General features: G+C 43.6%; 1 protein-coding gene across 1 annotated transcript; it reads right to left on the reverse strand.

Annotated features, from left to right (window-relative positions):
* Positions 1 to 14,029: 14,029 nt before the first annotated feature.
* Positions 14,030 to 57,493, reverse strand: KDR (kinase insert domain receptor). The gene is made up of 30 exons (XM_080922310.1): positions 57,157 to 57,493; positions 53,260 to 53,353; positions 51,169 to 51,359; positions 47,632 to 47,762; positions 47,237 to 47,405; positions 46,598 to 46,737; positions 45,380 to 45,551; positions 44,001 to 44,115; positions 43,748 to 43,911; positions 41,916 to 42,072; positions 40,943 to 41,054; positions 39,923 to 40,031; positions 38,799 to 39,140; positions 37,248 to 37,394; positions 36,465 to 36,596; positions 33,774 to 33,880; positions 33,208 to 33,343; positions 32,751 to 32,855; positions 31,230 to 31,343; positions 30,627 to 30,715; positions 29,890 to 30,043; positions 27,967 to 28,064; positions 25,678 to 25,800; positions 25,430 to 25,541; positions 25,075 to 25,174; positions 24,576 to 24,681; positions 23,078 to 23,229; positions 18,057 to 18,156; positions 17,513 to 17,598; positions 14,030 to 15,846 (listed from the first exon to the last, which is right to left on the reverse strand). The coding sequence occupies exons 1-30, from the start codon at positions 57,221 to 57,223 to the stop codon at positions 15,648 to 15,650; spliced, it is 4,023 nt and encodes a 1,340-aa protein (XP_080778436.1). The 5' UTR covers positions 57,224 to 57,493; the 3' UTR covers positions 14,030 to 15,647.
* Positions 57,494 to 72,089: the final 14,596 nt, after the last annotated feature.

The raw sequence follows: 72,089 nt of genomic DNA on the forward strand, positions 1-72,089 counted from the left end.
TATGATTCAGTTCTAATTGTCACGGGCTGACAACCTCTGAAGGTTTCAGAGGCCAGCAGGTGCCTAGCATGAACTTTTAATTAAGTATCTCTTGGGACACTCTTTGGTCATTTAAGGGAAATCATCAAAGCTGCTTCTTAGAAGGATTCAAGTTCTTGACGTTTTTCTCTCTCCTGCCAGTGACTAGAAGTTTCAAGTGGCCTTCAAGACAGCTATGACGTTCCAGTTTTCAACCACAGTACACGCATGCTGAATTTGAAGGGTGATCATTTCTAGTGTTTACAGACTTCTGACTGAAGGATGCCAGAAGGGAAAGAAAATGTCAACTGAGAAAAAGACGGTATGCTCGGTATGCTGCCCGTTCACACGAAAAAGAGTTGCACTGTGCAAAATTGATGGCTTGGCTTTTCCATTGCAGGACATGCCGACTCAGGGAAAAGGAAGAACCTTTAGAAGTTCTGACTCAAACACCCCCAGATTTCGCTTGTAACCATCTTTCTATTAGCCCATCATAACTGTAGTTAGGAAGTGGGTCAGAGTGAAGGGGAAAGTGAATATCCCTGAAGTTTGCTATATACATGGATGAAAATGTCAGGGATGGCCATCACTCTATTAACACACGCAAATACACACAGACTCTGAGGAGAGAGTCGGGGGGGGGGCGCAATTTCATAAAGCAAATCCAAAAAATAGAATTATGAGTGCTTCTTCCCACCAGTTCTGATTTTTGTCTTCTTGGGAAGTTTGCCATGGGGATGGAGAGGTGGCTCAGCAGCTTAGAACACTGGTTGCTCTGGCAGATGACCTGAGTTTGGTTCCCAGTATCTACATGATGGCTCACAGCCATTTGTGATTGCAGTTCCAGATGATCAGATGTCTTCTGGTCTCCTTGGTCATCAGGCATCTACATAGTAGACACACATACACACACTCACTCGCTTAGCAACTCTAACTTTGGATAGATAATTAACCTGTCTAAATCTCAGTTTCCCTATCTTTACATCAACAATAACCAAGCTTATGGAACGATGTCATAGATCAGATGTAAGACACTGTAGTACTCAGTACCAAGCACTTTCCTGGATACTTAGCGCTCTTCCCAGAACAGAGTGATCTCTTAACAATACTGATTGTTTCCATAGTCGTCATTTATATCAAATCAGTGGAAGTCATTTTTAAGCACCATGAAAGATGAGGGACAGCAATCAAACTTTCGTCCTTCTGGTGACTTTAATTGGCTTGGGAAGCTACACCTTTAGCAGGTTTGCTTATCACCCACTTGGCAGTTGGTGGAGGGGAAGCATCCTTTACCGGGATCATCTGGCCCTCCCAGGAAACCCACCTCATAATACCAAATCCCCAGAAAAGACGCTGAGCTCCTCGCCATATTTAGTCATAATGCAACTTCCCAAAGCCTTTCTCGCTGTGCAAACAAAAGACCCAAGCACTCTTGATCCTACACAGCCATGGCTTCCCCAGTCCCTGCTTCCTTGAGAGTCATGTTTGCTGGGCCACTGCAAGCTCAGCTGCCTAATCCATCAACAGGTGCCATTCTAACAATCTACAGGAAAAGATACCTGCCCTCCACTTGGTGCCCCTGGGCAGACTCACAGTAATTTATGAGGCAGTGGAGCACCCCTTCCTTACGACTTAATATGCTTAACAGCTAATTACATCTGTGTAGGGATTACACTTTACATTGTCCAGCTTTATGGAAACAAACCCGGGCTTCCTCAGAGTCCCTGAAATGGCTTCTTATCTCAGGGAGTGAGATTCTTATCGGCACCATATGTTCCGAAGCCTGGCCAGGTTCCCAATGACCCCAGGAAAGCCTTCTGGGGCCTAATCAGTCTCCAGGCCAGAGGGCTTAAAACAAGGTCCCAACCTGAAATGAGGGAAAGAGGTCACAGCCAAGAGGGGGAGATACTTCCCTGCCTTCTGTCCCCCATAAACCTGTCAAAGGTAGAGGGGTCTGGACCAAGAAGACCACACATCAGCTCCTCCCCAAAGTGGTCAGCTCCTCCTGGACCAGCCTTCATGCAAACTGGAGCTTCAACACGAAAATCCAGGGGGCATATGAGATACCTTTAGCTAAATTAAAGTGAAGTCTTTGACTTTCCAGGGGTTCAGAAGAAGGATTCTAGTGACTCTTTGGCTGGAAGATAGTGGCTATGGCCTTTGGCTCACACCTTTCTACCCAGAAGGAAATGAGTTGCTGTCACTAGCCTCTCTCTCTCTCTCTCTCTCTCTCTCTCTCTCTCTCTCTCTCTCTCTCTCTCTTTCTCCCTTCCTCCCTCACTTCTTTCTTTCTCTATTTTTTTTTTGCCACATTGTCTGGTGACACCTCACACACATATTTTCTCAAGGTTTGGGAGTTTCCCAGGCTTGGCAGCCACTGAAAGCATACCTTCCCTTGGATTATAACAATTCAGTCACACAACTTGCTTTAAGAAACTCTTAGGGTGGAGGAGGCAGGGTGCACAGAGCAGGAAATGTCCCCCTGGGTAAGGAGTCTGAAACTGAGGGACATCGACATCACTGGGGCCTTCCAGGCTGTGACTCACAGGTCCACTTCCCTGCTCTCCCCAGCCTGGATTGCAGCTCTTGGCCAGGATGTCTCAGCTCCCCTTCCTGTCTCCAGTCCACCCTGACCCCTAAACAAAGCCAAAGTCTGGAGTCTACTGTGAAGACTGAAGTGTTGTGTGTCTACTTGGGCGTCATGTGGAGAAGCAGCTATTGTGAAAACAAACCCCCGACTTCCCTGCCCTCAGAAGAACTCCAAGCCCTCTTCCAAGCATGCGCTCTTACCGTTTCAGACAGAGGTCTTGGTTATTGAGTCCTGAGGAATGACAGGTAGACTTGGCACATTCCTTCCCATTGATGTTTTCATTGAGTTCTTCTTACGCAGCACTGTAGTAAACACTTTAAAATGTATTCCTCCTTTGATCTTTAACAGCAGCCTTAGGAGGTGGACTCTACTATTACCTCCACTTTATGAATGAGGAAACCAAAGCTTAGAGAATTTGCACATGATTACACAGCTAGTAAACCACGGAGCCAGGATGCAAACACAGTCTGTCTCCCTCGAGGCAGATTCTTGGTCTCTGAGATGCTGTGCTGTGCTGAAAGGAAGCTTGGAGGACTCCTAATCTAACTCTTATTCTTACTGCCTCTCCAGTGGCTTTACTCCAGAGAGTGGAGGATCTGAAAGGCACAGAGAAAGAGGGACGTGATGGTGAGGCAGATGGCCCAGGCACTGCCTCTATCATGGTTTCTGTTGATCTAGTTTTGCCCTTTGAGAAGACAAAGGGAAGCTGGAAGGGTCCCATAGAAGGTCTTTGTGTGCCATTTCTCTAATCTTCTCTAGTCTACTGCAAGTTTCTTAGTTGTTCATCATGCTGCAAGGCCCTGCTATCCTGCTCCACCTCCTAATGATTCTTCACCGTAGTTACAGTTATTAATTGGCACAATCCAAGTGGGCGGGTCTAATCGGCTTGGAGAGAGTAGGACAACTCCTGCCTTGCTCCATCCACATGGCCATCTGTTTGCATAGTGCTGTGGTTTGAAAATGACTCCCCGGGCTCTCATGTTTAAACATGTGGTCCCAGCTGGTGACTGGAAGATTGGGGATCCTTGAGGTGATGGAGCTTAGTTGGGGGAAATGAGACCCTGGCGATCGACTGATCCACTTATATCCTGGTTTTGCTTCAATTCTTCCCTCCCCTTCCTGCTCTCTCAAGATGAGAACAAACAACTCCATCCCCCTTCTACAACACCCGTGAATTGGCCCTATCATCACACGTTGCCCATGAATGGAGAGTAAGTCCTTCCTCCCTTAAGTTATCTGATATTTTGTGGCTGTGATGGAAAACACAAACTAATATACAAAGCTTAAAGTTTCTCTCACTCCCTTGAAAAAGCCCTAACTACAGCCATGCCCTAAAGACAATGAACAAAAGCCTTTCTAAAGATTTCCTGTACTTGCTAGTGTCAAGGAGAACAGATTGAAATGACAGAAATCAACTTGATGAGAGCTGATTCTATTCACCAAAGTCTGACTCAATCACTGAGTCCTGTAGATGTTTCTTGAGTGGCTATGTGTGTGCTAGAGAAGAAACCCCCAAACAGATGAGGCAAAAGCATCCTGAGTCTGCTTTGAGTATTTTGTAGTCCTTCTTGCTGCTAGTTTAAATGCTTCAATATTTGGACACTGAAGCACTCTTTCCAGATGTGTTGTCAGGTGCCACACAGCTGAATTTAGCATTTCTAGCAACTAGGGAAGGAAATCAACTTTTTATATTGATGTGATCAATTCACAGAATTTTTTAATGAATGAAAAATACATACACTATTATGTGAAAATTATGTTTCAGTGGTTCATTAAAATGATTAAAGATATTTGTGCGATATTTAAGTCCCTTCGTCTTTTAAGAAATAGTCATAAATTTTTTCTATGAAAAAGGATGAAAAATTCAGTCCTCTTTTATACTCCACAAAACCTCCCTCAGGACTAGATTTTATTATACCAGAAGGCACCATGTAATCTTCTAAGGGAAAGAAGCAACCAATGGTCATACCCAATTATGATACCCGAGAAGTAAAAACAATGACCACTGTGGCAGAATATCCCAAAGGATGCAGCAGTGGCATATGTACCTCAGTGGTAACCAACAGCTCTCTCATTGAATTTAAGGCGCACACAACAAGGAAAAAATCATGCCTGGTATTGAAAACCTAGCCAACTAGCTGGGGTTAGAGAAATCATGGTATCTTGAAGGAGAACATATAAACATTTTCTGACCCATCACTATTCCTAACTACATTGCAAATATTTATCCTCATAGCTGCAGGTAAATATAGGTCTCAAACAAACAAAAACAAAAAATAAAACAAAACAAAAAAGCTCTTATGAAAAAAAAAAGAGTCTCAATTTTAATAAATAAAGATCAACTAATTCATTAAAATACAACCCCCACACCTAAGGCTTGGGGACCATAACAGAAGAGAAAGCAGCAAGACTGAAAGAGCCCAAAGTTTGTTGAGATTGTGTCTCCAAGGAATGTCAGAGAAGTCCACCATGAAGTCTCACCACCATGCTGACTGAACAAAGGAGACACCAATAGGCATGTTCGTATGGAAGGGGGAAATCTCATGGTACATCAACCCTAGACAAAGAACTACAGGCATCTAAGGACATGCTGAGATGTGGAGAAACAGCCTTCCCCAGGGAAGAGCTAATTGATTTTCCAATACCATGTGGTCAGCCCTGAGATCATATTCATACAAACAATATTATACAGACTGAGGTTGTATGTATAAATTTAGGAGGGAGAGGGCAAGAGATAGAGGGAGAGAGGGGGAAGAGGGAGAGAGAGAAAGAGAGGGGGAGAAGGAGAAGGAGGGGAAACAGGGGTAGAGGAGAAGGGAAGACTGAAGGGAGGAGAAAAAAGGAGGAAACAATGCAAGTGTATTTTATTTTCAAAATAAACAGTGAAAAAAAAAAGGTCACAAAAATCTTCAATTGAATTTATCACAACCCTTACAAATAACTCTTAAAAATTTGGGCTTATTGATACATTTAATTTGGTGAGCTACTCATGAGGTGCACTTGCTGTTAGACAAAGGTATTGTTTTAAATTGATATCAAACTAATTTCTGGAAAAATTATTAACCATTTTAAAGCTGTTAGTAAGCCATTTTCACCCAAACTTTATGAAGAAAAACTAGGTTGAACAGCCTTCAAATTCTGAACAGTGAGCTCCTCAGAATCCTGAATCTATCGGATAGCCTCCAGGGATATCCTCAGAATTCTGAATCTTCCAGGGATATCCTCTTAGTTTGTTCTTTGTGCTATGGAAATTTTGTGCAAGTCTTCAAAACAAGTTGCCCAGAAAGGTGAGAAGGAACGAGAGGGGAGGGGGGAGAAGGAGGAGGAGGAGGAGAAGGAGAAGGAGGAGGAGGAGGAGGAGGAGGAGGAGGAAGGATTCTGTTGAGGTGCTCCACCCAGGTAGTCAATGGAAAGTGAACCAGCGATTATTGAGAACTATTATTCAATAATATGCAGTTGTACCTAACTGCATGATCAGCAACATCATCAAAAGAACAAAAGAACAGGGGCTGAAGAGATGGCTCAGTGGTTGAGAGCACTTGTCATTCTTGCAGAAGACCTGGGCTCAATTCTCAGCACACACATGGTAGCTCATGACCCCTCTACAATTCCAGTTTCAAGGAATCTGATGCCCTCTTCTAGCCCCTGACAGGACCAGGGACACACATGATACACAGACATACATATGAAGCACTCATGCATCTAAAGTCAAAACATGAAATAAAACATAGAAAAAGCAATATGAGATTATCTAACCTCTTCCTAACTGGCATACAAAATACTGAGTTTGTTATCACAGGTTCCCAGTGGTACTGTGTACTTTGTTCATATTCCATCTTCTGTCTTTTCTCCTCTCAAATGGTGCCTTTTCTACTCTCAAACCTTAGGTTGTGTTTTTAAACCTAGATCCTGCAGAGGAGAGTAAAGCATGCTACTTATCTCTCTGAGTCTAGATTAGGCTTCTTACCTTGATAATCTCCAGTTCCACCCATTTTTCCTGCAAATGACATCATCATTCTTATCATATACCTTCCACCCATCCGTGGTGCACTGCTGGCTTTGCAGGAATTTCATCTAACCCCACCCAGAAGAAGTAAATTATTCAAGACCACACATCTAGTCTTCCTTGAATGTTAGATGTTTGTTACAACACTGAGCTGAGAATCCAAACTTAGTCACACGCCATCATCTTACAAGTAAAACTGACTTAAGGACAGTCATGTTGAAGCCAACACACACTAATGAGATGCTTCATGGTAACAGATCATCGTAACATCTTTACACATACAAACATACCTTTCATGTGGTTACCAGATTCATCCTTACAGGATAAGTCAGCTCACTGTTTTCCATCAAGAGCAAAGATCCCACCTTAGTTCTTCATGTGTCCCCAAGGTCATCTATTGACTGGATTCCTGACATGGCTCTGCCTACTGAGGTTTGAACCTTAACAGCCAACCTTCACTTGTAACCTGATGATACACATACCTAACGAAAGGGTTCATTGTCAGAATTTAATGAGTTCAGACATAAGGCTCAATGCCTGGCCTCTGGCCAGTGGTCGGCAAGATTCTGCCTTTGGATCTGTCTGCTCGCATCTGAGTGACAACCTACTGGTCACATATCTAGGAAATAAACACAATGAAGGGTAAATTTGTAATCTACAGTTACCCCCAAATTCTGTTACATCATGACTAAATTTTCTCTAATATATTTATCACTACTTAAAGTTAATCCTTGTGAGTCATTGATTTTGTGTGCCTGTATGTAGGCATATGTGTACCACAGCCTATGGGTGGAGGCCAGTTTGTGGGAGTCAGTTCTCTCCTTCCAACATGCGACCCCAGGGACGGAATTCAAGGCCAGCAAGCCTGACAGCCGGTGTCTTCACCTGTTGGACAATCTAATTGGATTATTTGTTTTAACTTTTCGTGAGAGCACTATTAACAAATTATCTAAAATCTTACTTAAGAATGGATTCTAGTGCCTTCATTTTTTATCCTCCCAGCTCTTTGCTGATACAAAGGCTAAGGCACAGACACCAGGCAGAGTGTTAATGAATAGCTAATGAATTTGCTAATGAGTTGGATGGTAAAAGGGAAAGAGCATCCTTTATTTTTTTTTCCCTTTCTCTCTTCAGAACAGATCCTCAAGGATTTTGCACAGCCACATCAGACAGGACAGATGTGGTCTGATCTATAATATTTGAACTGAAGGAAAATTCAAGTTCACTACGGACTTCATGTGCCTACTACTCAAAGGGCTCCCAAGGTGATTTATCCAAGAGTGTATTTCACTTTGTGGACAGATGTATGTAGGGAATGTCGCAGATTCCCTGACGACACCTTGAAACAACCAAGGAGAAATTCTTCCATGAAACCATTTCTGCTGACTTTTCCAGCAAGACGGATGACAGACATAGAACCTGTTTTCTCCATGTTTTGAATTTCCATCTGCTGGAAGGGTTTTCGTTATAAAGCAGTGTAGTAAAGACAGTTTTCTTATTGTAACATCAGTTCCTACTGTGTTGTTACTCTGCCAAGTGGGAGCCTTCTCTGGACAGTACAGGGTCATCTTACTTTACAGGTGTACTGCAAATTTGCAACAGGAGGTGAACCAGGCAAAAGCAGGTTTCCTCGGCCTCCAGTGAGAAGGGTCTTTCCTCATGTTTCCTGACTCTCAAAGCAGCTGGGGTGCCTACAGCAAACTGCAACATCGTAGAAACCCCCGAACTCGGTCTGAAGTGAGCGAATGGAGAGTGAGCCATGTGTGAGTGTGCTTAGGCCATTAGGGTAAGACATAAAGACATACGTGGAGCTCAGGAATACAGCTGTAGATCTCCAAGGATCTGTTCCTAACCCTTAACTCATGTACCGAAGGAAACTCCGTTTGCAAAGACGGTCCTTGGTAAGCACTGTGGAAACCCTTCATGAGGGTCCTTCTGTGTCTCCTGCCCAGACCTCTCCTCCTGAGCTATACTGTGATGTTTATGAGTCTATTTAGGATTCGGTGATGATTGATCTCAGCCTGATGGGCTTTAGAATCACCTAGGAAACCAACCTTTAGGAATGTGAGCAGCACCATTCATGAGGTCCCAGACTGAATAAGAAGGAGAAAGTAGACTGAGTATCTCCCTCCCTCCCCCCCCCCCCCCCGCCTCTCTCTCTCTTGCTCCATGTTTTCTCCTTCGTGCTGGTGTATCATTACACCTTGAAACAAAACACACTTCCTACCTCAATGTACTTCTTCCCACTTCCTGCCTCAATGTACTTCTTCCCAGGTATTTTGCCACATCAATCAATAAAAATACCTGTCCCCCTGGTCTGAGGAGCTGTCACTTTGAGTTAGTAAGCTTCTGCAGTGGCCAATGACTGGTACACTGGGAGCGTCTTTATAGCCAGAGTTAGCAAACCAACAAAGATTTACTTGTTTAAAGTTTAACATTAAGGGATGAGTTTGGAGCCCTTCTGTGATTTCCAATAAGAACATCAATATATACTACAGGGCTATTGCTGCTGTTCCTGCGTTCATACATGTTATAGTGTGCTGCTGTTCCTGTATGCATACATGCTGTAGTGTGCTGCTGTTCCTGTATGCGTACATGCTATACTGTGCTGCTGTTCCTGTATGCATACATGCTATACTGTGCTGCTTTTCCTGTATGCATACATGCTATAGTATGCTGCTATTCCTGTATGCATACATGCTGTAGTATGCTGCTGTTCCTGTATGCATACATGCTATAGTGTGCTGCTGTTCCTGTATGCATACATGCTGTAGTATGCTGCTGTTCCTGTATGCATGCATGCTATAGTGTGCTGCTGTTCCTGTATGCATACATGCTATAGTGTGCTGCTGTTCCTGTATGCATACATGCTATAGTATGCTGCTGTTCCTGTATGCATACATGCTATACTGTGCTGCTGTTCCTGTATGCATACATGCTATACTGTACTGCTGTTCCTGTATGCATACATGCTATAGTGTGCTGCTGTTCCTGTATGCATACATGCTATAGTGTGCTGCTGTTCCTGTATGCGTACATGCTGTAGTGTGTTGCTGTTCCTGTATGCATACATGCTGTAGTATGCTGCTGTTCCTGTATGCATACATGCTGTAGTATGCTGCTGTTCCTGTATGCATGCATGCTATAGTGTGCTGCTGTTCCTGTATGCATACATGCTATAGTATGCTGCTGTTCCTGTATGCATACATGCTATAGTGTGCTGCTGTTCCTGTATGCATACATGCTGTAGTATGCTGCTGTTCCTGTATGCATACATGCTATAGTGTGCTGCTGTTCCTGTATGCATACATGCTGTAGTATGCTGCTGTTCCTGTATGCATGCATGCTATAGTGTGCTGCTGTTCCTGTATGCATACATGCTATAGTGTGCTGCTGTTCCTGTATGCATGCATGCTATAGTGTGCTGCTGTTCCTGTATGCATACATGCTATACTGTGCTGCTGTTCCTGTATGCATACATGCTATACTATGCTGCTGTTCCTGTATGCATACATGCTATACTATGCTGCTGTTCCTGTATGCATACATGCTATAGTGTGCTGCTGTTCCTGTATGCATACATGCTATAGTGTGCTGCTGTTCCTGTATGCATACATGCTATAGTGTGCTGCTGTTCCTGTATGCATACATGCTGTAGTGTGCTGCTGTTCCTGTATGCATACATGCTGTAGTATGCTGCTGTTCCTGTATGCATACATGCTGTAGTGTGCTTCTGTTCCTGTATGCATACATGCTATAGTATGCTGCTGTTCCTGTATGCATACATGCTATAGTGTGCTGCTGTTCCTGTATGCATACATGCTATAGTGTGCTGCTGTTCCTGTATGCATACATGCTATAGTATGCTGCTGTTCCTGTATGCATACATGCTATAGTGTACTGCTGTTGACCAGTGTTCCTGTTTTTCTTGGAAATGGCAGTGAGTTCTCACTACTTCTCTTCCATCTAGCCTTGCTTGGGGTTTCCTTCTCAGTTATATTTTTTCTGTGGAATGTGAAATGTCTCCCTCTAATCCCCTTTATCGGGATAAGATATTTTAGCTTAGAGACATCCCCACCCCCAACTCGCAGCACCAGGATCCTGTTACACTTTTGCTGGCTCCTGAGCTGTGAGTCTCTGGTTCATGTTCTGTTGCAAGCAACTTCAGACCCAACATTGTACATGAATCTCCAACCAAAAAAAAAAACCCAGCCCACCTTCCTGGATTCGATTCTCTACTGTGGTTAGTATGCGATCTTAAAGTTCATGTGTTAAGTAACACATGTGAACAAGTAACACTCCACTCCCCAAATTAGAGGTGAGACTTTGGGGGGCAATTGGATTAGACGGAATCATGAGATTTGGGCTTCCAGATGGCATCGACGTGTTAAGAGGAGATAGAAGAAGGGGGTGTGGACTAGCAAACTTGCTCTGCTCTGCCTGTAATGAACCTCTGTGACTACTTCATGCACCAAAAAGGCCTTCAGCAGAAGCCATCTTCTCGATATTGGACTTCCAAGTCCCTTCATCATAAATTAAGTTAATGTCTCTTCTTTGTAAACTAGGACTTCTGTGGTATTCCGTTGTATTAACAGAAAATAGATAAGAGGTCCCCAAAAATATCATCTACTGTAAGAAAGGGGGAAAGACAGAATGAGCTTGGAGCAAGAGAAAAAGACAAGAGGCCAGTTCTCTTACTCTCTTGCTCTGTTTTTGGCAAGGTGTCTAGAATTTGAAAAAAACCACACAAATCGTGTGCAAGAAGGTACAGTCATCATCCGACCAATCCGCCCTATGTTGTAAAGTTTTTCTCCTAAAAATAAGTTGGCATAAAACATTAATACACACAGTCTCCTTATTCCTTTGTATTTAAACTTAAAAACAAACAAACAGTGAAACTACTGAGGTTGATGTGTTTGAGGCACCAAGACGCTAAACATTCCTATTACAGGGAAGAATCTTGGGCATAGCTCTGTGTCTTCTAAGGACGTTTACTTGATGCTGGTGACAGTTTATTGCAACCTTTGTGTTATCAGTAGTTTTGGCTCAAACACTTTCTCCTAATTCCCCATCCTTATCTCTGAGTCAGACTTCTGGGCTGGAAATGGTGTGTCTAACACTTCAGCTGAAGGACTGCAGGCCAACCTGGCTAGGACCGAGCTCTTGCCTCCCCTCCCAGATTCCAGCACATTTCTCCATCCCAGTCAAAAACACAGTAAACAATTTTATTTCACCTTGTTAATTTATTTAACATGTAGAAAGATTCTGCAATGTTCCCCAGGACTGGGCTTCAAGTTGCTCTCAAAAAAAAAATTTTTTTTTACTGATTTTTTTTCTTATGTCTATCTGTTTGGTGTAGAAAAGCTTCATTTAAAAGTGCAATATTAATATTAATATTATTGGGGTGTGTGTTTGGTGTCTGTATCTGGTGTCTGTGTATATGTCTTTGTGTAGGTATTGGTGTATGACATGTTTCCTTGGCCGTCAGAAGCCTTCTGGTTTCTTGAAGCTGATGTTATCAGACATGGGTGCTGGGTCATCAGACACAGGTCCTTTGAAAGGACTCTTGGCCACCAAGCTAGCTTATCTTTCTAGCATGATCTTATAAACATGGAGTCTAAGCCCTTTTGAGCTGCGCTTACTACCTAGTGAAGAATGCAGACGTGCCCACTACTTTTAAATGTGGACACTTGTGTCAGAAAAGTGTCTTGTTTTCCCAAAGATTTTCTAAGTTGGCCAACATTTTAGCACCCAAGGATGCATCTCTGACTCAGGGAGGCAGGCAGGAGAGCTGGGTTCAGCTACCTACTCTGAAGCAGTAAGCTACGGCTTTCATTCTCTTCTCTCTTTTCACTGCAGGGGACAAAAGAGTGTTCATTGATGAGGAGACCTGACTAGGGACCAGAAGCTCAAACCTCCCCAGCAGCTCTCTCCTCTCCTGTGATGTGGTGGCATAGAACCAGAGCTGCCTGTGGGGTTCAGGCAGTGAGGAGGCAGGGGAGCAGAGGACACAGGGAGGAGGATGGAGTGAGGGGCGTGAAGGAGGCAAACAGAAGCCCCTGGGGTACAGGCAAAGCCATGCTTTGATGTAGCAAATGCCTCCAATTAAAAACTTGAACCTAAAACCAAGCAAGAAGCACTCTCAAAAGCTTCTGTCATGTCTTCAGTGTAAGGGCAGGAGAGGAGAGGAAAAGCAGCTAAGAAACATGTGGAAGACAGACAGGTCTCAGGGGCTAAACCCTACCTGTGATCATTCTGCTCAGGGTGAGGAAAGCATTCTTCAGAAAGTGTGGAGTTTTACTCGAATACAGATTCCTGACATCAGAAACAGTGCCAGAGGCCACTTGCAAGAAACCACCCCCACCCCCCTTTTTTTTTAACCTTCTAAAGTGAAGAAAACTCTGTTTTTCTCTGTGGTCTTTCCACCCTGCCTAAACTAGGCTCTCTTTCCATTTGTTTACTGGAAGAGGCTGGATAAAAGGCAGGGTGAGGAGCTCCCTGCAGAGCCTGGTCATGGACCCCAGCAATGTCCCTGGCTGTTAGGAACCTGTTAGGAACTAATACATAGCTACTCCCTTCGTTATAAAGTCAGGGAGAATGTCTCAGCAAGATGGCAAGAGCTGAAAAGTAAAGAAACCTGGACTTTTCTCCAGCTACAGGGAGAAGAGCCACTTGTCAGAACTACCATGTTTGACAATATGCTTGGGAAAAAAAAAAAAAAAAACACCAAAATTTAGACCTTGCTTTACTCTGTGTATGAAAAGAAACCTCTAGTAGGTGAAAAAAAATCTAATAAAAAATTAAATTTTGATGTTACGTTAGGTTTAAGGAGAAACACTTAAGATTAAAAAAAAAAAAAAAAAAAAAAAACTCCAAGAGCCAATTTAAAAAAGATAGTTGTATTTGATTATGTAAGCATTTTGAACTCCTATATTTAAGAAAGCATGTCAGTGAAATCCAGACATGGTGGAGCATGCCTGAAATTATGACTGTGGAGATGGAGGAAATACAGTCAGCACTCCGAGCTATCCTTGGCTACATCGGTAGATGGAGGCCAGCCTAGGCTAAAGACTCTGTCTCCCCAAACACAAGCAAACAATGTTCAGCATAGCTAGAGGTAGGGATCCATTCCAGCACCAGGAATTTGCTTTGTTCTTTGAAGTCAGGCAGAATTGGTCCCTCAAAATGTCAATAATGGATCTTCCTTCCACTCTGACCTTAGCTAGACAGTGGCATGCTACTGCATCTGCTCCTGGCCTCCAGCTTTGGCCACTTCACTGGGAGGCCACAGAACTATGCAGATCTCCATCCCTGTGCTAGGATGTAACAAAGACGTGTGTCTGTGTGAATTATGACTGTGATGAAGACACGGAGGGACAAGGCTGTGAAACAGCTGTGAGGACATGACAGCACTCTGTCTTTTCGGAATATGTTTATTGGTTTATAAAGCACATAAACAGTAGATGAAACTATTCCCCCTAACAAAAGAGAACAAGGACAGAGAACACACTCACATTACATCTGCTTCTTCCGTGTGAGACGAGAGAGTCGGTGGGCACAGCTGCACAGTCTCATGAAAGGATTCCTTCGAGTTTCCCAAAGTTTCTAATAAAACAACCTCAGCCGCTGAAAGCATTATAATCTCTGTCATGCTACATAACACTGATACAAAATGCGGATAGTACAGAGTTCATCATACACAATATAAAGTTTTAATATATTACATTTGTTCTACATAACAGACTATAAATATATGTGCCATAGCATGTTTTACAGACATTGTTCCCAGCTTTTCACACTATGGTACCAAATTGAAAAAAAAAAAAAAAAGTACAGCTTCTCTTCTGAAAAACATAAGCCCAAGGGCAAAAACCAGTAGACATAGCTTTATATGTTAAAACCCCTAAATGATACAGTAGATGTTATCATAATCTTGGCTATAAAGCAGTTTTGAAATCTGGCTAGTGAGATTTTATCTGGAGAGCAAACCAACCAATTAAGATTTCCTGCCATCACGAGGCCACAAAGCTCCAATACTGAAGACCTGTGGGAGAGACTTGAGTGGAGTTAGAGGAAGAACAAATGGACACATCCTGTCTGGGACGTTACCATCACGACTTGACAGGGAACCCTCAGACACTGCCGCCAGAGCAGACAAGTGGGTATCCACCCAGCAGAAACCCTGAGTTTCTGTTGCGTTCTCACAGTTCTTCAGCATGACAGGGAGCCTCTGCCGGAGTTTCTCTCCTTTGGTGTTCTGAATTAAGGCACAGCCTGGGAGATGAGGAGCAAGCTGCATCATTTCCTTCCTGGGGCTAGGCCAGGAGACACGTAAGAGTCCGGAAGGAACTCTCATTAGGAGTAGGAAACAGCACAGGGAACTCGCCTGTAGCCCAACTGTGAAGAGCACGCAACTTTCCAAAAGCAAACCCCGAAGGTCCGCCTTTGCGTTTCCTGACAGGCCACAAGCCCACCTCCCCCCAGAGCCAGCACAATGCATCTGCAGGCTCCAACCGCTCTCCGAGCAAGCTTGCACCTTCCTTCCGACCAGTCCACATCCCACACTTAACACTTGGCTCATAGCCCATGCCCTCCACAAAGGCTTGTAGGTCGACTCAGCCCTGGGACATCTCACCCATTCTCAACACACAAAGCACTAAGGTTGCCCATTTCATCCAGTTTCACAGAGGTGTCCATTGCCTTGGTACGGCCACTTCTTGCAGGATAGTGCCACTGTTTGAATGCCTTTTGTCTTAAGTGGTAGTGAGACCCACAGTAGGGCACATCATATAGGATTTCTTTTCTTTTAATGAATGGAAAAGAGAATACAGTCAACACATTCTTGGGTCATAGGCATGTTCTCTGGAAATGCCCTGAGAACAAGCTCCTTGCAGTCTGAGGTCCCTCTTCTGAAATGAAAATCAAATGTGGCTACTTCCAGGCGGTGGAACGAACAACACTTGAAAATCTAAGCAGCACCTCTCTTGTGATTTCCAGGAGTTGGGGGTGGGGACGGGACAGGGCCATTTCCTTTTAAACCGGAGGTGAGCGCAATGTGGTCCCAGAATCAGCATGTCCTGCAGCGGGGTCCACCGGCTTTAAAAGTCCTGCCTCCTCGCTGGAGTATGCGGTGGTATCTGTGTCGTCTGAGTGATACCCAGACTGGTAGCCACTGGTCTGGTTGGAGCCTTCCGAGGCCACAGACTCCCTGCTTTTACTGGGCATCATTCCACTGTGGAAAGAATGGCAGGCAAATGAGCGGAAAAGGGAAGCCGGTGCATCGGCTTTTCTTGAGCACCCATGAGCACCCCAGCTCCAGGAGGTGGGATTCCCCCCAGAGACACTAACCCCTATCTCTCATTCCCTAGTCAGCCTATCAGGTTTCCCCAGACAAGCTCTACTCTCAGGTACTAGCATGGGCTAGTAGTCGAAGATAAGTCCTTTTATTCGGGTCCAAGTCTTTCAAGCCCGAGATGAGATAAAAGGCCGTTCTGCTGAGGTATGCAGGTCCCGCAACCAACGGAACAGTTTTACGGCCTTGACGATTGACAAGTTTGTATACAGTGATAGGAACCACAGGGTCTCTTTCATGATATTAACGGATATCAGGATGGTCCAAAAGTTCATTTGTGTTTTTCCTGTTCAGTCATTTAGGGGGCTACGTGGCCTATGAAAAATGTGAAGAAATTCGCAGAGAGAAAAATAAAAGCTAGTACAGAGTGCAGTCTGGCCATACATGTCAAAAACTGCCTTTTAATCGTCAAAACCACATTCTTTGGACAAACTGGGGATTCAGTCACTCAGCAGCAACTGGAGGATGTTTCCAATGACACAGTAATCATGTCAAAACTAACAAACGTGGGCTGTGTGGACCAAAAAGTTCAGGCTTTGCCCTCGACAGGGTCTTATTTTTATTAGTCATAATAAAAGCCACAGAGAGAGTTTGTTTGCTCTGTGTTCAGATATGGTTTAAAGTGAGTTCCCAACATTTCCCCTTCCCAACCCCAGTCTTTATTTCCCACACCAAAACCAGTTTGCGTCTCAAACAACGGCAGGATGCTGACCACTTTGTAGCTCTGAGTAAGTATTGTTTGAGTCAGTGAAAGGAACCTTCAAGAAAATGGCAAAATCTACAGATGCTGCTGTGACCCTTATATGGGCATCACTCAGAAACTCACAGGGACCCCTGTCTCATACAGCAGCTCTGTTATGCATGGATCAAATCTTTTGTTTTCCTTCCTAGAGTGAACCTTCTGGCAAATCACTAATTATTATCCCATTATTCATAAATGTAGATTTTCATAACAATTTTTGTTTAAATCATGTACTTATTCAAAGCCACCGCACATATTCCTTTGAGACATAAGGAAAAATGACTTGAGCAAATTTAATAGATTTTTTTCACAACTGGAGAGGGAGTGACTCAAAGAATCATATTTAAATGTGTTAAATACAGAAATGTGTATCTATTTACATATCTTTCAGAATGACAGATAAAACCATTTAAGTACAGGTTTGACAATCCTTCAGAGTCTGTGAAGTCTTCACCCTTCGGGATCATGGTACCTGTTAAGATATTTGCCGCTTGGCCAGGCCCACAGAAACTCCCAGTCACTCTGCCACCCACATTGACCTGCTCAGAAATCCCATAGCCTTCACAAATTCAGTCATTAGAAATTGGCCAAACACCCTAGCTTGCTTCAGACTCTTTTTTTTCAGACTCACCAGTTTCACTGTTTGGTTTATTTCACTTCCTTATCAAATTGCTAATTTGAGATATTGACGTCATCAGCCTTCAAAGGCACCAAAAGGGAAAACTGCATCTACACTGAATGTCTTTATTGGGTCCTTCCAAAAGTACCTATTAACATAGTCTTCCTTCATTGGCCGAATCTTACCCGAAAGACGGAGATAATTTGTTCCTGTCTTCCAGAGTTTTCAGCTCTTCTGATGCTAGGACCATCCCACTGTCTGTCTGGCTGTCCTTTTTGGGAGACAGTGAAATGACACAGTGAGTGTACATGCGACCAGCCACATCAAACTCATTTCTCCATCCATCTAGCTGACAGTAGGACTCAGTGTTACCCCAAGGAGGGAAAGGGTATGGCAGCCAGGGACTGTGCAAGCCACAAAGGAAGCAAATGCTTCCAGGAAGTAGACTTGGGCTAAGCAGAGAGGAAAGGTTGGGATGCGGGGGTCCCCTTCTCTCTGCACAGAGTTAACATTTGTTGAGTGATGTTGGGCATACAGTTAGACAACCTTGAACCTTGGTTCAGGTGCCTTTCATATGGCAAAACTAAAGATCCATCTCCCCCCATGGTTCGTGTGCTCAAAGACAACCTCAAAGAGGTTCCAAGACTCAAATGCTTAGGCTAATATTTATCTAGCTAGTATTTCACCCCAAGTATTATTTCTATGACTATTTATAAAAGATGTACTTACATCTGGGATCACTTTTACTTCTGGTTCCTCCAGTGGGATATCTTCAAATGTTTTTACACTCACCGGCCGGCTCTTTCGCTTACTGTTCTGCAGATAATGGCTGTAAGAGAACAAATATTTATTTGTATTTGGGTGGTGGTACATTTGGCTGCGGACGCCTCAAGCGATATCTAAGTTCATTATCTTTTGACCACAAGTTGAATAGCAACCTTTAAAACATCCTTTGGTAAGAGAAAAACAAAATTCAAAAGGAACATTTTCTTTTTGCTAGCACGCACATAAGGCTTAATTTCCTGCGAAAGCCCATTTAAAAGTATAATATAACCGAAAAGGGTAAAGGAGACCCTGTGCCTTGGAACTGTGCTTCTGAGGCTCAGTGCTAAACTAAGGACAAGGACAGCTAACTGAACAGCAAGCAGCTGCCTTCTGATGGGTCCTGACTGGATGGGGTTCCTGTTGTGATGAACTGCGTCATGTTTTCCTTTTTTCTAGCCATCTCCAAAGAAAGGTGATCTACATAATATTCACAGGGAACACCTTTGGTATCCCCAAGGGATACTGTGCTGGGCAGTCATCTCTAGTCCTTCATCCTTCTCCATGAGACAGATCTAGGGCACAGAGAGAGGTGGGCTGGGTCTTACCCAGCCATGATTTTAGCCCACGCAGCTGCTTAGGTCAGGAAAGAACAGTAGCTTCAGAGTCTCAAGACACTTTGCATAGCTTTGAGCCTAACACCGACTACGCAAGTCGACCCATGCCCCTGCTGCTCCATCTCAACCGCATGTAAGCGACAGCTATTCTGTAGCATGCAAGGACATTGATTGGCAAGGCAAACGGCATGGGAAAATGTCAGGACTGCTGTTTTGAGAAAGTGCAAAGCTCCATTAGCCACCATTTGCTTCCCCTCTTCTGAATTCCAGAAGACTTTCAGGAATGAGATTTGTCAGATAGCACATCACCGCTCCCTGGAGGTGGCTCTTCCCTGCCACTTGACATTGGGAGAGACCAGAGATCTTATCACAGCCCAAAGGGAGATAAGAGAAGCCCCCTTTACAGAAACAGCCGTGAAGACAATGAACATATTCTTCACTCTTGTCTCATGACAATCAGTCTACTGGCACGTGCATAAATGCTGGGTCAGAGTTGAAGAATGGAAACTGAGCATCTCTTCCCTTCCCTAAGAGGTTGTTTCCTCCATACACAGAGGAGAGAATGAGGTTCTCAGTGATACCCCAACTCTGGAGACCCCATAGGAAAGAAGACAGGCCAGGCGATACAGGGACAAGCAAAGCCTGTTTCCTGTTAAGTCTGGTCCTGAAAAGAAATGGCTACCGAAGCTGGTTGGTAGAGTGCCTACTCCCTTGCTCAGGAAGACCTTTAGGAATCTATCACGGTGCAGACACTGAGCTGAACGCTGTTCAAACATTGCCTCACAGCGTCCCACAGCGACCTCTCCAAAATGTCCTTGCCTAAAAATCATACCACTAGAATCTTAGGCTAGAGTTGTGAGGGCCACTGAAAAGTTTGAGGCATGGGATTGGCAGGATCAGACACACTTTCTAGAAAGTTGGCTGTGAGGAGAAGGATAAGACCAGAGGCAGTGAAGCCCATTAGGAGACTTCACACTCATCTAGCAGAAAAGCAAAGAATCTGATTAAAGATTAGGAATGCGCATAAGGTTTGGAGCATCGTCTGGAGTCTATGGATAGCTGAGGGGACAACCAGGCAGAGCCAGGAGGCAAGGGTATCTCACAGCTACCTTAGAAGATCCAGATCACTAAACTCTGTGCCCAATGATTGAAAAATGGAATTGCTCCTTCACCAATGACCAAGTATTTTCTTGCATCTCTCCTTGCATCTGCTCCCCACAGTCTCCCAAAGAGATCTCTTATTTTCCACTGAGAGATGAAGAAGCCCGTGCTCCATGAGAGAAGGGCAGAACCAAGATTCACACTTAGGTTTGCAGGCTCTAAAGCCCCCATGGGCTTGTTTTCTTTTCCTTTTATGTTTTTTGTTTTGTTTTGTTTTGTTTTGTTTTGTTTTTTTCCTCATCCCATTCCACACTGACTCTCTTGGAGAATGAAGATGGGAAACAAAGACACGTTGCTGGAATCTTTGGTAAACATCTACTGAACTCATAGCATTGTTCTGGTTCCCACTCATGCTCTGACCCTGGGTGAGTGGGTGAGGTCAGTACAAAGTGTGAAGTAGATGAAAAGTGAAGAAAGAATACTCCCATTTCAAGTAGTCTAGCAGGATGGCCAAATCAAGAGAGAGCCAGATAGCCAGGAGGCTCTCCCAGGCTTTAGTCCACCGAAGCTATTCAATTACCACTAGCAATTAATCTAAGGGAGGAAAATACTATGTCCCAAAGCCTGGCTCTGGGAGAGAACTGCAAAGAAATCTCTGGTAAACTGCTTGGAATGGGAGATGGATCTCCCAGAGGAAATGACAGAGCCACCACAGATGGTCCACACTCTGCCCTCTAAGAGAGATGAGCCCAGTAAATTCAGGTTATTTTGAGGGAAGCACACTTGGGGCCAGGGATGATCCACGGAGAAAGATGGAGACAAAGCTAAGTCTAGACATAAGTGGCCCTCCCTGCCCCCAACTCCCCAGGCTCTTGTCTACATAACTGTTGAACAAATGTTTTAAAATAGTCTAAAGGGGCAACAAATCACGGGGCTGTCTCCCAAGGTGATGTCCCTGTCCAATGCTATTTATAATGCAGCAGAGTTGAAAAAGTATAAGGGGAGAATCAAGTGAGAAAGACTCAGATTTTCTACTTGGCTGAAAGTGTGAAAACAGATAGAACATGCCCTGAGAGGTGACTTAGCCTCTTTCCCCAGAGATGCTGAGCCACATGAGAGGCCCGCAATGCTGTGTGCGGTGTGTTCACACCTTCCCTCAAGCCCACCTTTAATTCAGGGCACTGTAAGGTGACAGAGGACTTTGTTTCTATAAGAAGATGAACAGGGGACTTGAGAGGAGATGCCAACAAAAGCTTCCAACGTCTGTTTTGTTTTTCGGTTTATGGATAGCAAAAAAGAGAACCTAGTCTGGGAAGGCTTCTTCAAAACTCACAGGCAAAAAAATCTGAGCTGAGCTTGGCTAGGCTTAAAGAACAGTGTCACGTCTGTCCACACTTCTGGGAATGAATGTTAGCAGTCTTTTTTGTTTTTTTTTTTTAGACCCAGCCTCCCATTGGCATTTCTATTACCCAAACCTGACTTCATCACCTGCTTAGTGCCATATTCAAAGAAGCCAGCAAGCCAAATGCTCTGACCTCTGCTTGGTCACAGGACATGAGGGCAGTGTGCGCCACACAGCTCTCTGGTTAAGAAGGCAATGCAGCATCAGCAGCAATCCAGCCCCAAGGCAGATGGGCCTGAACTAGGGAACTGCAGACATGGGAGTTGCACTTCATGACTTCAGATTCTTCCTCCCTGAGAACCTCTCCTTGGAAGGAGGGAAGATGCAGCTAAGTCAGAGATCAGATAACATGGATCCATCTCAGGACAAGATGGGAAGCAGCTCTCTTGAGAGCTGTCCTTCGTGAAGTGTCTTCGAGAGCCAGACACTTAGAAATGTGTTATAGCATGCAAGCAGCCTTTCTCAAACCTTACATCCCCCTCTCTGTGTTTGTGTGTGTGTATGTGTATGTATGTATGTGTGTATGTGTGTGTATGTGTGTGTGTGTGTGTGTGTGTGTGTGAGTGTGTGTGTGTAACAGGGGTGGAGTGTGGGGGTGATGGATGATCTGGGACTTGTTACACTACTAAAAGCCAGACCCAGGCAGCATATCTGATTTTACCAAAATTTCAGGTCTACACCTTTAGTCACACTATTTTGCTTGAGCTAAGACTCAAGTTCAGTGTCCAACCTAGAATAGCTTCTTTCTTGCCTAAGTTCTCACAGAGACAAAACTACAACAAAAACAAACAAAAAACCCTGATAATACACAAAAAAAATCTTCAAAAAACATTGACTGCTCTTGTCATAGTCATAAAGGTAGCTTGTTGACATCTAAGTTTCTCTCTCTCCCCCTTTCCCTTTCCCTCTCTTTCTGCAGCACAGGATTCCTGCCATTCAGGATTTCTCAGAGCAAATTATCCCTAACCTCTCTAACCTCCTGACAGTGCAGCACCTGGGCCAATGCCTCTCACAGGAGACAGCCGCCCATCCTTCCTACAGCTTGGGGACACTCAGGAAGACAAGTTGCTCCCACGATGTCAGGGGGTCTAGCTGCAGAAGGACAATGCCCAAAGCTAAGCAAAGTTGTTTTGGGCTTAGAAAGGGCAATGCTAAGATTGCATTGTGGGAACATCTAACCCTATGGGCATGTTCCTCATGGGCAGGTATTAACTGAGCACAGAGAGAGCTGCCTGGCCGGTAGACTAGTACAGGACTGCACAGCATTTGTTTTAAATAAACTGAAGCATCCCATTAGGTAACTACAATGCCAAAACTCAGACTGGGGGGGAGATTACTGAGCTATTGTGGCCAGCCTTATTGAGGACACAGCCCATGGCATGCTGTATCTACACCAGAGAGCCCTCAGCATGTTTCATATTTGCACAGGATTCTTTCTTCCTGAGTCTTTCCTAAGCCATTTAATTCCCCCTAATAAAAGTGTACACAGGGGTTATTTTAATACAGATGTCTCAATAACAGCGCTCTCTCTCTCTCTCTCCCTCTCTCTCTCTCTCTCTCTCTCTCTCTCTCTCTCTCTCTCTCTCTCTGACTTTTTTTTTCCTAGAGATTAACCAACTGTGGCATTTTAGTTATTTGCTCCCACAAGGCTTAGAATTCTTCAGAGCTGTGCCAGCCACATGGGCCACAGATGGGAGGTGGCTCGACTCTCCAGACCTTTGGGAAGCACTGCTCCCTGAAAGTCAAAACCCCAGTTAGCTAGACATAGTATGGAGTAGCCTTCCAAATGGCTTCCTCCTGCACCTCCTGAGCTGGCCTTGAAGCCTCCCACCCCATGCCCCGGAGGGGATGCTGGCCACATCCAGTACCTGATTCCTGCTGTGTTGTCATAATGGAATTTGGGGTCACACACTTCCTCTTCCTCCATACAGGAAACAGGTGAGGTAGGCAGGGAGAGCCCAGAATCTTCTTCCATGCTCAGGGTCTCTGACATTGGAAGAACAATATAGTCTTTGCCATCCTGAAACAATAAACACAGCATGCTACTGTTATGGCTGCTGTCCTTCAAGGGCCTTTTCAGTAAAAACAAAGGGCAGGGGGTGTCTTTGGCTATGTGTGCTGCTTTCATATCTGAACACAAGACTTCAAGACCGTCTTGGACAAGGGTGGACAGAAACAAAAGAGCACTTGAAAGGGATGTGTGAAAGAGGGTTAATAAAGGGACTAAGGATTAGTAAAGGGACAAGAGGCCATGGTTGCTATGAACACAAAGCAGGCAATGGCAGTGGATGCAATGTGAGAACACAAAGCCCAGAAATCAGCTCCCCATAAAGACCTCCACAGGAGCCAGGCCTTCAAAGCACAGTGACTCCAGTGGAGCCTCTACATTCCAAGGCAAAGTCAGAAAGCAGTGAAGAGGAAAGCAATGAGCAGCAGGATTAAAGGAATTCTGGGAAAGGGTAGCATAGGCCAATGTTATTTCTCAAGAGAGAGGAGAAAAACAAGCTCATCTGATACAGGTAAATGTTTGGAAGGTTTGTTAATGAAAATGGATGTGATTCTCAAGTGTTCAGAAGGACAAAGAAATCTATCTACACCAAGGGACACCTAGCTGAGACAACTCACACAAAAGGGGCAGAGCTCTGTTGTGGAGCTGTCATGAGAGTGTGAGATTTTACCAAGAGGGGCCAAGGTCACGGTTTAGCATAATTTTCATGTTCCGTTTGTTTTGGCTTTTCCTGCAGAATTTAGTAAAAATTACTGGAAATTCTTTGCATTTCTGAAAAATGCAAAGTTGACCAGATTTGGTGTTTTGTTTTGTTGTTTTGTTTATTTGTTTGAGGTATTCTTGCTATGTTACTCAAGTTGGCCTCAAACTCATGGTTGTTTCGCATTATGTATGTATATTGTTACATAATCCAAGAATGCTGAGATTACAGACAATGCACCATTATACTCAGAAGATTGTTTTAACTTTAGAAAAACATTTGAAGCAATAACTTGAAAAAAAAGGAGGTGGGGAAAGCAAGATGATGACTCAGTGGGTAAAAGCATCTCCAGCCAAACGATGACTTGAGTTCTTTCCCCTGGACCTGAATGGTAAAAGGAGAGAACAGATTCCTGCAATTTATGAATAGAATAGACTTGTCTATTTTTAAGCTATGAATTAAGATCTTATCAGTCTAAAGACCAATCAAGGCTTTTAGGAAGCATTATCTCTCAGAGCTGCAAGAGAGAGAAACTGTTTTTAGTGGCCAAGAGAACAATATGGTACCATGTGAGCATCTAGGTGGTAGACTGTTCAATCACAGACCCTGGACCTAGAGGGCCACTTTGTAGAAGCTTCTTGAGTAGAGGATTACAAACCTGCTGAGCATTTGCTTGCAGGAGATTTCCCAAATGTTCCACCAACTCTGAAAATGAGGGTCTCTGGTTAGGGTCCTCATGCCAACAATCCAGCATGGTCTGGTACCTGGAAAAGCAAGACACTGGTTTCATTAACTTTGCCATCCTTCTAAGAGCTAATGGTTAAGATAAGCACTTGAGTGAGAAGCATTTGCAAAGAGCTGACATGCTAAAGAGAGATTTAAAACTGTGGGAGACACAGATGCATGCACTCAGAGGTCAAATCATCTATGGGAAGGTCTTCTTTACTGTAGCTCTGTCAACCTTTAGTAAAAACTCTCTGGGGTAGGTACCAAGTAATGCCACAGTGGTGTTTAGTTACCTAAGGAAGGTTTCAAAGACAAAGCTGAACACAAACTAAGCTGTGGCATAGATGTACACAACGGAAGTCCCCCTTGCCTCCTTGCTTCCTTAGTAGGAAAAGTTTGTGATAAAATAAAGATGTATTCCAGAGTCTTACATTTCTGGGGTGGTATAGTCAGGAGCCCGCATTCTAGTTCCTTCTTTCAATCTCCTACAAAACTCTTCATCAATCTTGACCCCAGGATATGGGGAAGCACCTAGCATAGGACAGGAAGAAAGTATTGTGTGATTTGAAACCCTCACACAAAAAAAAAAAAAACCTAAAGCCCAAGTCTTGTATATCTGTATCACCAACACAGCTTTCTTAATTTTGTCACCTAAATCTTCTAAGAAATTCTACTTAGCAGGAGGTAAAAGACAGAGAGGATGTGATACACGGGGTTCATCAGCTACTTCCTTCGTACTTGCTCCCAAACCCCCACCCAGGAGAGGGTCAAAGAGAAGTAACTTACCCAAGGAAAATATTTCCCAGAGCAAAACACCAAAAGACCACACGTCGCTTTGAATTGTGTACACTCTGTCAAAAATTGTTTCTGGAGCCATCCACTTCAAAGGGAGCCGGGCCTGGGTGGGAGACAGCAAGGCCTCAGAACACGAACTGGCAAATTTTTAAAGAAAACACTCCCCACTTCTAAACACAAATCTGCAAAGTTGGAATTCCACACCTGAATAGACACCAAGTTTGCCTTTAGATACCTACATCTCCTTTTCTGACATAATCTGGGTCTTTATAAATGTCCCGGGCCAAGCCGAAGTCACAGATCTTAACCACATTCTTCTCCGATAGGAGAATGTTCCGAGCTGCCAGGTCCCTGTGGATGCACTGTGAAAAGAACAGTACGTGTGGTAAGTCACTACACAGCTAATCTCTTTTACATCTGTTGTGACCTCACGCTTAAAAAAAACAAAAATCCCACATTGTAGAACCAAGTGATTAGCAAGGACTAGGGTTGTGTTTTATACCAACACGTCAGGAAAGGGACTGTGTGTTTCATTGAGACACACATCTGCTTATTCCATAAACAGTCCCAGCCATTGGAGTATAGTCTGATGATGGCCAAAATATGTTTTTTTTTAATGTGTCTCTGATCACATCCACACATTTTTTGGCTTGTGCCCCATGTGGCTAAAACTGGATTATACTTAGGAGATCCTAGAATAGACCGGTCTTGAATGGATGTGTAGAAATCAGAAGCAAGGGTTGTCATTGCTGTGGTGTGTTGTGGTACCCTTTTTCTTCCATTTAGTATGGAAGTTGGACTGGATCTAGAGGCAGTACCCAGTGGTACTCATCCTGCTTCCCAAGTATTTGATATTACAGGGAAGATGGACCCAGGCAAGGCTGGCCAACATGAGTGGGCTAGATCCTATAGTGCCAGAGCTCAGGTCAGAACCTCTAGATTCTCAGTTACACTGGTCTCTCCTTTCTGCCCTCTAACTTGACCTGACTTTCAACTGCTAAGCAGCTATATCTCTGTGGTCATAGCCCTCAGTCAAGTGCCTACTCGCCATCTGAGAGGGAATATAAGCCTCAGGGTGCTTTAGACACAAATGTAAGGCTACATGGGGGTCCCTGGTCAGCACAAGAGTGATGATAGAAACTAGAAATCATTGCCTTTGCCCTCCCCAGCACCACAGGTCTGTACAATAGCCTCCCTCACATCACAATATTTCGGATGGCATTATCTAGTATGAGTCGGTAAAACTGGAAAGGTCACAATGAGATAGCATTTCTACTTGCTTTCAACCAAGGAGATTCTTTTTCTAGATGGACAACCATCTAGTAGTATTCAAAAGATCACCCAATGGGTATGAGAGAAAAGAAAGAACTCTAGTTCCATCTTCTCCAATCACACTACCAGTTCCCTCATCCTGTTGCCAAAAGGAACTACTTGGCTCAGAAATGAGCTTTGGCATTTACAAAAATAACAATCTCTGAAAGAGACTCAAGACCTTTCTCTTTGGGAAGATCCTGGTTCTCTCCTCTTTCCTTGGGAAATAAAGTACACAAAATATTGAACTGAGCTATCTAAGATTCCAAGGTTCTGGAAGTTGAAAGAAACTAAACTTAAGAAAGAAGGGTAAGGAACCTTAAGTGATAAAGAAAACAAAAGGAATATTAAAGCCTTCTGTTTCCTCAGGAACCAGCAGCAAATACATTTTATCAACAGAGAGCTTCTCCTAAATATAATTCGAACCTTTCTTATTTTGTATCCCCCCCACCTTCCCAAGGTCACCAGGGACTTCCAACAACCTACACCCACTACAGTAGTGTTTACAACAATATTTGTCACTTGTCACGTCCCACCTCAGCCTTTGTTTGGCCTACTTTCTAATTTTAGCTGTTTTAATCGTCCTCATCTGAAGCAGGGCCTTCCTGTCTTCTAATTACACAAATAACAAGTAACTTTTTGATGGATGGAGATGAATGTAAAACAAATTAAAAATAGATCTACTACACCAAGATATCTACAAGACTCCTCCTGTCCCCTCGCCTAGGTCTTTGCTCAAATGTCACATCCTTAGTAAAGTCTTCTCATCTACCTTGTTTAACACTGAAGTGCACACATGTTAGCGTATGCACACGCAAACATACCATGTTCATATATTCTGCAAGCCCTTCCTGCTTTACTTTATCCTACAATATCTACTCCCATTTAACCTTCCATATCTGTTACTTGGGTACTGGATGCTTCATCAACCACTAGTGTTATAAACAGCACAAAGAAGCAGAGCTTTCTTGGTTGGTTCACCATGAGGGTCTTAGAAATCTTCCCAGCGCTTAGTGGCTTGTTAATAAGTATTAATTATATGAATTAATGTCATGAAACCTCTAGCTACCTTTTATGGGCAGAACTTGTGCTTCCCCCAGTGGAATACTTTGATGACTTCTAAAAGTGGTGCATGACTCTCCAAACCAAACAAAATGATGTCTGATTTCTAAGCCTGTGATCTGAAGAGAAGGCTCCCTCCCCCTGACCTGGCATACCTTTCTTGATGCCAAGAACTCCATTCCCTTTGCCACTTGGAAGCTGTAACAGATGAGATGCTCCAAGGTCAGGAAGTCTTTATAGAGTTCTTCAGAAGCTGTGAGAAGAGGCAGGAGAACAGAGATGAGTGCTCCCACCAAAATGAGTGCTCCCACCCATCAGTAGCTCTGCTTCTAAGTCAACTACAGTGATCTATTTAAGACCTGAGGTTCAATTTCAGGAAACAGAAGCAGAGCACCTGCCTATTCACTAAACTGCAAATGATTAGCATCCATAAGACTCCTTGGGGAAAAATTAATGCCTTCTCCGTTTAGTCACATGGAACCACTAAACCCAAAAGGCAGAGTGGAGGTAAAGTTGGTGCAGACAGCAGGGAAAGGAATAGAATGTTTTTAAGGTCTGCCATCTCAAGCTGCTGCTGTTGCTTTCCCATGAACCCAGAGGGGAAACAATAGCTCATATTAAGAACTCTAAAAATAAAACAATATTCAGGGTCATCAAATCTTTTCTTTCCCGACTTTGTCCTGGAACAAAGACCAAAGTTCAAACCACAGTCTACAACGAAAAACTAAAAATACCAGAAAGAGATTTCTTTCTCTCACTTTCAGACTTAAGGCTTGTGGTAAGCACATGAAATCTTGCCTGTCAGAAACACTTCCCTCCAAGAAGAGGAGCAAGTGACAGCAGACATGAAAGATGAATTTACACGAGTAGTATTTACTACAGTCAACTCATACAAATAAATACGAACGCACTCCTGGGTATTTTGAAATGATCTAACTTAGGCCAGATGAGATAAGGGTTGCTGTCTCCTTCCTGGACACAAGACCAGTGTAAACACAAACTTAATTGTCATAATAGCCTTATTAGCATTAATAAGGCTGAAACCTCTTCCTTGTGTGATGGCTAAAGGGCTCTTGAGGAATGGTGAAGGCCTTTTCATTTTCCAGATAAAGTAATGGAGGCCAAGTCCAGGCCTGCAATTCTAAACCATTTATACCTTCACCCATTTCAGTTCCTTGGGTTTCCAGCTCACTGGTTGCCCTTTGTGAGTAAGAGGGTATACGGCCCACTTGACTGTAGACTTCATGACATAAGGCCTAGACAACTTTCCCATGTCCCTCTAGCCCAAGCCCTAGCCATAGCTTCCAAAAGAAATGTTAGGTTAATTTCTATCGGGAGGTTTATAGCAGGGGGAACAGAAATGGAGATGGTTTGTCTAAGCTCACACTCTGAGGGGCATCAGGCACCAGGCATCCCTGTCTCTCTGTCTGAACAGTTGGGCCTGTTCCTTCTGAGTGAAGCAGACATACAGTGAGTGTGTCCTAGGGCTGTCTGGAGAATGGTGAAGTCAGCTCCACCCAGCAGTTGCACTAAAACACCACTGGGATCACAACAGCCAGGGGAGACAATTCTGAAGCATGGTTGGAAGGGAGATTGGGAGAATCTAGCTGGAGGGTATAGAAAACAACGGATGTGTCTTAACCCGTCTTGGAGATCAGGTAGGAAAAATTAAAGATGTCTCTGTGTGAGGCTAAGGCACACTACATGCTAGGTATGAACCTTATGGCAACCAAGACTAGCTAAGCACTAGGACTCTCTCTTCCCCTTCCAGAGTATAGCACTGAACCTCTACTGCCAATACATTCTGACCCAGTATTGGACCAAACTATTGATTTGTTTCCCAGTCACAGGTTAGCCCACCAAGTTACCCAGGCTCCTCATGATAACCCCACTTTGCCTCCCAGTGGAGTTTAGTATCTTTTTAGGGATTTCATGCTTTAGTTAAGCTGTCCTGGACACTACTTAGAAATTGAGATTTCTTTCAAAAACAAAGCTGCTCCCCGCCCCCGTTTCTGAATGTTTTATCATCATCAATTCCTACAAGAATGTGTTTTAGTCATGGGCAGCGAAGCAGATACCTTCCTCTTCCTCTACATCACTGAGAGATTTCTCCTCGACAAAGCCTGAGCTGGCAGAGCTCTGGCTGCTGGTGATGCTGTCCAAACGCCGTTTCAGATCCACAGAGAGCTCCCCAACATAGTCTTTCCCAGAGCGGAAGCGTGCCCCTTTGCTCTGGAAAAGAAGAAAATAGGCAAATGCCTCGAATCCAAAATAGGTCCCCAGTGCAAGGTTACAAAGAATTAAAATGATTCAAAACAAACAAGGCAACTCTAGGATTCTATAGTCTGGGAGTTGAATTGGGTTGGGGGGTAGGGGAGGCAAGTTCTAACAGCATCCCTTCTGTACCACTGAGCTCTTTCTTCAGCATCCAGTGGTAGATGCTTTGTGTCCAGGAATATTCAGACACGCTGCCATTAGCATCTTCTTTACAGAGGGATGTACCCTCCATAGACCAAATACAGCTGCAGGGCTGAGGAAACTTACTATCATCCAAAGCCAGGGTTCCCTCTGACCCATACTTTCCTTAATTAAGTCTAGCCCTATCATAACGAGTCAAGATAGTAAAGTCTTAAAAATAAAATATTAAAAATCGTAATAAATAAAATATTAGAAGCACACAGCCCCTAGAAGATAGAAGAGAAATTTAAGACAACCAGTGACATATGGGGAGAATTTTAACTGAAGACACACGCATGCTGCTCTAGGTTTTCTCTGCTTTACAACACGGCTGACATTCAGGTAGAAGACAGCCTACCTTGTACGGAACAAACTCATTCCTCTTGCCTCGTAAGTAAGTTGATAGGTTTCCGAACTTGCAGAATTCCACAATCACCATGAGAGGCCCTGCAAATGACATGTTGAGAAAAGGAAATGTATTTCACGAGTGTTTCTTACTATGAACCCATCATACTGTTAAACCCAAGCTGCACTAGAAGAAGGCTACCTACCTATAACCTTTCATTAGAATGGGACTGTAGAAATCATGCAACACCAACCCCATCCTATTGAAACTATTTCTTTTCAAAAGGACAATTCTGTGCGTGTAATCAAAACAGTAGACAATCAGCTGAGATGATTTCCAGGTGGGAGAAAATGGAGATGACTTAAGACTCTTTCCTTTCAAGGTTTGGGGATATTCATTTCTCTAATCATAACACTTACTATACAAGTAGCAACCATATCCCCATGATGAGACCATTCTTTAATTCAAAGGACGCTGTAGAATCATTTGATTGCAGTGCCCAGCACATGTCCCTGAGATATAGTGATTCAGGAGTCTGCAAAGCATTGCTTCCTTCAGACGCTACCGGACTCTGTACGTCTCACTCAGGCTAGCAGAGCCAGGGCAGTTACTCACCGCCAGGCTTGGTGCAGGCTCCTAGGAGGTTAACCACATTGAGATGGTGGCCGATGTGGATGAGGATCTTGAGTTCAGACATGAGGGCTCGGTGCTCACTGTGTGTTGCTCCTTCTACAAATTCAGATGAACACTATGAAGTGCCACGGGATGACGGCTGCATTTCACTGCAACCCACTCTCCCCGTATAGCATGCCTACAGCTAGGAGAGGAACCATGTGTCTTCAAAAGTCCAATAGAAAGTTGGTTCCTAATTGGATATCAGACCTAACTTGAAGCAAACCCTGAATGGCTGGTGTTTAAAAGACTCTGAGGAGAAGCTTCCTGTAAAGTTATGAACACGTCTGTAATGGATTCACATCCAGAGTCTCTTTCTGTACAAAACTCAATTTTTTTTTTTCTGTTTTGGGTTTTGTAGGCTGTATGGGGCCTGGTTATTTCAATGCCTCCTCCTAGAAAAGCAACCCATACATTAAATATTCTCAGATCTAGGGACCACTGAGTTGGCTGGGTGGTTAAAGGTGCTTGCCACCAAGACTAACAACCGAGTTCAAACCCTGGGACCCATGATGGAAGGAGAGAACCAACCCCTGAAAGTTATCCTTGAATACTGCATATACACGGTGGCATGAATATTCTGTCTCTGTCTGTCTGTCTGTCTCTTCCTCTCCCCCTCCCTCTCTTTCACACGTGTTCGAGCACACACACACACACAGAGAGAGAGAGAGAGAGAGAGTGGCATATTCTCTCACATACATATTCACTCAGACACACACTCACATACACACTCATTCTGTCTCTCACACACTATGGCTTGTATCTCTCTTGTACCCACACACATACATCCTCCCTCTCCTTCCCTCCCTCCTTCCCTTCCTCCCTCCCCCTACACACATCCTTAGCCTCTAGATAGACCATACAAATGGAGGCAAAGAGCTTTCAAGGCCATAAGACCTAGCAGAGGGTGAGAGAGCAGCAGCGTCTCCGTCCACAGAATCAGTCACAAGTGGAGCAGATTTACCTACACGGTCACCCCTTGTCGGAATGTCAAGACTGTGGCTCCAGTACTATGAAAAGATGCTGATTTCTAAGAGAACACCCGCATCCATCTCTATCTGCATAGCCAGGATTACCTTGCAAAGTATCTTCATAGATGTCTAATTCTAGAGAACACGATGACTTTGCGTTCTGCTGCTTACTAATAGCAAACTCCTCTCCTCATTTCTGAAGTGTTTACTATCAGCTCCCATAATAATACACCGAGGAACAATTTATTAGAACCAGATAGTGCTCCCCTCCCCCCCACACCATGTAACCAGAATCACGAAGTAGAATTGTGCAAGTGAGCCCTTGTTTTGAGGTCATGAGGCTCCAAAGGAGAAAACTGTTTTCAATTTGTGCAAAGGCAATATAAGCCGGGGGCTTAAAGCCTACCTATGCAGACAGCCGCTGATGTAAGCCTTATGTTTCACGAGGGACTAAACAGAGGGAGGAACATAACGATGTCATTTTTCTTTTTACCTTTCAACATCTTGACGGCCACTGTTTTGCAAGTTGCTGTCTTGTCAATTCCAAAGGCGTCTGCCTCAATCACTTGGCCAAAGGCACCACGGCCAAGAGGTTTTCCTAGAACCAATGACAGCGGCATTACAAAATACACTCTGATGGTCACACTGTCAGAAGGCATATGAAGATTCCGATTGGTCAAGATGATGGTGCGTCCCATTTAGACCCACAGGCCACTTTATGCCTTTGTTCTGGCTTTTCCATTTGCTTTCCAGAGTGTCCTGCTTTGGATGGTTGCACAGGTTCCTTACTACTAGAAAGCTAAATGGATGATTACCCAAAGTCAAGAGATAAAATTAATATTTATAAATCAGAATACATCATCTAAATAGACTAGACCCATCATTGTCTCTACGGAGCGTTAGATGGGCTGGTAAAACCAATCTCAAGTTAATACCAGTTGACAACTCACCTAGTTTCAGCCGGTCCCTGGGGAATTCCCACTTGCTGGCATCATAAGGCAAGCGTTCACAGCGCTCATCCAAGGGCAGTTCATCTGGATCCATGACAATGGACAAGTAGCCCGTCTTCAGTTCCCCTTCATTGGCCTGGAAAGCATAAAGCCTTCCAGTCACACACACACAGCCTCTTGTTTGGTTGTGTTTTGTATACATATTGTTGCTTAATAAGGGCCTCATTCATGATAATCTCATTTTCCAATGAAACTAGGGGAGTTCGAGAGTGTTCCTATTATAATTTTCCTTTTAGTACCACTTCAGCTTCCAAAATGAGTTCAGAATAGGGTTTCTAAATCTTAATTACAGTGGACAGTCCGAACCTTTCACCCCTCTGGTGGCTCTCAGCAATTAATGCCCACAGTCCGCCCAAAGAAAATGGACAAGAATGTTATTGTATTGAGGTAAAAATGTGCCTATTGAGCCAATAACAATGGGAAGAAGCCACTGAAAGAAGCCCAGTCAGGTTCCATTAATCACAAAAACCAACACACAAGGGACAGGAGGGAAATTATGTTGTTACCCGCTTAACGGTCCGGAGGACAATGACAAGAAGTAGCCAGAAGAACATGGCAATCACTGCAGTGCCCACAAGAATAATGACTTCCAAGTTGGTCTTTTCCTGGGCACCTGGAAGACACATTTAAGTGATCAACATCTGGAAACCCATAGCCTATGGTAGAAGGTGACAAAAAATGACATGAACGGGGGAAAGGCAGGACCTCACATCACCCAATTTCAAGACTTCCAGGGACCAATACCACAAGCTCCTTAAGCTGGGTAGAGTTCACAGCACTCTTAAACAACAGTAGAAACACACCGCTCATGAAAACATCCAGCAATAAAATTCTCAATGGACCACAAGTCTGTAAGTCTTAAGATGTGTGTGTGTGTGTGTGTGTGATGTGTTTGGTGATAGAACTTTTTGAGGAAAAAAATACTTCTATGTATGAGTACTATAGTCTGATTTTGTGCTGAAAGTCAATCTATTCGATTGTGTGGCATGGGAAAATTGATTGTTTAGGAAACTACATGAGGAGCTTTTTGCCTAGACAGCTACTTGTGATCACACACTTACTCTCCACTAATCACTTTAAATGCATCGCCTTTCTTTCTTTCTTTTTTTTTTTTTCAGTAACCTTCAGTTTTCAAATGAAGAACTAAGATTTGAAAGATTAAGCTAATTGTCTGTGAGACAGGAAGTTGGTGGGCTGTTCGAGGGTTATACTGGATCGGTCCAAATTGAGCTGACTATTACTCCATCCTGTCCCTTTGCAGCAGAAGCCTGATAGAGAAGAGAGAGGAAAAAGAAAAACTGGGAAGGGAAGAATAGGAAGGAAAGAGAGAGCAACAAAGACACAGAGTGAGACACAGAGTAGGAGAAACAGAAAGACACAGGAAGAGAGAAAAAGAAGGGGAGAGGCAAAGAAGGAAAGATGGAGGAAGGGAGAGAGGGAGACAGAGAGAGGGAGAGAGAGAGAAGGGGGCACTATGCATGGAAGGAGCAAGAGAAAGTATAAGCAAGTAAGGTTACAGGCTCCTCACCAGAACATGTTCCAAGTGGAAAGATACAGGCAGAAGGCTCTCAGCACCAAATGACCAGCACCAGGTGATTAAGATACAGTTATCACTTGGGGATCTCAGTCTCTCCACTCACACTATGCAGTGTGAATCAAAATGACCCTCAAGCTGAGGAGGTTGTGGGGGGAATGGCTCAGAAGCCAGAAGACAAGCAATTAATAAGTTGGCAAAGTACGAGTTACCAGTTGGGAGACGAGCTCTGAGTACATCTGTAAGTGGACTTGGTTGCTCTGATGTTCCCAGAGAAGAAACGGTCCTATCTGTATGTAAAGGTTTACAAGCTTACTCATGTAAGAGACAGAAGAAAGGTTGAAGGTTCCACTGTGCAAATCAGTTAGTGTGTGAATATTCTCATCTTAACATCTGAGAGCTGAACTGCAGAAGCATTCCATGTCTGTCTTCATAACACCTGTGTCACTGTGCCCTCTTAGACATGGTAACCCAATGAACATGGCTGATGGGCGGAGGCAGAGTACCAGAGAGGATGGCCGGTGCATCCTCCCCGGGCGTGGCACTAAGCCCTTTGAACCCCTTTGGTGGTGACAGAACTGCCATGTCCTTTGGCAGCTTCATTTGCAGCTGCAGTTTATGGAATCCTGACAGTCCTACAGATTTGAGAGCACGCTAGTGGCCCTAGCTGCAGTGTTCAACAATGTGCATTTGACAGGTTAAAGGGACCAACATCGAGACTTTGAGATGTTAAGAATTCTGCCAAACCTACCACCCCAACCACCCTCATCATCCCCTTGCACACCACTCCTTCACCCACACAATAAAGTCACATTGTTCCCTGAGTGGGCTACAAAAACAAGACCCAGCAATGCACTTCTTCAGATGAGGTGCTCTGTCACAGAATACTGACTGAAAAATAAGTGTTGGATTTCACATCAATCCTACACACACACACACACACACACACACACATACACACACACACACACACACACACTCACACATGCACACACACACAGACACACACATGGTAGAGGGACAGAAGTTTCCTTTCACATTTCAATTATAACCCCTAATTTCCCACATCATAAAAGCAATCACTTATTAATCATCTATTGTTTATGTGTGAATCTTCTCTCTGCTCTGGGGAAAATCCAGAGCCTTTGACCCTTGTCACTAATTGAATAGCAATGTCCAACACTAAATCTATTTTTCCCCCAAGTAGATATTAGAGTGTCATTTCTATAAGTTAACCACTTAAACAAAGTGAGAATTGGGAACCAGAGGGTATTCATCACCGATGGCTAACAGTTTTCTCGCAGTGAAAACTAAGTGGACAGAAAATATGGTACAGATTGATGATTGACACACGTGCTAATTTTACTTTCTGGTTAAAAGGATGTATGCTCATTAAAGACGGATTATAAAGAACCCACCCCTTATTTTATGCGACAGATGCCAGTCAAAAAAGGTAGATGCACTGAAAATACTATGTAAAATTACCTTCAGGCTACGTATAGTTGTGTGACACTTAAATTAACAGTTTAGATATGAAACACATAACCACCATGAGTCTCACTGTGAGTCACCCACATGGCATCCTACTCAAAGTATTTGAGGCAATGTACAGTACAATCTACTTGCTAAAAACCACCTGATGAGCCGATGACATCACACCGACCTTCTATTATGAAGAGTGTCTCCGCTCTCGCACAGCCAAGGACATTGCAGGCCTGGCAGGTGTACAGGCCCCCATCTTCCTTCCTCACCCTTCGGATAGTTAGGTTCCGGTTCCCATCTTTCAGTACAATGCCTAAAGGAAGAAGGAAATTATTGCTTTACTTCTGATGGGGTGATCTGTGCTTTGTCCAGGGCATTTTTTCAAAGAATAGTTGCTGCCCTTCATCTCAGGCCATTATCTAACTCTAAAGAGGTGCATGGGATTGACTACTGACTGCTCTTCCATGGGATCTCTATGCAAACTCAACAGGACTTAAATAATCTGCTTCTAGCTCTGAAATGAGTCAGACCCTGTACCCAAATGCCTTTTTATGTGTCCGGTTGTGGAGGGCATGCATGTGTATAGAGGCCAGAGGTCAAGGTGGAGTGTCTTCTATATTGCTTTACTCCTTATTCTTTTGAGACAGGGTCTCTCTCTGAATCTGGAACTTGATGCTCCAGCTAGACTGGCAAGTGATCTCCAAGGATGCATTTGTCTTCCCATTCCCCCACCCTGGCCTTAATACTGAGATTACAGAAGGATGCTGAGTCTAGCTTTCTACACAGATTCTAGAGATGAAAATTTAGTCCTTGGGCGTGGGTAGCAAGCATTTCACTGAGCCACTTTTCCCCTAAATATAGCTTATTTTAATCTAATTTGAAACAAACCAAGAAGTGATAGCATTCTTACATAGCATCCTTTAAAAAAATTCTACAACCAGAAAAATAAACAAGTTTCACTCACCTGAATCTTCTACAAGGGTCTCATTGTCTTTGAACCATGTAATGTGTGGGGTAGGGTTTCCAGATGCTGGGCAAACAACTTCAATGGTCTCACCAATGCTTGTTGTCTGATTCTCTAGATTTCCGGTGATCATGGGTGCCATGCGCTCTGTGCACATAAAAAGAAAACCGTAGAACCCATGATTCCAACTATTAGGATAGCTTTCAGGTCCTCTGACTATAAGACTGTCTAAACCTCATAAGCCGTAGCCCATTAATAAAGCAAGCTGAAACCACACAGAACTTGACAACAGCAATCCTGTTGGATGAGTGAAGTCAAACAAAAAAGAGAGGACATTTCAGACAGACACAGAAGCCTTTAAACATTCACACTCTCCACCCCACTTGCAAATCACATAATACTTGGGAATCTTTGGGGATTGTTTTTTCAGGCTAGAAGGTTTTATTTCTTTCCAATCCCACAAGGCTTTCCCTAAGAGTAACTTCTCTGCAAAGTTGTAGCCACTAAGAGCAAAATTCATGCTTTCCCCTTGGAAGGCAAAACTTCAGCACAGTTATGTAAGGAGTGACTTACATAACTTTGGATAACTTTATATCATTTCTAATATTTACTGTCAGTCACATATAATGAGAGTATATGTGATGTGATTGCAGTCCAGGGGTCTAAGCATCTTACCCAAGCCCCTATAACCAAGTAAATGGTTGGGATAATAATAGAATGTGGTGGGTCTAGAAGTTCAGTGTGGTTTCTACTAAAACACAAACAAACCAACCAAAAAATCCTACAAAAAGCCAAGGGCACTTGTTAACAGGTACAGCCTAACATGCGCTTCACCATCCTTCTGAAAAATCATCCAACTACAGTGGAAATATTGATGACGATCAAAGAAGAATCATGTTGAAAGAGTCTCTTTAACACTTAGCAGAACATGATCATTTCCACTGTGAACTATGTCAGAGTTTAAACAAATGTACTTGTCTCTGGTCATTTTCCAAGGACCACATAAGGTACCACAGAAGTACAGGCAATGAGTGTGGCACCCCTTCCATGGAATCTTCTAGAGCTTAAACTCAGAACCTCATCATACTAGCCATAAAGCAGGTATCCCATTATGTGCCAGTGTGTTCTGTGATTAAAATTACAGTGGTAATCAAGCAGAGACCAGTGTGTTTTTGGAGATTTCACAATAGTATGACCACCCAGTGTTTGCCTATGGTCTCATCCTCTCTTTTTAGGTCATCACCTTGCGTTCCTGGCCCTCTCTTTGCTAATAGTATTACACAAATGTGCTAACTTTAATGACTGAATGCCCAAAGATGCCACAGGAAGTTCCTTGGTTGAAGCTAATCCTTTGCAGAAACTGGTAATGAAGTCATCATAAAGATCACAGCTGTCTTCTCATCTTAACCTTACCGGGGCTAGCTTTGTTCTGTCTCCCAGGAGCGTACCAACCTGCTACAAAAGCTCCCAGAGGCCTGCACTATTCACACTGCCCTCAAAAAACACTGCACTGAAGGCACTGAAACTCCATCCCCAGGGATGTCTCCATACCTAGGATGATGAGCTGCCTGACTAGGCAATGTCTTTTCTTGGTCTTCTTGTCTTGGGCAGAGCAGACATAGTTGCCTTGGTCCTGCAGGGAGGCATTCTGGAATGCCACCATCAAGATGTCATTTGTGCTGTTAGAAAACATGGTGCCATTCAGTTTCCAAAGAGCATCCAAGTTCTTGCAAACTGGTGTGAGTACTTCGCCCATGTGGACCGATGTTGCCTGTGAGCCAAGCTTGTACCATGTGAGGTTCTCAAACGTATTTCTGTCTGCAGTGCACAACAGAGACACACTTTCCTGTTCGGTTGGCTGGGTAGCAGGCTGCACAGTAATTTCAGGGCCTCCTGAAACGTAAAGCCATTAGAGGGTGGTGATTTAAATTGGTACATGGCACCATTGTCTTCTTCCTGCTATGACAAACTAAGAGACAGCTCTTGCAGCCCCCAGCCATTACTGCAGAGACAGAGCCAGCCTAGACAAGTCATTTAATAAACAGTATTATTTAAAATGTAAAATTAATTTTACCCAAGTATTTACTGCATTCTACTTCGAGTTCTGGATAGAGTTTCCAAGTTGAAACAAAACAAAACAAAACTATCAAAAAGTCCAAAGCAGGGCCTCCAGTCATCATATGGAATCTTTAACAATGTCTTCTTATTAATACGTGGTATAAAAACTACATTGATTACAAGTAATTAGCTCAGACTGAAACATCTGAGCCAGTACAATCTGCTCAAGTCTATCTGTAAAACCAGGCTGCAGAGAGCAACTCTGGAGTGTTGGACGGCAGAAGACCAGTGAGTCCCCGTCATTTTCATACTCCCAGAAGCTCCAGCCTCGGTGCTGTTCTATAACAAACCCACAGACAACTCCATAAACCCTAGTAAGCCATGGATCACACTAACTCCAGTGAGCAAGACATGCCACACACAACATGGACACCTTCTCTGGCCAGTGACGGCGCATGAACCCTCTCACAAACCCAGGGGTTATGTGAGCAGCTTTAATTTGTTACCTTCAAGTCCTAACTACATGTCTCTCCCAAATACAGCAGAGAACCTCACAGCTTATTAGCACCCACTGCCTGAGGGTTCCCCCACCCCACCCTTCAAAGAGGTCTACTCACGGATCACATGGAAGGAGATGACCCTCTCTCCTTGTCCTACTTTGTTGATGGCTTCACATTTGTACAATGCTGACACGTTGGCAGCTTGGATGACCAGGGTACTTACAGTCTGTGAACATACGAGACCCAAGTCATAAATAATACAGGCTGAACATGTGCACACACGTACACACTGAGACTGACCATCCATCAGCCCCCACATCCGCTAAGAACTACTTTTGCCATTCATGGTACTCATGGCCCACCCTCAAAGGTGAATAGCCCTAACCAGGCAGCTATACACGGAATGCAAACATGCTTAGGAAATCCTCAAGGATTCACTTTAAAGGACATAGTTCATACTTCCCATTTCTCATATACATAGAATCAGAATTACTTTTCAACTGGTGTATACACTGAATGGCATTATGTGCTTCGTTTCTCTTCAATAAACAAAAGTAAGCTATGGGTACTGTGGGGGTTTTTTAAATTAGTAGATATTAATTGTACAATATAGCAGGCTTTACTATGACATTTTATACATGTATGTATTATACTTAGATTATACACACTCCCAATAATTCTGTCTTTTCCCATTCCACAGTCCAAAAAAAAAAAAAAAAAAAAAAAAAAAAAAAAAAAAAAATCCCTCTCCTCTCCCCAAATAGTCTTCTTTATCTTCATGTCTTTTTTATGTTGGATCATATGAAAGAAAGTCATTTTTGCATTTCTAAGTCTAACTTATCTTGCTGAACATAATGATCTCATCTTTCTGCAAATGCCATAAATTTGTTCTTCCTTAAGGCTGAAGGAGTGTGAGTGTGTGTGAGTGTGTGTGTGTGTGTGTGTGTGTGTGTGTGTGTGTGTGTGTGTAAAACTCAAACTTTATCTACCTAATTTGACTCTGTAACTTGGCTGGTATGGATGTCATCACACAGACTGATTATGAACCTCCAATATTCCTTTTCATGTTTATTGGACCACCTTCTATTCAGAAATAAAAATTAGCAAGAGAGAGATTCGAAGAAAAAAAAAACTCACTTTGTTTTTCCCTTCAATTAGGGCATATTGGTTTTTGGTGACTTCGATCTTATTTCCGCCCTGGGAATCCTCCACGTGCCTCCATTCTCTACAAGTGTAGGGGTTTGCTTGTCTGTAACAGGAAGAAAGCACAGCATGTGATGATTTGACTTCTCACTCATTCAGTAGTACCGGAAAGGGTCAACCTATGGTTATCACGTTCTTAGTGATAAACTCTAGACACAGGCTAACACTTCGCAGAACTTGGCGCCAATTAAAAATAGATGCCGACAACAGTGCAAAAGTCCAAGGTAGCTGCCTTGTCCGAGGGTACGGGAGGGAAGCAGCTATTCTGGGAACAAGTCTCCATTCATAAATTGGATCGACAAGACAATTCAAGCTCACTTAGTTCAAAGGAAGGTAAGGAAACTTGGAAGCCATTGGGGCTTCTTAAAGTCATCTCTCTGGAACTGACTGTGGCTTTTGTTTAGGAAATGGCCAGCAGTAGAGGAAGAAACTAGGGTTTGCTATTTCAAAAACAACAACAGGAAGTGGAAGGCTTGGGTGGTAGGTTGAAGGTGGTGGCTGTTGTTTTCCCTAAGGATGTCTGCACTTGTGGTAGACCTTGATAAGCTGGGCCCGAGACTCTCGAGGCCTGGGCTAGGTTTATCATTGTCTCCCATCCACCAGCATTTCCTCTGAGAGATAGACGTTCCCACAGATAAGGAGGAGCAGGGTGGTCCTCTCCAGTCCACAGACAGAAGATGAGCCAAAGATTGGCAACTAGCAAACGCAGCAAATAGTATCCATTTGGAGAGGTATCCATCAGGGCTAACAAGGAGAAAGAGCTGACTCACATAGTGGGATGCGGGAGGTGAGTCCAGGGACCACTGAAAGGGTAACTTCCTTGGAGATAGTTTTGCTGGTTTAGATGGAACCATGGCAAGAAGGAACACATGATAGCAAGAAAAACAGAGCACACTGCCCCACTCACCTGGGCCTGTAGGAGCACGCTTCTTCTAGCTGCCAGTACCATTGGATGTGGTGCAGAGGAGGGTTGGCATAGACTGTGCATGTCAACGTCTGCATGGTGCCATACTGGTAGGAGTCCGTAGGAGAGATCAAGGCTTTCTCACCGATCTGGGGTGGGACTGGAGATGGAAAAGACAACCTGTGAGCTCCCTGATTACTTTGAGGAACAAAGAGGAGATTTCAGCAACAAGATCTGCCTTATGTACCCTAATGATTTGGCTTCTTCTTGCTTTTACAAAGGACATCTAGACTTGGAGACAGAAGACCTGGACTCTTATGCTCTCATAACACTAAAACCTGATAAGCTGAGAGACTTCAGCTATGCACTCCCATGCCACTCTCTCACTCTTACATGAAAGACATTGTTCTCCACGTCTTGCAGCCTAGCAAGAATGGGGTGGGGCTGCGGAGAGAAAGCGGTTGGATGGAATGGTGCAGCAAAGACACCTATTGTGTACCAAGCCTTGTTGAAGTGCTTCACATTGACTTTCAGTTCAGTCCTTGGAATCGTGGATATGACTCTCACTTTACACACGAAAAGAAATGGGGCAAATATTAAAAGCTTTGCCCAAAGGTATCAGTAGCAAGATCCTGGACAAAGATACACACTGGGTTTGGAACAGAAGTTTCCCTTGATTTTTGTATGTATTATGCACGGGATGTGCTAGGGTATACTTAATGTGGTGACTTGATGAAGTGGAGCAATGGGGTTGCTCTCTGTCTGCCCCTCGGTCTTTGCTGCCTGGTTATTTTCTTTTTCTCATTGTACTTAATCATCTTCTGCCTTCCCACCCCCTCCCTCGAACCCCCTTTATCCTTGCTGTTTCTAAGCAATCTTCTCAGAACCTGTTATCTTAAACAAAATACTCCCTAAAGAAAAAGAAACGAAGCCATGCTCAGAAGACGCACAGAGGAGGAGGATGGAGACGCGTGGGCAGTGCGTTCCTGCACTTAGACAATCTCTTGACGTTTTAATGTTTGGTGCCAGTAAGAAGCACAAAGAATTACACCAGCAGAATCCATCCAACTATGCTCAGAGAAAAATATTAATCTATTTACTGGGGGAGGAAAAGTGCTCTAGTCAGATAAATCCCTGATATTCTTGCCTCTCCCATCAGAGAAGCCAACAGTCATTAGCCTATAAAGAAAGCCTGTAAGAAAGACACTTTAAGTCAACCTGGTACCTACTACACTCACCTGACCAAACTATCCCAAACTCAAATACTTAATGCATTCAGTTTTGGAAAGTACAAAGTTTAAATCAAAAGCTTACACTCTTTTCTGGATACATTCGAAGTATGTCCTCTGACTAGAGACAGCAAGTTATACAATGATGCTGGCCTCTACAGGTTTCCTGCGTGAAGTTCTGCCTCAAACTTGCAGCAAAGAGGCTAAATCTTCAGACTAAAGCATTCTCCCCCCTAAAAAAACACATGGAAGGCTCCCCAAATCTTTCTATGTGTAGCTCTGTGGACAAGAGCAACGGGAGCTCACAAAGCTTTGAGTGACCTCAGAGGCATGTAGCTAAGAGGTACCATATCCTCTCACCTTGCAGGTGACCCCCAACAGAACCTTCACATGAGTTATAAAGGAAGCATGGCTCGAGGGTGCCAGACCACATGCCATTGCAAATCCACCTCCCTGGGTTATTTCTCATATTTTTAATGCATTGACCCAGTTAATGATGAGATGACATAACAGGAGAGAATGGAATGATGGGAGATGTATGAAGACACACTATCTCTCTCTCTTCCCTAGTAAACTTTGGGCAGAAGAAACACTGCATGGACTCACCATTCACAACCAGAGAGACCATGTGGCTCTGTTTCTCCATTGAAATGGGATTGGTGAGGATGACCGTGTAGTTCCCCGCATCCCTTTCACTCACTTCCATGATGGTGAGTTCGTCTCCAACTATCACTGTGTAATTGGACTCAATGGGCCTTCCATTTCTGTACCTACGGGAGACAATCCAAGGAGGTAGTGCAATGGAAGACTTTTTTTGCCTCCCACAAATCATTGCTTTGCTTTTATCTTCAGTAGTTACCATTTGATATCAGGAGCTGGGTAACTGAGATACTTCACAGGGATTCGGACTTGGCTGCCCACTGTGGCTTCCACCAAAGATTTCATCCCGCTACCAAAAGCGATAAATGGTTTTGCTAGAAGAAAATGAAAGCAGTGGTTCTCATAAATGCCAAGTTACGGTAAATGGCCTTTCGGTTTGGACTTTTGATCAAGTGAAAATGTAGAGGTTAGGATACGTGCATGCACTGCTGCTTACGGCAGCTACTTTCTAGCTCACTTTAGCACTTCTCAGCATTATCTCTTTATTAGTGCTCTCTTGTGAGATTTGAGCATTCTATCTTCCACACAGCCTTCTTTACCACCCTCCCCGCTTCCCAGGGACCAGTAGCTATACCTTATCCCTTGCGCCCATGACACCCTCTACCCAACTGTATGTTGATTGTCCTGACACTCACTTCTCAGACCTCTTTCTCCAAGTCTCCTCTTCCATCTAGTCTCAGAATATAAAACATCAGTTCCAATCACAAACTTTCAACCCCTGCCTGTCTTCTCTGAGTTCCAGGTTTACATATGTTAAACATTTCCACTTGGATGTTAATGGGTATCACCAAAGAAACACACCCAACAAATACTGTTCTTTGCACCCCATCCACTCCCCTTCATGGCGTGATACCACTGTTCAATTGCTGGCAATACAGCTAAAATCATCTCTATTTTTTCACTGTCGATGAATCAACCAGTAAGTCTTGCTGATTACACCTCAGAATATACCCAAGATCTTATGTCTTCTAATTTCCTCCCCACCCGTCCTAGTCCAAGTCTTCTACCATCACTCTCCTGGATTTGAACTATCAATCTCCTAACTGTTCTCCCCTCTTCTCCCTTCACTTCCTTACAGTAGTTTGAAGATAGATCACTTGCCTAGATCACACCCCAAACACATGAGCTACAAGGGAATCCTTAAAAGCCTAAGCTGGAGCTCTGGTATGCATAAATTATGGAAACTGAGACATTTACATGAATGGTAGGCTAGAACTGAAAATTTGGGGGACCCACCTAAAGCTACAGAAAAAGCACTGGGTTGGGGTTTCCCTATGGTAAACTGAAATCTTTAAAAACATGCACTCATATTTCCTAGCCCTCCACTTACAATAACAACTATCACCTCAGAAACAGCTATAACAAATAGTGCCTGGTGATCACTTTCATTGTGTGATTTTTAAAGTTGGGATTTTTGAACCCAAGTCTCTGATTCTAAACGAACGCTGTTGATCTCTAGGTCTTCTGTCCTCATTAACAAGAACCCAAAAGCACCTTGTAAAAGAACAATGTAGCCCAGATTGATGTAAGGCATCTTACTCTCCCAGGCAGTGCGTTACCAAGAAGACAGTCACTTACTATGAACTCGGACAAATGTTTTATTTCTCTTGGTCATCTTTCCGCTGGACGCTACACAGACGTATTCCCCTTGGTCACTCTTGGTCACACTGTCTATTTTCAAGGTGCTAAAAAATGTCTTCTCCATTTTCCCGGTAAGGGGTTTCACATCCGGGTTTAAAGCCTTCTTATGCTGATGATGAAAAGTAAGAACAGAGTTTAGTAAGTGTCCCCAGCCCAGAAGGACATGCTCAAAAGCTCCTAGGGACCCAAAGAATTGAACCTTTGCCTGCTGAGCATGGCTACTAATAACAGAGACTACAAACACCACATTGACAACATGTATATTGGGATTTGGGGAATACGAATAGAAGTCGAAAAGGGTGGAGCTAAAGGAGGATGCTGAAGCCTTCTTTACCTAATGAGAATGAGGTGTGTGTGGAGCATGGACCCAAATACAGCTGGTTAAAGAGAAGTGCAACCCAGGTCACAAAGGAAAAATAGATCAAGGACTTTAGAGAACAGAGAAGTAGAGTATTGTCAGAAGATTAAGACCCTTGTGGGCACCAATTTGTGCAGGCCATCTGCAGCAGACTGGGCTGGGTCTCCTAGCAGAACACCTTTCCATGGTTGCTGTGCAGTATGTCATAGTCCTATATAAATGTGTGGGGGCATTAGTGTGTGTCTGTATGTTTGTATGTGGAAGTGTCTGTGTGTTTGTAGTGTGAATGTGTGTGTTTGTATATGTGAGTCTGTGTGTGAGTATGTGCTTGTATGTGTGACTGTGTATTTACATATGTGAGTGTGTGTGAATGTGTATGAGTGTGCATGTATGAGTGTGTGTTTATATGTATGCGTGTGTGTATATGTGTGTGTTTGTATATATGAGTGTGTCTGTGTATGTGTATGTGTTTGTATATATGAGTGTGTCTGTGTTTGTATATATGAGTGTACATGTTTATATGTGAGTGTGTGGTTTTGCATGTATGAGTGTGTATGTGTTTATGTGTGTGAGTGTGTCTGTGTTTGTATGTATGAGTGTGTGTGTGAATGTGTGTGTTTGTATGTATGAGTGTGTTTGTGTTTGTATGTGTGAGTGTGTGTGAGTTGTGTGTGTATGTGTGTGTTTAAAGTCTTTATAATTTATCTGACCAGAAAGGACCCTATATCTCTTAAGAAAACTTCATTAGGGCTTTTTATCAAAGTTTTCAGGGCACGGCTTTTTGTTGTCAGTGTTACCTTCGAAGATGGGAATTGCCAGTAGAAGTCAAGCGCCACATTGAGCTCAGTTGTTACTGTACAATTTAAGACAAGCTTTTCTCCGGCAGATAGCTCAATTTCATGAGGGGGGCTCAAAGCCACGTCATAAATCTTATATCCTGGAGCAAGTAAATGATAAAAACAGAAAGTAAGATGGAGAAGGAATCTGAGACTTGGCACACATCTTTTAAGTGGTGCAGAGCATGTGACTTCATTTTCCTCAGGGATCTCACTGTTTCTTGATTGCCCAGGAAAGCTGTTATAGTGATCTACAAATCACCGTCTTCTGCATTTCAAGGATGTTGTAAATACCCAATGAATAATAAAGTCTAGATACAACTAAGAGAACTGGGGTCGAGCAGTGTTCTGAATATTGCAGTTTTTATAAACTAAGCTCCTGTAGTGGTACTTTTTTTCATTCTTGACAAGAAAGGAGAAACCCCAGTTACAATAGTTTGCCTGGTAAGGAAGAATATTTGGAAAGAGTTAACCATACTCTGAGCTGATATCTTTTTCCATAATCCTTGACTTCCACTCTACACCTTGCTTTCCAGGATATTCATGTAGAAAGCATTCATTGTATGGTACTAATAATATGGAAAGGAAATATCCACTCACCTACAACCACAACTATGTAGATGATAGACTGATATGTTTCATCATTAATCTTTGCCTCACAGAAGACCATGGCGGCATAGCTGATCATGTAACTGGGGATAGTAAAGCCTTTCTCGCTGTCCCACGAAATTCTGTTTCCATCCGGAACAAATCTCGTTTCTGGATACCTCTGATTAGCCAAAAGAAAGACAACAACTATTTAACCCAGTACTGATGACCAAATGAAGGACCCTCACTTTCAAGAACATACGTTGTTTTTCCTTATCGTGCTATTGGCCCTCCCTAGGGGATCTCCGCAACTCGCTGTTGATCCGATGTTGGAAGTGGAAAACTCATTTCTAAAAACAGCTCACAGCTATGGAAATAACGCAGTAACTGAGAAAGAGGGAACTCACAGCGCAGAGTGACACGTTGAGGTTTGAGATTGACCCTCGGCACGGGATCACCACGGTTTTGTTCTTGTTGTCGGTGATGTACACAATGCTATGCTGGTCACTGACAGAGGCGATGAACGGTGACCTGTAATCTAGAAGGAAATGGAATTCTCCCAGTGAATTACAGTGGTCTTGGGTCCATGAGTTCTAACTGAATGACAGAGTGACTGTTGTTGACAACTTGCATGGGCAAAGACATCCACAAGTCGACACATTGGTATCTGGCTCTAAAAATGTGGTCGAGGGAGGGAAAAGAAACACACACACACACACACACACACACACATGAGAGAGAGAAAGAGAGAGAGAGAGAGAGAGAGAGAGAGAGAGAAAGAGAGACAGAGAGACAGAGAAAGAGACAGAGACAGAGACAGACAGACAGACAGAGAGACAGACAGACAGACAGAGAGACAGAGAGAGAGAGACGGAGAGAAAAAAAGAGACAGAGAGGCAGGGGGCAGAAAAAATCGTTTTTAACTTATTCTACATGGAATATTAACAAGTAGAATTTATTCTTTAATAGTTCATGATTTAATAGATTAATTTTTAAGATTTATTTATTCGTTTCATGTATAAGAGTACACTGTAGCTAGCTGTCTTCAGACACACCAGAAGATGGCATTGGATCCCATTACAGATGGTTGTGAGTCACTGTGTGGTTGCTGGGAATTGAACTCAGGACCTCTGGAATTGCAGTCAGTGCTCTTAACCACTGAGCCATCTCTCCAGCCCAATAGATTATTTTTATATAAAATAAAAAAATTCATTTAAGTACATACACTTCAACTTTGAGTTTTATGATGCTAAAGGTTTGTGGTTTTCATTAGAAAAATAATATAATTGAGTAAAAAGAAATTAGTATCTTTAAACTAAGAGAAAATAACAATAAGCTGATTCAGCAATTCAAAAGAATTTTTTATATGATATCTTAAGTATGTGAGAACTGTAGAAAAAAGTCTTTATAAAGTAATGTTTCATAGCCACGACATTTAGTTCAAGATTTAACACTTATGAATATTTGTGACAATGAGTATTAGGAAAAACACAATCCCAAAGGTTGAGATGAAAGCCAGAATGATTTTGATGTCTTTCAGACGCCATTCACACAGTATTAATACACGGCTGGGGGCTTACTTCATCCCCCAGAGACAGAGCACATGGTCTGCAGCCACTGCTTGAAAGGGCAGAGATAACATCTCACCTCCTACCCCCCACACATCTGGTCAAGCCTTTTCAGAGGCAAAGAAAGAGTTAATGAAACCAAAGGGAAGAAGAGTAACTAATTCCTTTCAACAGCAAAACCCTGATTTCCTCCCCAGCTGGAAAGCTCAGCAATACAGCAAACTTCACTCCCCACATGCCATCACAATTATCCCGCATGGCCAAGGCCAGCTTCCTGGCTCCATCCATGGCTAGCTGGGTCAGAGGACTGAGGAAGTAAGAGGGGACATTAAAGATCCATCCATAGGGAATACTACATTCAATGCTCTCTTTCCTGTTGTTAAATTTCATGACCAAACTCTTGGATAGCTCAACTCAGAATGCTAAGCGGAGGCAAGAGCGGAGTTCTATGGTATACCTAAGAGCACCAAGTACACATCAAACAGTGCTAGTGACCAGTGCTTGCTGCTCCTTCTCCCCTCCATATGCATGTTAATGGAATATTACATGACTCCCTTCGTTCAAAGCAAGCCTTGGGAAGCTAAACTGACCTCTTGACTTAAGACGAAAGCTATGCTGTAAGCTATTTCAGAAGCCCTAAATGGGAAGTAAACAAAAGAATACCAAACACAACCACGCATCCTCCCAAAATAAAACATTTATTGTAACCCACGAAATGACTTTTCTCATGTCTCCAGGTTTCCTGACTCGGGGAGAAGGAAGTAGCAAGATATTGTAGGAGAAGCTCATCTTGAAGCATTTCCAGACAGGCTGAGAGCAGGAAATCCTTGCAATCTTCTGAGAGAGCCACATCTCTCAAAAGGAGCCAGACATTCTCCAAGGTCTGAGCCTTGTCTCCCTCCGCTCCGCAGGGTGAGGAGGGGAGGCACAGAACTCGTCTTATACTTTGCTAGCCCCGAGCAAAAAGAATACCCAATCATTGAGCAGTTCAAGAGCATCATGGGAAATTTGGGTATAGCATCTGTCCTTCCATGCATTGACCCTACTGAAATGGAAGTGTAGATATGCAGTTGTGGTGCCCTGGTGAAGAACCTTCCTATCTGCTAAGAGTGGCTTTCAGGAAAAAACTCAAAGTCATTTTCACCTGTCTCAGATCCCCTGAGATGTACGGCTACATAATACAAACAAAAAAATAAAATGCATTTATAGATCCACCCTTCTATGAAAGAAATACAACATTATGTGCCCGTATCAAATATAACGCAACTCAGGGACAGAGAGATGGCCCAGCAGACAGAAGCAATGGCTGCTCCTGCAGAGGACCCAGGATCAGTGCCCAGCGTCACACGATGGCTGGCTTACAGTCATCTGTAACTCCAGGACCAGGGGATCCAGTGCCCACTTCTTACCTTCACAAATAACATGCATGTACACACTATATATATATGCATGCATGAAAAACTCTTCATTTACAAAGAGAATAAGAAATCTTTATGTATACTGCAGCCTTTATATTCCTGAGAAGCAGAGGCTATTACACGCATCTGAGCAGTAAAGAGAGGTATTTCATGAGAAAAGGTGGTGTGCAATTTTTAGAATGTAAAAGAGATATTCATCCAGTAAATACGGAATATATGTTGCATTTTTACAAACCTTGATTATGTCACAAAACTAACCTCTTGATGTAAGACAAATGCTAAGTTTCTTTGACATGAAACCAAAGCTGTCCTGTAAATCCATTCTAGACTTTAGTCCCTAAAGGGAAAATATACGAAGGAAGCCCAAAGCCCTCTCATCTCACAGCAAAGACAAGACATGCAGTCCAAAGGGGTTCTTTTGAGTGTGTGCTGTGCTTTGCACAAGTGTATGTGAACTTTTAAAAATAAAGTGCTAATTTGGAAAGGAGAGATCTTATGGGGGAGGGAGAGGAAAAAAAAACAGCCTCTAAACTCCTTCTTTGCTATTTCCCTATGCATTCCTGCAAAAACCTCCTCCCTGCTACAGATAACTTATCTCACCACAGAAACCTCTGTATTATTCACCTCCAGCTTTTTAAAATGTCATTTTCAAAGATCCCAGAGGCTCAAAGAACAGAAGACATGTTATGAGTCTCCATAGCTCTTGGCGGGTCACAGGGAATCACAGAGCACCGTAACTAGGAACCAGGGCTGACCTGGGCAGAGAAGTGCAGCTCCAACCAAAGCCCAGACTGCTGGTAAGTTCTCTCTCTAAGGAAGCCTGGGAGAGAAGCGTTTATATTCCTTTGGGCAAATGACTTTCCCAACGAGCCTCTTGTTGGACTCAACTCTTCTTGACTCTATTGCATTTACAACACCGGAAGCAGATATGGGAAGGACATTCTGGCCCACTACTTACCTTGAACATAGACATAAACAGTGGAGGTCATGTTGTTGTTGTCCCGATAGAAGCACTTGTAGGCTCCGGTATCATTTCCAACCACTCTCGGTATTGTGAGCATCTTGCAGAAGATACTGTTGCTGCAGTCAGTCACCAACACAGAATCACGCTGAGTGTTGGGCCAGAGCCAATCCAGTTCCCTGTGTCCCCTGAAAAAGTATTCCAGGAGGATATTAAAGCAACCATTCATGCCACGAGGCTATGAGTAAGAGACCAGAAGGTTTGGTTTTTCACACACATAGAAACTACTCAACAGACACCTTCAAGTTGATAGACACTAATGACAGACCGTCTGCAAGGACATGCCACCAAGGATCACACTCTCTGTTCCAGAAGTCACCCGCATGGTCATATGTTTTCTATTAGTTCACGCATCCATTTCTTTCAATACATATGCTAAACAAGATATGACTGCTAAGCATTATTAAGGACCAAAAAAAAAAAGCTTTTAAGGGACCGAGGATATCATGCTCAGTGGTAGAGAAGTTGCCCAGTGTACACCAAGAAGAAACTATTCAGTGGCTTTCTGGAACTTAACTCTAATTGAGAGAGACAGACAATTAAAAAGTACAAACTGTTGCATAAATGGTGGTGGTTTTAGTACTGTGAAGGAAAATCTAAAAGAAGCAAAGAAAAGGGCAGAATGCGACCAAGCTGGTCCTGGGCACATTGAGAGGAACAGCATCCTAAACACCAAGAGTAAATGGGAAGGACAGATAGGAACCAGGGCACATCTATTGGGAGAACAGCAAAGAAGCCAGAGTCCTCGTGTGGGTATAAGAAAGGGGGGGTAAGAAGTTAGTACACGGAGAGAGGAGGCCCACAGTGCCTAGCGAGGGCCACCTGAAGTAGACATTACTTCTATAGCTTCCTTCTCCACAAAGCAGAAGTTAGGTAGTCAATACGAACAAAGCACTGTGACCCACTGAGCCATCATTCAAAGAGTTGAAGTCACAGTATTGTCTGTGCCCTGCTCGCTCCGGGGTTTGTTCCAGAACGTTAGAAAGGTTTCTGCAGTTCCAGAGAGAGGATGAAGCTCTGTAGACCTTCAGTGACTTTTGTGTCTGACAATAGGTAGATGAAAGTCTCTGGAGGTGCCATGACTTAATGAGGATGAACAGTTCCTGCTGTAGCTTTCTGTTTTTGTTTTTTCCCCAAAGACTGGGCACTGGTGGCTCTTGACAAGAGGCCCAGGTTCTCTCCACAGGCAACAGTCTGCACTAGACCTGAATTGTTCTGTGGACTGTTCGGTATGCTTCAATGATGAGACAAGTGCCCACAAGCTGCCAGGACAAGCACTCTCCTCAGATGGCACCATTGCCTGGACCCATCACCATCCCCACCGAAACAGGCTACTCTGCAGACAAGTCCTGCATGAATGATTCTACACCCAGCTACACTACACCTCCTCTAGGTTTCCTCTTTTGCTTCTTGGTGGAAAAGTCAAAGTCCTCTTCTTGCCAAAGAGTTCTGTTTCCCAGTTTAGCCAGCATCAACACTGTGACTTCTTACTGGCAAGTTAGAAAGAGACCCAGAACATCAAGCCAGATCATGAAGGTCATGGTCTGAAAAGGACAGTTAGGAAAATTACTGGCTAGAGATTAAATTGCTAATACAGGCAGAAATTCATTTGTAGAAAACAGCTTTTTAAAAAAGGGACGTCCAGAAGCCATTCTGGGTGACTTGAACACAGCTAGAATTTTAACTCTATTCATAAGGATATCTTCTTTGCTTTGCTAATTTATCAATGGTCATGAATGTCTATTATATTTCAGTATTTGGCACGTCTGCACATGCATGCATGTGTGTGCGTATGCATGTTGCATTCGTGTAAAAAGTTTGTACGTGTTGGAAACGGCTCAGGAAAACAGTACAAAAGTTTGAAGCCTTTTCTCATTGTTTCATTATTAAATGAGTTCTTAGAAGTCTCATGACTTATAAACAATTGTAACAATTCTATTATACTTCTGCAGTAATGGAAATTGTTGTGACCTCAGTAAACAGTGAGTCCTTCCACAAAGGAAATCTGAACCAAAAAGGAATCCTTACCTGCAAGTAATTTGAAGGGTTGTGTTTGCCATAATTGTAAGTATGTCTTTTTGTGTGCTGAGCTTGGGTGGATGGATGGAATCGTCAGGCAAACCTAGAAACAAATTAGATAAGAGTTGGATCCAATAGGAAACCCCTTCCATAAACAATGCACACTCCAAGTTTTAAAAGGCCTCTTCAGCAATTCATTGTATAAAAGTGGGACTGACTTTGCCCCACTCGCAGTAAAAGTTCACAAGCTCTGTCATAACAGGAAGAATGGGCAGATGGTCACAAACCAAGACAACAGTTCTGCAATTCACGGCACCAGGGTGGAGTTCCTGTTTTCCTGTGTTGCCAACTTCAAGGTCTTACAAAAGGATATGGGACACTGAAACCCGGCAGACCTCCATCTGATGATCTCAGGCCTTGGGAAAGGACCTACTGACATTTCTTGTAAAGCATGGGACATACAGATCTGACTAAACTGCTGATTAATGAAAATCCCCTGGAGAGATCGCTCTCCAGCTCCTCTTCATACCCCTGAAGGGAACAAGGGCCACTGTGACCCTGTCCTATTGTCTTTTATCTTGCTGTGTACCAGACTTCCTTTGGTAACTGAGCTGTAAACGCTAAGGTCGTGGCTCCCAAAGACAGCACACTTAAATGAAGGAAAAGGAATTGTGGAAGAGAAACATCTCCCAAGTTCGTGCATACATGCAAATTAATAAACTCATGCATATTGATAAACTTATGCATATTAATAAATGAAAAATTGTGTACACCTAATGAGCTATAGCCGAGAGGGGGTCTTAACTCATTAATCAAAGCCTCTGCGCTTAGACTAATACAAAGCTTGAGACAGGAGACACTTGTTACCTAACCGACTGAAATGCATAAAGGCATCGTGAGAGATACGAACCGCTGCAGATCATTGCCTAGCGAGATAACTAGTTTTCAGTCCGCTAACCTGGAAAGTGCTATGGGCTGCTGAAAAAGCTTGAGGAAAGCAGAGGTTTCCCACCATGCTCAAGGACATCAAGATTGTCCAGCTCTCTGCTTAAAAAATGGAGCTGCCTAGCATGGTAGCCCACACCTGGAAGCCTAGCATTCTCACAAATGAGACTAGAGGACCGGCAAGTCTGAGGCTAGCCTGGGCCACACAGTGAGACTGTCTCAAAAGAGAAGAATAACTAATTGATACCAGGCGGGGATCCAGGCTTTCTAATTCACACTGACTAAGAGCAGATGACTCCTAAGGCCTCAGCTGGCGTTGACATCGTTGGGAAAATAAGTGAACGTGAACAAACATGAGGCCATGTGAATAGAGTACGAGCAAACAGCCAAGGCAAATATCCATTCTGTGACACCATGGCCCTACGAGAAGAACCAGAGCAGGCCGCTCACTGACTGTAGGGGCTCCCCCACACCTACACAGACGAGCAAGACAGTCTACAGCCACCCCGAATGCACCCAACCTACTCAGAGGTGCCTATGTCGCCAACATAGCTATAGATTTATTCATTAATAGCATATTTATAAAACGTTGGACATGAAATGACATTAATGAATCTCAGAGGCTAGTTGGCATTGTTAGTGACTTGTGTTTGGCCCGTGATTCTAAACTTCGTGGTGGGTTTATTCCTAGACCAACAAATTGGCATTTTAGGTGGTACTTAAAGTGATTGTATCACAGGAGCTCTTGGCCCCACCGTGAGACAGCATAGACCCAAGGAATGATATTCAATTAATCAACATAGTATTTGTCAATATGAAAGAAGTCATGGTCCCTAACATAGGCAAGGAATTAAAATGTTCGTAAACGAGTCTTCCAGTAGTGGAATCTTACTTTGTTTGATAGAGAAACATTAACCTGAAAATAATCACTGGACAGGCTCATTTGATGAACCCACTAGTCAGGCAGATGTGTGGGGAAAATGTGGTAGTGGCCAGCCATTCACTGAGCTGTGCCCACTCCATCGCCACAGTAAGTGACTCTAGTGCCAAGAAGCAAACGCAGAGCCTCAGTGCCCTACACGGCATAGCCACTAAGAGCCTCTCGACTGTCTCTAATAACAGCCATAGATTCTCCTAGAGTGCAGCCGGTTAGCTACACTCGTCTTTAAAAGATGTGCGGTTCCTAAAATGCCAAAGACATCACCACAGTATCCTAGGAATATGTCTGCAATCAAATCTAGTCAACGGGGTTGTCAATAACTGGGGATCTACATCGATAGCTAGTGCTCCCCCTCCTTATTAAACCTCATTCCTTTTCATTGGCAGGTTTGGGTTCTGTCCTTTAGCAAGCTCATTCTGACTGTAAGAAGTACACATGCTGCTATACAATAAAAGCCCTTTTATGTTCAAATCCGATAACCAACATTAATTAATTTGTGCACTGTTATCCTTCCCGCTCAAAGAGCAGAAGGAAAAACAACAGCGGCTCTGTCTCTAGATGGCGATGGCACCAATTATAGTCCAATCCTATTAAGAAAGTCACACACTCCAAAAGGGCAACCTCCATTTTATTCGGGGACCCAGGCTACTGTTAAACTGCTACGCTAGGAACACTCAGGCTTCGTAGGAACTCAACTTGGCTGTGGGACCCAGGGCAAGCACATGTTCCAGGCTGACTTTCTCTTCCCAGAAAGGGGGAGTGTGAGGCCTTGTCAGGGACAAATGGGCACCCGTGAGGGAGCTAGCCTGGTGAACCAAGTCATTATGAGGAAAATTCAGTAACTGAAGACAGACAATCTTGGTGCGTATGTCAGAGCATTTAAAACATGCGATTTTCTTCAGATGCAAAGAATGTTTCTGTAGAATTGATGGGCTTGTTTGTTTGGTTGGGTTTTTTTTTTTTTTTTTTTTTTTTTTTTTTTTTTTTTTTTTGGTTTTTTGGGGTTTTTTTGTTTTGTTTTGTTTTCCTGACTTCAATCTCCAGTGGGTAGAGATTAGGGAATCTGCGAACTGTGGCTTCAAAAAGAAAATGATAGAGAAATAGAGGGGGAAGAGGAGGGGGAAGAAGAGGAAGGAAAGGGAAGGGAAGAGGAAGGGAAGGGAAGGGAAGGGAAGGGAAGGGAAGGGAAGGGAAGGGAAGGGAAGGGAAGGGAAGGGAAGGGAAGGGAAGGGAAGGGAAGGGAAGGGAAGGGAAGGGAAGGGAAAGAAAGGGAAGGGAAGGGGTTGTACAAAAGCCCAAGAGCGAGTGTGTGCCTACCCTTGAAGCAGAGAGCATTTTTAAACAAGAAAAGTGGCCTGTATCTAGGTGCCCAACTCAAGAGTTTCTCAAACTTTCAGAAACTCTTTCAGAGTTTACCCCAGGACTGAATGCTTTGGAGTAGTAAGTGGAGAGTTACTTTAAGACACCTGGAGAAGCTGCCACAGAAGAGGAAGCCAGCAAAGTGACATTCTGCACTAAAGAAAGTTGGGGTAGAAAATGTTGCTCTGAGAAGAGACCTCACCTCACATAGTGCGCTTATGTGCTGGAGCTAAAGGGGAGGGGAGCCAGAGGCGGGTTCCTGCTCCGCTCCAGGGAGGCGGGCAACAGCCCCGGGTGCTTGGTGCCAGTCAGGCCACCCTTGCTCTGGCTTCCCAAGGTTTGACCGCCTGTTCCTGCCAGTGGGATCATCTCCTGCCCCGCTCAGGCTCAGAACGCCTTCCCACTCCCGCCTACCCAGCGCCAGGGGCTGTGTGGGCTCCGCAGGGCTCGCTCCAACCGAAGCCCGGGGCGGGGGGGGGGGGTAGAATCACGGTAGAATCATTTCGGAAGAGTCTTTGAACCTCAGTTTCCCCCGTTGGTAAGTGAAAGAACACCAAAGGGCGGGTCTCTAGAGCTCTAGAGTTAGGTCCTCTTCTTTCCTATCCCCACTCTCTGCCCGCACCCTACTTCTCCGCCTTACTTCTACGGAGTGGGCTCCTTACCCACGTAGGCGGCTCGGGTCTCCACGCAGAACCACAGAGCGACAGCTAGCAGCGCCTTGCTCTCCATCCTGCACCTCGCGCTGGGCACAGAGCCCAGTTCTCAGGCACAGATTCTTTCTCGGTCCCTGGCCCGCAAAGAAGTCACCGAGTCCGTATGCGCCCCCGCAGCGCAAGACCCGGGAAAGAGCGGGGCACCGGCGCCCTGGCTCCAGCCGCCGCTGCAGCCGTGTGCCCGGACTCCGGTCAGCCAGGTTATCCCGGCTGCGGGACACAATTTGGGCTTTCAGTCGTGCCGGACAGCGTTCCGCGCGATCTAAGGATCAGCCTTAGATCTCTTGGGGTCCTGAGGACTCAGTGCAGAGAGCCAGCGCTGGCTAAACTCTAGAGAATGGGGGCGGGGTCATTACCGGGAGGGGTGGGGACTCCCTGCGTCCGGCCACGCCCCCCGCTGGATACCAGGTTTGGGTTTCCCGGTTTCCCACGCCCACTCCCCCACTACCCCGGAACTGTGCCGGACGGCAAGTCGCATCCGTGATCAAATCTAAACGCACTTCGGTTTCTGGTGGAAGTAAAATGTAGCTAGCAATGGGCTCTGAGACACTTGCTGCCCCCAGCAACCTGGGAAACATCACCAGAAACACAAGGCTGCGCCCTCCTTAGGCGCCTCCAAGTGCAAAACTCTCTTCCCTGCTGCAGCAGAGTCCCAAGAGAACAAAAATCCGCCCGCCAGTTGGAGCATAATGATATGAACCCGGACCTAGATGTATTTGGGGCACCAACTTTCAGTGAGTTGGTCTGCACTTGCAAATTTTGTCTTATGGTGCTTTGGCCAGTGAAGCCAGTTTTAAACGCGCGCCCCCTCCCCCATTTGAACGCTTTAATTAGAAGATAGGCGCTTATCCAGGTTGCCAATGCCCCTACTGTTTTCTAGCTCATCTGGCAACTTTAAATCTCCTGGAGTTACCTGCCTAGCCTCTGAAGACATTTCGGTTGTGAACTCCTGCCTGTCTCTGTCCTGATCACTACAGCAGGAGATCCAGGTAGCAAGGGAATGATCCAGGCTCTAGAGCAGCGGAGAGAATGCCTGTCCTCCAGTGGCTGCCAGGGTGCTTTTGTCTACCCAGCTCCATGACCAGAGTCCCCTACAGTAACTTTGGCCAGGCCCTTTTCAGAGCTGACCTTTCAGCCAAGATATGCTTAGGGGAAAGAGAAGGGAGCATTTTTCTCCAGGGGCGTCCCCCATGCGAACATTTTTGCCCCAACTATGTAGACCTCAAGTAGCGACCAGAGAGGAATGACCACCTTCCCCAGTTTTCTTTCCATTCCTTCCACGCCTGGGAAATGACAACAAATACCTTGTAACATCGTTTAGTTCTGGCAAAAACCAAATGCATTCATAATGCCGGTCCAAAGGATAGTCTTTCAGCCAGACAAAGAGATAAGACTGTTGTCTTTCCGTCCAATCTAAACTACACTGATGTGCAGGATTAATGTAACATGATGCTTTTCATTTTTAAAGAAGGGAGATAAACAGCGATTCTCCTTCATCACAAATGTGCCTAAGCCTAAAATGACAGAAGCAGGTCAAGAGCCCAGGAGGCTTTTTCAAATCCAGGTTCACTACAAAAAATGTTTCAGCACATAGCGAATCTATATGGTGAAATTATGCTTGAAAAATATGGGAATGCTTGGTGTGGGCATCTTCTTTTTAGTAGAGGCATGTAGAGTCTGTGCATGTTGAGATGTGTGCATCTTCAGCTCCTCATGAATAAAAACTCCGGATGAAAGCTGTTTGGGAATCCTCTTTTACGTCACAGTGCACCCATGGACGAGTCCTGAAGGTTCTGTCTGATTCTTTGTATCGGAGTTCCACTGTGTAGGTGTACTCTTATCTAAGGGGTGTTTACGTGTGGACAGGGTAGAATACTTAAGGAAACTTCTCTTCTGTAGAGTAAAACAAACTAAAACAAACCTCAGTAAAAGAACCAGGGAGGGCTGTCAGATTTGGGTAAAGGGAGGGAAGATGGATTCTGACTTGGAGAAGATAGATTTTCTCAATCCCCGTGGCCAAACAAGGCTTCTCTTGAAGCCTTATTTACAATTCTGGACACTTCCCCTTCCATGTTTCACTTAAGAAGACAGTGTCTCCTCTAATACAAACCAGAACCTGCAGGCCCATGGTAATAGCCCCATTTAGAACTCTTAGAGGAAATGATGCATCTTTGATGGCTATAGTACCCAAATTTAACAGGATCTCAGCGAAATCAGTCTTCCATTCTTCCTCCCACACACATTGAGAAATACTTTGCAATTCGTTTTTGTTGTTGTTGTTGTTTTTTAAAGACAGGATTTGTTTTAAAAAGGAAGAAGAAAAGGAAAAAAAGAGAGGGAAGGAGAGGGAGATGGTTCAGCTTGTGAAGTTGCCACACAAGCATAAACACCTGAGTTTGAGCTTCCAAACTCACATTTAAAAAGCCAGATGTAGCGCCGGCCTTGTTATCACAGTGCTAGGGACAGAGAGATACAAGGATCCCTGAGGCCCACCAGCCCAAGCCGAGATAAATTAGCTGGTGACCTTCAGGCCAGCAAGAGGCACTGTCTCCCAGCTGAAGTTCCTGAGAAATGATACTCAAATATACCTTTGGCAGGATGATCTGCCATCAGAATTGGACCTCCACCGAGCATGAGTGAGCGCGCGCGCGCGCGCGCGCGCGCACACACACACACACACACACACACACACACACACACACTTGTTCTTAGCATTCTCTATTTGGCACAGACATAGATGAGCAGTAGGAAATGTCATGAGCAGTTCCCAGAAAGATCACACTTTTATAAATTCCAGGAAGTGCTCGCTGCAAAGGTAGGTGGGGAAGAAGAAATCTTTGCTTCTTGCTTTTTACGTGTTTTTCAAAAATAAACCAGCTTCACTTTCACAGCTAAAATGTGGCACACTACCCTTTTCTTGCAGCTGCTGTGGCTTCGGTTGTTGCCCCCCCACGATCAATCTCGAGTTGGCATGGCACTTCCTCATGTTTGCTCCATTGAAGTGGTTTTCCCAAGTTTCTGTTTAGCAGAGCATGTGACCACCTTGCTGGCCAGGTGGGCATAGTTCATAACCCGAGCACACTCAGAACTATCATACTTTGCAAGCCCTCAAGCATCTTTCCTGACTTCTCTCTGTCCCTGAGTTTATTTTACTCCATGTATGGCTTACCTCTTTAACTTACAACTTTTTTTTATGTTTGAGGAAAAGAAAGCTCAGTTACCCTGGAAGTCAGGCTTGTTTTGCATGTTCTGTCAGAGTATAATATTTTACAGTTCGAGGAATGTTTCAATGTCTCCGTGACTTTCCATCCTTTATAAGATGAAGTGGCACTCATCCTGTAAAAGAAGATTCTACATACTCAGGATCTAGATACTCATGTCCCTGCCACCAGGCGCTTCCTATAGTTACTTGGAACTTTAAAAAGAAGAAGGAGGAGAAGAAGGAGAAGGAGGAGAAGGAGGAGAAGGAGGAGAAGGAGGAGGAAAAGGAGAAGGAGGAGAAGGAGAAGAAGAAATTTTAAAGTAGAGTTTGAGAGATGCCTCAGCATTATGGATGCTTGCTGCGGTTCTACAGGACCCAAGTTGGTTTTCAGCACCCATACTTTGTAGCTCATGGCCCATTCCTACAGCTCCAGAGAATCTGTTGCTTTGGTTTCTGTGGGAAAACACACACATGCTCACTAATACACATATATACATAAATGCATAAAATACATATTTTATCTTTAATCAAATGTATAAAAGATACAGGGAATTTAATTGAAAGTCTACATTTCACCAGAGAAGGATGTCAGAAAATATGAGTACCCAACCTTTGAGCAGACAGTGTCTGAAAGCTGAACTTCATCTTTGTCTCATTCTTTTTTTTCTTTCTTTTATTGGATACTTTTTATTTACATTTCAAATGTTACCCCCTTTCCTGGTTTCCCCTTCATAAACTCCCTATCCCATCTTTCCTTCTCCTACTTTTATAAGGGGTTTTCCCACCCACCCGCCCCTCTAGCCTCCCCACTCTGACATTCCCCAACACTGGGGCTTAGAGTCTTGAAAGAACCAAGGGCTTCTCCTCCCATTGATGCCCCACAAGGCCATCCTCTGCTACATATGCACCTGGAGCTATGGGTCCCTCCATGTGTACTCTTTGGGTTTGTGGTTTAGTCCCTGGGAACTTGTTGGGGGGGGGGTCTGGTTGTTGGTATTGTTGTTCTTATGTGGTTGCAAAACCCTTTAGCTCCTTCAATTCTTTCTCCAAATCATCCATTAGGGACCCTGTTCTCAGTTCAAAGGTTGGCTGTGAGCATCTGCCTCTGTATTTGCCTCATTCTTAAGACAACCATGAAGGTAACAAGCACTATTATCAGTCTTGGGGGCAAAGAAAAAAATATTCTTGATATTAAGAGAGTGTTCTCCCTCCCTTCTTAGATCTGTGCAAAAAACAAAACAAGACAAAAAACAATAACAAAAAAAAGAGTGACAAATCAGTTTTCTAAAAATCAAGATTATTTTCCTTTTTTCCCTGAATAATTTTTAAGATTTATCTATTTAATGGGTGTGAGTATTTTGCTTTCATGTTTGTATGTAGCCCATACGTGCTTCTGGTTTTTTTTTCAGACATCAGAAGAGGGAGTCAGATCTCCTGGAACTGGAGTTACAGATGGTTGTGAGCCACCATGTGGGTGCTGGGAACTGACTCCAGGGTCTATTCAGAAAAAAAGTGTTCTTAACAGCTGAGCCATCTCTCCAGCTCCATCTGATGCATTTTGGTTTTTGCTAGGAGTGTCAATGAAAATCAAGAGGCTGCATTTAAATTACTAACAAACCAAGTTCATTTAGGAGCACTCTTTATGTGGTGGCTTATTTGTTTACTGCTGAAAATACTGAATAGAAAATGTAATATCCTCATAGAATAGAGGAAGGACGTTAGGTTTAGTAGCTTTCTGATATTTCACAGTTCTAAGTTCCTGAGTAAACTTTATTTTAAAAAATTAGATATTAGGCACCCAAGACCTTTAAGCTCACAACTTCTTACAGGTGACCAATCTCATCCAAGGACAAGGTTGCATGGATTGAATCAGTACCTCAGGCTGCCTCTTACCTCCCCGTAACCTTTTCCGGTGCTATGATAAAAATGATAAAAATCTATAGCAAGGAAACCTATAGAAAAGATTTCATTTAAGCTTCCCTTTCCAGAGAGTTAAAAGTCTATCATAGTAGGCAGGTATGGGGGCGGGAGCAGGAATGTGAGTGCTCACAATGTCAGGCACAGCACAGTGCAGAGAAAGAACAAGGTAGAAGATGACAGTTTATAATCTCAGAGCCTCTAACATGCTTCCTCCAGCAAAGCTGTACTTCTAACCTCCCTACAAAATCCCCACCAGATCCCCACCAGCTGAGGACCAAGTATTCAAATAGCTGAGCCTAAGGGGAACATGCTTATCCAAACCGCTACATCCCCTATAAATCCCCCATTTTCCTAAAAAGATGATGGGCCACAAAGAAGTTAAGTCTGAGATGCTTACTAAGAAAGAGAGACAAGTTATCAGACTCCCTTTACCCAGGCAAGCACACTCATGGTAGATCTTCCTAAGAAGATTTCCAAATTAGTTTTCTGAAGAAAACTTTGTGCATGTCTTTTAAAAAATGTCCTTAGTCATCCTGCACATCTTTCAGTATGGAGCTGAAATGTGAAGCCCAAGTAATAAGCTATTTCTCTCTCTCTCTCTCTCTCTCTCTCTCTCTCTCTCTCTCTCTCTCTCTCTTTCTCTCTCTCTCTCTCCTCTCTCCTTTCTTTTTTTCCTTTCTTCCTTCCCCCTTCTCCATTTTCTTTTACATTTGTTATTTTATTTCATATGTATAGATCACTCATTTGCTTGCATATATGTTTATGAACCAAGTGTGTACTTGGTACCCACAGAGGCCAGTAGAGGTCATCAGACCCTCCTGGAACTGAAGTTATAGATAGTTGTGCGCTACCTCTGTGCCAGGACTTGAACCCAGGTCCTCTGGAAAAACAGCCATTGCTCTTAACTGTTGAGCCACCTCTCCAGCTAGCTTCCTGAAACTGTCCCATAAAACTCAGCCAAGGAAGTAATTACATTTAAAGGGGTGGCAATTAATATATAGTAAAATTGGTAAAAGGAATAATGATGGATGTTAATAAAACCTATTATGGATGTCTAATTAAACAGAGATAAAGATAGCATGTGAGTGGGGCTAGCAAGATGGCTCAACAAACAAAAACAGTTGCTATTAAGCCTGACCACACAACTTAGATGCTAGGAACTCATATGGTAGAAGGGGAGAAATCCTACAGGTTGTCCCTGACTTCTGCCTGTGTACTGGGTCATGAATGCATGCACACAGATAAAATAAGTAAAGGGGAGAGGTGGCTGTGGCTAGTGAGTTGGCTCAGCAGTTAGGAGAACTTGCTGCTCTTAGAGGACCCAGGCTCAGTTCTCTACACCCCAAGGTGGTTCGTGCCTCCAGTCCTAGAGGACCCAATGCTTCCTTCTGATCTCTGTGGGCAGCAGGAATCTATGTGATGCACTGTGAATGCGTAGGCATAACACTCGTTCGCATACAATTAAAAATACCTTAAAATCAAGATATTAAAATTATATGTACTAGGTACATCCTCTCCCACTGAGGCCAGATAAAACAGGGGGTACCTCCCCCTTCTCAGAGGCAAAGGGGGGAGGGGGAGATGTAAAAGGCAGTGTAGGGGACAAATAAATGGAAAAATAAAACTATGTCCAACTTTTAAAAAGTTATATGTAAAATGTACTTTATATAGTCACTTTTAAATTCCCATTTAAATAATAGTCATATATAATAAATATAACCAGTCACATGCTAAGTTTATACATTATCTTATGACGTTTGATATAGACTATTTGGTTAGTCACAGCAGCAGAGAATCGCTTCCTATTTCCCTATGCCCAGCATTGGTGTGTGACAGGTGCTGATAGAGCCATAGGGTAGGTGACATTTTCTTCCCACGGCAGAGCGTAGGTCAACTGCATTCTGCATTCCTACTGTGGGAAACCTCTCGATGCATCGGTAACGCCGCGACTAATGTCTTCTCACTTCCATTTCTGCTGAGCTTTGCTTCTCCTGTGTCTCCTCCCACACGAAGTCACATGTCTCTGGTGCCCACCCACCACAATCGTCTTCAATGACACCAACCCACTGAAGTATGTGAAACTATGTATCAGCATCAACAAAGATGCACTCATTGCACTTTGTAATAAGGAGAGAGCAGGTCTTTTTGCTTTAACCGAGAAAAAAGACAAAGCAAAAAGACCTCATTATCAGATTCCTATGGAGTATATAAAAAATGCCATTTGACTCTCATGCCTCTGCCATGTGGAGATTGCAGCCATTTTCCAATGTGGTACCCATCTTCCTTTTTAAATATTATCAGATCTCCAAAGGACTAAATCATAGGCAACCATATCTTCTATGTTCTAGAGCAGTAACCAGTTATTAATCTCTGCCCAGTATATCCACAGCATCTGCCTCAGTATCTAGGTGCTTTTGTGTCAACTTGACGCAGCTGGGGTTATCACAGAGAAAGGAGCCTCAGTTGAGGAAATGCCTCCATGAGATCCAGCTGTAAGGCATTTTCTCAACTTGTGATCCTGGTAGAGGGCCCAGCCCATTGTGGGTGGTGCCATCCCTAGGCTGGTAGACTTGGGTTCTATAAGAAAAGCAGGCTGAGCAAGACAGGGGAAGGAAGCCAGTAAGTAACATCCCTCCATGGCCTCTGCATCAGCTCCTGCTTCCTGACCTGCTTGAGTCCCGGTCCTGACTTCCTTTGGTGATGAACAGCAATGTGGAAGTGTAAGCTGAATAAACCCTTTCCTCCCCAACTTGCTTCTTGGTCATGTTGTTTGTGCAGGAATAAAAACTCTGACTAAGACACCCACCTTGGTTGAGGCCTTAACCAACCAGTGTTCTTTGCTGGCTTTGGCTGTTTAGCTCTACCATAAAGACAGGATTTGCCAGATACATCTAGCTTACCCCACCCCTTATAAAAAGATTATACACTCCCGTAGATTACTCATAGGCTGTGATTTGAATGTGAAATGTTCCCTCTTAGGCTCATGCATTTAGACACTTGGTCCTCAGTTGTGCCACTACTTAGGAACACTATGGAGTCTTTTGGAGATGGAGCATCACTGAAGAAGGTGGACCACTAAGTTTGAGCTGTTCCACAGCCCCGCCCCTTTCCTCTTCTTTGCTTCCCAGTGCACTGTGTACAGCTGTTGTCACCGGATCCTCTTTGCCATGAAAATACATCTCCTTGGAACTTTAGGCCAGAACTACCTTGTTCTCTCCTAAGTCACTGCATAGATATATAAAGTAATGTGCAAACGCCATGCGGGGACATGCACAGTAACTAAGACAGCCTAGTGGTGTGTAATTGTGTTCACATTTTTTCGAAATAAAGGCAATGTCTTTCCGTAATGTGCCCAGCACTGAAAGCCCTTCAATGGTAGTACAGTTTGGTGTCTCTTGTAAATTAATTTAGGCTCCAGAGTTCCCACAATGTTGACTCACAGCCAGTCCCTTGAGGCACAAATAAAACTTCTCTGTGAGTGTTGCTTCTGAATGTCCATTTCTAATGTGTCACTGCCCCCGTGTCACTGCCCCCGTGCATGTGAAAAGCCAAACACCTCATGGAGGGATGTTCAAGTAAAGGGGAAAATGCAACTTTGGGTGTATTTGATAATCAGCCAAAAGTAGGTCAGGCTGGGTCTCGGTGAATGAAAGGCGCCAGGGAGTCATTTCGTGCATCGGGCTACACAACAGAAACAGAAACTTCAGATGCAGAATGCACAGGCCTCATAGGAAGATGCCGCATCAAAAGTACTGGACAGGAAGAATGGTCTTTGGCATGTACACTACCTTCACCACTACATCCCTCATCCTAAGAAACTTGACCTTGCTTCTCCTCAAAGCTTCCTCACTGCCTTAGGAAAGTTCTCAAAGGAGATGGTATCTTCCTTCATCCTCTCTCCTCAAATAAGTCACTTCTCGGTCTCCATGCTGCCCCGCCTGTCCTCAGAATGGATCTCATTGTCTGTCTGCTCTGGAGTTGGCTGCCTATCCAGCCGTGCTCTTTGCTGGCTTTGGCTCTTTAGCTCAATCATGAGGACAGGAGTCACCAAATACATCTTGCTCACACGCCTTAGCATGCCTTAGGCTCAAACAAGGCTTTCCCAAGGAGCACAGTCCCTGTGTCTGTATCCTTCTTGTGTGGATAACCCGAGAGTGAGGCTGGCCATCTCTGGGTCCTCTCATAACTCCAGGCTTTGGTCTCTGATCCTTGCTGGACATTCTCGTGGGTACGTTTCTCCTGGTTCTTAAACCCGGAAATGTCCAAAGTAGAGCTGTATGACCTTCAGACTTCTGCTTTCTCCTGCAGCCTTCCCAAGCATCCTCTATATCGTCTGATCACCAGGATGGTAGATCAAGTGGCTTTACCTACAGATTCATGCCACCACCCCCTAACAGAGTCTCAGGATGTGTTTCTGGCTGTCCTGAAACTTGCTCTGTAAACCAGGCTGGCTTTGAACTCACAGAGATTCCCCCTGCTTCTGCCTCTGGAGTGCTGGGATGCCACCATGCCCAGCTTACTTTTTAACAGAAAAATAACAATGATTTGTCAACACAACACCAGAAATTTACACCTTAAAAGTTCTATCCAGGCACTAGACACACTGTTGTTACTGGTGCTAAATTAATTTGTTATGTATTTCCTGTTTTCGTTTCATTTTAAATGTATTCAATTATTTATGATTTATTAGACTATCTATTTACTAGCATTAATCCAGGGCTTCCCTATCCTGGCTACATGTCAAGATTTTTTTGGGCTGAAGAGCTTTGTAAAACACCAATTCCTGATAACTTTTTACATTTAAATTAAAATCTACAGAAAGCCTGGTAAACAGTGTTTGTTTGCTTGCTTTCTATGTGAGTCTATGACATAATAAAAAATTCTTGCTGGGGTTGGAGAATAAGCCTTCCAAAACTCAGGTGGGGGTACGTAGTCCTTACAAGACTATTTTATTTATTGGTTCTAGAAGCACAGAAAACTGTCTAACATGTGCCCAAAAAACATGTGAAGTTTTAAAAATGTAACTCTTAAAAGAACAAAATCATTTATTCTTTGAAAAAGTCAAAACTATTGTTTCTTTTAAATAGATTTTGAAAATAGATTTAATTAGAGTTCTGACTGAATTTGAATGTGTCCACTATGATTCAGGGTAAATCTTCAAAGAAAGCCGCCTGGGTCTGAAAGCATCTTCAAATACTTCACATTCCTACTGAGTGGGACAGCACAGAATGTTCCCAGTTACAACTAAAGAAAAAAGTGTTAAGGACGTACGAAATCAACAGCCTGGAAACACCAATACATTCGTGATAGAAAATTAAACCTTTCCGTGGCTTCCTTCAAACCCAGGGTAAGACTTCAGTGGTCATGGTGGTAACTCTGCAGATTTTTTTTCTGCTGTATTTCTTATTAAATTCTGTTGTGACAGAAAGAGCTGCGTGAGAGACTGCGTGGGAGGAAGACACTAAAACTAAATCTCAAAGATTCCTCATAGCAATTGGCTGTTCCAATGCATGCACACTGCTGAGCAGAGGATAGTGGGTGTACTCTTTCTCTCTGACCCTTAACCCCAAGAGTCAAATTCAAATGCCAATAAAGAGGGGTAGCATGTGAATGTGTATCACATGGTGTTAAGATCCTTTGGGATGTAAAATAAGAACTCTAAACTATCACCATCCTCAAAACTCTTTGTGAATTACATTTGAAAAGATTAAAAGTATGTGTGTGTATGTGTGTATGTGTGTGTATGTGTGTGTATGTGTGTGTATGTGTGTTTATGTATGTGTATGTGTGTATATGTGTGTGTCTATGTGTGTGTATGTGTGTATGTATGTGTGTGCATGTGTCTGTATGTATGTGTATATGTGTGTATGTATGTGTATGTGTGTATGTGTGTGTATGTGTGTGTATGTATGTGTATGTGTGTGTATGTGTGTGTATGTGTGTGTATGTGTGTGTATGTGTGTGTCTATGTGTGTGTATGTATGTGTATGTGTGTGTATGTGTGTGTATGTGTGTGTCTATGTGTGTGTATGTGTGTATGTATGTGTGTGCATGTGTCTGTATGTATGTGTATATGTGTGTGTATGTGTGTGTGTATGTGTGTGTATGTGTATGTGTGTGTATATGTGTGTATATGTGTGTATGTGTATGTATGTGTGTGCATGTGTGTGTGTATGTGTGTGTGTTTTCATATAGAATACACACTAAATATTTATCCATCTGCATCTTGCAGTGGTTATTCCTCAGACAATAAATATAGAGGACATAAAGTTTCTTCAAGCATCACTCACATGTTTGACACATATGAGACTAGAAAGAAAATGTTAACAATCAAACATGGAGTTATAATTACCCCTAAATCTAGAGAAGGAAATGAGAAAGTAGAAAGGATTTTGTCTAATTATCTATACTACTTTATATTTTTAAGTACTTTCATCGATACTTTAAAATATAATTATTAAATTTATGCTGATAAATTTTGAATTTCTGAAAAGGCAGGAGAGGCCATTGGGTTCCCTCTGAAGGCACTTTTCCAAACCTCTCATTTGCACAAAGGGATGAGAGAACACTAAGTAACAAATTTGCCTGTCCTCCACAGGTGTGTCTGACCAATCTGCCACTCACAGATCACATGTGGCCACATATAACCAATTAAAAAAATAAAACAAATTTACAACATTAGAAAGAATTTTTCTGTTTGCCATTTGCACTGTAATTAGTATACATTTCTTCACCAAACAACAACAACCCCTTTGTAGATGACCAATGAATGTCATGTTGCGATATTAAAAGGCTTAGACACAGTGTCACAGGACCTGGAGGTGGTTCTGTTCTACACTCTTGGCTTATCCTAGATTTAATAGTGGTGGCAAAAGCAGAATTGTGACAAAGTTATCTGAAATTGGCAAAACCAATCCCCACCCCTTCAGAACAAAAGATGGTGTCTTCCAATGTTACCTTGACTGGCCTAGAACTCTCTTTGTTGGTCTGAACTGGCAAACATTAACCCGTTACTGCCTCCCAAGTGCTGGGATTAAAGCCATGTGTCAGCACACCTGATCCAAGTAAATGCATTTCTAAGGCTAGAACAAGAAGTTCCTGCTTTCCAAAATCATTTCTCATCCATTTCTCCTTTTCTCCTCACAAGAGTGCTGTGAGGCTCAGAGACCTCAAGCCTCTTAGACAGGAAGCAATGTCCATAGAGACAGAGCCAGGATTTCGGCCCATGCTTTCTTAAATTCACAAGCTGAGCCTTAAGTGGAAATAAAATGGGAACGACTGGGGAACACAGACATTAAGTAGTCCTCGGGCGGAGCTGGTGATGTTCCTGCCTACTTAATCTTTTGTAAAACTCTCTACAATTTCTCTTGAGATATCATACTGTAAGCCAAAACCATGTCTGTCAATCGTCTCGTGATAAATATTTCTTCATTTTGGGCTTCTTCTGAATCTGATGCTGTACAATGGCCTCAAGTTTCTCAGAAGTTCTGCCCTTTAGTTGAACGATCCTCTGAGGAAATCTCGGGTGTTTCTGCTACACTCCCTGCCTCCATTGTCCAATATTTCCCAGATCTTATCCCTAACCCTTCACTGCCAGCCTGTTCAATGCTGAAATGCTTTAGTTGACAATTTCTTCAATACTCTTTATTATTTCTTTAACTCACTTCTCAAAATCTTAGACTCTTCCAAATACCTCATTAGAATTGAGGTATTCGGAATACACCAACAAACAAAGTACTTACTATGGTAATGCCTCATTTGTCATGGTAACTTTCTATTACTGTACAACAAATCACTCCCAAATCCAGTGGCTTCAGTAACAAGAATCTATTCTCTCAGAATATTTTTTTGGAATCATAGCAGAAGGGCAGTTTCCATGGGTGGCTCTGGTTGGGGGTCATGAGTTAGAGTGTTGTCAGCATGGAATGTAGTCATGTGACACACAGCCTGACTGAGACTGAAGCCATTTCTGCTGTGACTCACACACGTGGCCACCAGCAGGACTCTATCCACACTGAATGCTGGGAGTATCCATTGAGTTACTCATGACCTCATGACATGAGAGTTGCCCTTCCTAGAGCAAGTGACCCAACACACCCTGACAGATGCTCCAGTGTGGCTTGTGGCCTAGAATCTCAAGGCTTTCAATGCCTCCATACATTATTAAAACAAAACAAAAAAACCCATAAACACTTAAAATTGTTGTTTTCACTCTATCAATTTTCACCCTATCATATCATATAGCATTTGTTAATATTTTAACATTGTGCTAACCTTACATTCTGGCCTTAAGTCACACATGGGTGTGATGTGCTCTTTTTTTCTACATAGGGATATATTTGATTTGCTAATGGTTTACTAAATAGATTTTTAAATCTGTGTTACTGTGTTTGTAGGATGTCATAGTTTGCCTTTTTTTTTTCTATTACAGTGGTAAGACACTATGACCACATGTAGTCTGTGGAGAAGAGACTTTATTTTGCTCACAGGACACGGCCCAACATCAGGGGAAACCAAGGCAGGAGCTCCATGTGGGAACCTGCAGGCAGGAGCTGAAGCAGAGCCCACTGAGGAATGCTTCTTCCTGGCTTGCTCTCCATGGCTTATTCAGCCTGCTTTTCCTATGCCACCCAGTACCACCTGCCCAGGGGTGATGCTGTACCCAAAGGGGTGGGAACTCCCACATCAATCATTCGCCAGAAAAGTGCCCTGCAGGCCACTGAATGAAAAAAAGTTTTGTCAGTTGAGGTTCCTATTTCCAGATAACCTCACTGCATCAAATTGACAAAAACTAACCAAGACAAACAGCACAGATGTCTGGATATTTACATGAGTGCATGAAAGTACTCTTGCATCCCAAAACACGTGAAGGCTAGAAAAGCACTCCCTCGGGTATCAGTCCTCATCTTTGGCTTGATCTGAGACAGGGTTGCTCACCATTGTGAATTCCAGACTAGGGCCCACAGTCCTCCTGGATTTGTTTATCTCCTGTCTCCACTTCACTGTGGGAGCGCAGGGATTAAGGATGCATGCTACGATTCTGCGATGCATGCTGGGATGCTGGGATGCTGGGATGCTGGGATGCTGGGATGCTGGGATGCTGGGATGCTGGGATGCTCAGCTTCACCTGCGTTCTGAGGATCTGAGCTCAGTTCTTTCTGTTGTCCAAGGAAGTGCATTACCCACTGAGCAGTGGGTGTTTTAGAACTTAATAAAAGTTTAAGTTCCCCTTTCTAAGATCGAGGAATATGTTTCTTTCTATAGTTTTCTTTCTCTGTTTCTGTCGTAAACTACACTGACTCTAAATTCCGGGAGACTTATTACAGTCAGTTTCAATTATTTTGCCCTGATTGTGTGCCAGGACCTCTGCCAGCTTCTGAGGATGTGAGATGTACTGGAGCACTGTGGAATTTGTGATCTAATGCCCTATTTTAAGCCTGCTTTGGAAATGTTTGAAACTTACCTTTAGTTCCAATCTAAGCTCTTCTTCTCTTGCAAAAGAGTTGGTTTTAACTCCTTGGAAACAAATCTGCAGCTGGTTCACTTTGAACTAATAAAAGTCTTCAGGGTGATCTTTGTTACTGTTGTTTGTCTATACATGATGGTCTGTAACATGACCCAAAGCATCCCAAGTTTCCACCAGCAAGGACCTGTGAAGCATCCTACCTATCCACATCCCCCTATATAACAGTTGAAGAAGGAAAAAACCCTCTCAAAAAATGAGGTGACTTTTCCAAACTCATAATAAGTACCAAGCCCA

The sequence above is a fragment of the Micromys minutus genome (assembly GCF_963924665.1).
Source record: "Micromys minutus genome assembly, chromosome: 1".
Taxonomy (NCBI): domain Eukaryota; kingdom Metazoa; phylum Chordata; class Mammalia; order Rodentia; family Muridae; genus Micromys; species Micromys minutus.

What these genes read in the sequence shown, in the direction of transcription:
- KDR (XM_080922310.1), bottom strand. Translation starts at nt 57,223, where the DNA reads ATGGAGAGCAAGGCGCTGCTAGCTGTCGCTCTGTGGTTCTGCGTGGAG. An exon ending in GACCCTTGTAGAAGATTCAG is followed by an intron (nt 36,597 to 37,247) that starts GTGAGTGAAACT and finishes TTCTTCCTTTAG; the next exon opens with GCATTGTACTGAAAGATGGG. An exon ending in AAGTAAAAGTGATCCCAGAT is followed by an intron (nt 17,599 to 18,056) that starts GTAAGTACATCT and finishes TCTCCCAAAAAG; the next exon opens with GACAGCCAGACAGACAGTGG.